The 64,410-nt window shown below is 42.7% G+C and overlaps 7 protein-coding genes across 7 annotated transcripts; 3 read left to right on the top strand and 4 right to left on the bottom strand.

Moving 5' to 3' along the window:
- Window positions 1-6,664: 6,664 nt before the first annotated feature.
- Window positions 6,665-9,664, bottom strand: LOC127775820 (cytochrome P450 734A4). The gene is made up of 5 exons (XM_052302125.1): window positions 9,292-9,664; window positions 8,990-9,213; window positions 8,636-8,883; window positions 8,135-8,537; window positions 6,665-8,032 (listed from the first exon to the last, which is right to left on the bottom strand). Exons 1-5 carry the CDS (start codon window positions 9,563-9,565, stop codon window positions 7,565-7,567), a joined length of 1,617 nt encoding a protein of 538 aa, XP_052158085.1. The 5' UTR covers window positions 9,566-9,664; the 3' UTR covers window positions 6,665-7,564.
- Window positions 9,665-22,028: 12,364 nt separating this feature from the next.
- LOC127777345 (GTP-binding nuclear protein Ran-3) lies at window positions 22,029-24,773 on the bottom strand. Its single transcript, XM_052303919.1, has 8 exons — window positions 24,651-24,773; window positions 24,347-24,416; window positions 24,183-24,239; window positions 23,906-24,023; window positions 22,931-23,020; window positions 22,663-22,842; window positions 22,441-22,518; window positions 22,029-22,318 (listed from the first exon to the last, which is right to left on the bottom strand). The coding sequence occupies exons 1-8, from the start codon at window positions 24,651-24,653 to the stop codon at window positions 22,246-22,248; spliced, it is 669 nt and encodes a 222-aa protein (XP_052159879.1). The 5' UTR covers window positions 24,654-24,773; the 3' UTR covers window positions 22,029-22,245.
- An 805-nt stretch (window positions 24,774-25,578) lies between these two features.
- Window positions 25,579-28,681, bottom strand: LOC127778120 (26S proteasome regulatory subunit 8 homolog A-like). The gene is made up of 7 exons (XM_052304775.1): window positions 28,410-28,681; window positions 28,001-28,098; window positions 27,239-27,526; window positions 26,992-27,155; window positions 26,601-26,856; window positions 26,383-26,493; window positions 25,579-26,124 (listed from the first exon to the last, which is right to left on the bottom strand). The coding sequence occupies exons 1-7, from the start codon at window positions 28,621-28,623 to the stop codon at window positions 25,984-25,986; spliced, it is 1,272 nt and encodes a 423-aa protein (XP_052160735.1). The 5' UTR covers window positions 28,624-28,681; the 3' UTR covers window positions 25,579-25,983.
- Window positions 28,682-36,728: 8,047 nt separating this feature from the next.
- On the bottom strand, window positions 36,729-42,097 carry LOC127777012 (26S proteasome regulatory subunit 8 homolog A-like). Its single transcript, XM_052303532.1, has 4 exons — window positions 42,060-42,097; window positions 41,622-41,917; window positions 41,271-41,344; window positions 36,729-36,984 (listed from the first exon to the last, which is right to left on the bottom strand). The coding sequence occupies exons 1-4, from the start codon at window positions 42,095-42,097 to the stop codon at window positions 36,937-36,939; spliced, it is 456 nt and encodes a 151-aa protein (XP_052159492.1). The 3' UTR covers window positions 36,729-36,936.
- Window positions 42,098-46,204: 4,107 nt separating this feature from the next.
- On the top strand, window positions 46,205-46,719 carry LOC127775363 (uncharacterized). Its single transcript, XM_052301589.1, has one exon. It carries the CDS (start codon window positions 46,231-46,233, stop codon window positions 46,561-46,563), a length of 333 nt encoding a protein of 110 aa, XP_052157549.1. The 5' UTR covers window positions 46,205-46,230; the 3' UTR covers window positions 46,564-46,719.
- Window positions 46,720-52,692: 5,973 nt separating this feature from the next.
- Window positions 52,693-53,300, top strand: LOC127777995 (uncharacterized). The gene has a single exon (XM_052304626.1). The coding sequence runs from the start codon at window positions 52,714-52,716 to the stop codon at window positions 53,059-53,061; it is 348 nt and encodes a 115-aa protein (XP_052160586.1). The 5' UTR covers window positions 52,693-52,713; the 3' UTR covers window positions 53,062-53,300.
- Window positions 53,301-54,998: 1,698 nt separating this feature from the next.
- LOC127776514 (uncharacterized) lies at window positions 54,999-62,986 on the top strand. The gene is made up of 7 exons (XM_052302915.1): window positions 54,999-55,475; window positions 58,832-58,967; window positions 60,345-60,426; window positions 60,821-60,996; window positions 61,103-61,240; window positions 61,337-61,476; window positions 62,293-62,986. The coding sequence occupies exons 1-7, from the start codon at window positions 55,358-55,360 to the stop codon at window positions 62,538-62,540; spliced, it is 1,038 nt and encodes a 345-aa protein (XP_052158875.1). The 5' UTR covers window positions 54,999-55,357; the 3' UTR covers window positions 62,541-62,986.
- Window positions 62,987-64,410: the final 1,424 nt, after the last annotated feature.

Below are 64,410 nucleotides of genomic sequence, written 5' to 3'. Positions count from 1 at the left end.
TTCTTGTTTGGTGTAGACCACGTCCTTTGACAAGTGCAGCTTAAACTAAAGCCAGAGATGTTACCCTCACGCACTCACCATCAAAGAGAACACACTTGCAAGATCTTTGCGCCTAAAAACATGGACACACATACACACATATCATAATCAACCATGCAATATTACGGCGCCTAAACATCAACGGTTTGTCACACCAAAACGCATGAGATATTCCATCGCGCGTGCACTAGATTATTTCTGCGTGGTGCAGCACCATAAAAACTGATCAATTCTTTTTCCCTTTCTCTGATCGTGTCCAGTTTCATCTTTCTGAAACGTACTTTGACCGCACCAGCTGCTGGGACAGTGACTCACGAGTGGCACGACTCGAGAGTAGCTGACAGAGCCAAGCAATATTGATTTCGATACCTTTGACGTCGTTGCATATGCAAATAGTCTTCTTGACATGTCTTTTGACGTCCTGTTTCATTGGTTTTGTTGTCGCGTGTTAGTAAACAGAAACCTCCAAACGTGTGTAAAAATTTCTCGCCCCCGATAACACGGTAAAGCTTCCATCCATGTAAAAAATCAACCAAGGAAAGAGTAAATTTTTGTTCTCTCTGCATGGCAGGAATAATTGTTACTACTAGTAACTGTATATTGTGCAATGGTGGGTCCATAATTTTTTTTTAAAGCCTGGACAACGGTCACTATAACTATTGTCGGGAGTACCTATACATCTTTCAAAAAAATTTTATGATCGTATCACACAGTTTTTTAATCTTTGAATTAAAATCCGATAGATATAATAAAAAGCAAAAAGCAATTAAGAAACACCATAATGGACACTAAATTACCATATCCTCAAGAAAAAGACCAAATCCAATACAAAATTTAAAATTTACATGCGAAGATTCAAAAATTATAGTGTAACTTACAAAAGTTACAATGTAAGTTTCATAAATTACACTGTAACTTACAAGAAAATGCACTGTAAATTTGAGTGAGAAAATCGAGTGAGAGATAAGAAAAAATCTTTCGAGTGAGATATAGCAAAATCGCTATTGTCGATATTGATAGATACTGGTGACACGATATGTCTGGCCTTTTAATCCGCACAGGTAATTAAGCCCAGACGGCTACCGTCTCTATTTTTAAATAAACCAAAACGATTTATTTGAAAATATAAATTAATTTTTAGCTAAAATTTTATATGTGTTCATATCGACTTAAATGCCAATACTAAAAGAAAACTACATTAAAAATATCTTAAAATTAACTTCAAAATTAAGTTTGAAAATTTAAATTTTAACTTTTGCTTTGATTTATTAGTGCAACCAATGGGCTCTTATTGTCCACCTTGTTGAAGAGAGCAGAAGGTACTACTACAAAATTCCATGGCACCATGTAACAGAACATTTTTTAGATCAAACACCATCCAAAAACATTGGGAAGTGCATATGTGAAATTATTAAAGAACATGCTAATGCTTTTCTTTTGATAAAGTTCCTAAAAACTGTGATATGCACCACCTTTCTTCCCCTTTGGTGATCGATAATAATTAATAAGCTGCTAAATAAGGTTAAGATGTGGTTTAGGTAAGCAGCCATGCTGGACTTTTAGGGTTTGGAGGAGAGGACCTTGCGGCTGGCGGTTGAGAACTTGAGATCGATGGTAGTGATCAGCTCGTGGTTAGCAGTTGAGGTGGTAGTGCGAGAAAAAAAATGGTAGGAGAGACAACTACGGGGAAGGAGAAGAAAGGTGAGGAAACATATCATATGCTTCGTTAATGTTGAAGTAGGCAATTGCCGGGTGCAAAGGAAACAACATGTACATTAACATGTAGAAGTGTAGTGTCGATCCAAAAATATATAGGATTGAATGTACGTATCTTTGGACACAACGTTGGTATTTCATTAATATAGAATTAGGTGATTATAGCCATTGGAACTATGATAATACCAAATTATTTTCCCAAAAAAGTATGATCTATCCATTCTCATCTGTCGGTGTACATCTAGCTGAGGTTTTTCATTGCCCACTACGTATATGTACACACGCCGACATGTCACCGTGCTGCTGGTACCCAACTGTTGACGAAAAAATCGAACACACCGGCCTGGGAGATCTGCTTAGCTCCAGTGCAGGTCCAAATATGATGAGATGCGGGCGTGCCAGTCAATTTGATCCTGCAACTGACGAGATATGCAAATATTAGATCAAAATAGCCAATCGGCTGACAAACCGATAGAGTAGTTCCAGCCGATAGCCGATGCCGATACCAGCCGATAGCGATAGGGTTTAAGCAATCGGCTATATGTCAAATGTAGATAATGATATAAAGGCAATCGGCTGATGATGATGTAATATAGCAATATAATCCAGTAGAAACCAATCGGCTAACAATATGATATAGTAGAACAAGTATTGATTCGAAGGTTAAAGCACCCATCAGCTGGAGGTCCGATGTCATGAAATCCACAAGATTAAATTAAACAATGAAACATTTGTTGTCATCGGCTAAATCCAACTTATATGTATATGCAATCCTTATGAGCCGATGCAACGTCCAGATAACTCACCGGCTGAAACCTCGATGAAACCCTTATTGGCAATCAATAAGCAGGTTAGAGATTATGGTTCTAAGCACGACTTAGTAGATCAAACTTAACTGATGCAGTACTAAGTATGAAAAGAAACACAATATCTAGACAATCAAGCCGTTGACTGATTTTCAGGGTGGTAGATGCCTAGGCTAATCTAATCTAGCAACGCGATTTAGCCGATACCGGCAGAAACCCTAAAGCGAGAGACAGCCGATAGAGCTAAAATGATATGCTAAGACTAGATTAACAGAGACATGATAGATAGGTAGGCAAGTATATCATCCAAACCAGAGCAATCCAAGATGTCGAATGTACTGATGCAGCCTTGAACGACGCCGATGTAGATGATACAATTGCCTGGGCCGACGGAACATTGAACTTACCCTTTCGCCGGAGATCGAACACCGATGCAGCCCCGCGTCAGGTGCCAAGTCCCGCCGGACGATAAAATAAAGTAGAAAAGGTAAAAGGTGGCGATGCGCCGAATTGTATTGATCGTGAGGATAGATTACAATGACCCCAGGTGTACATATTTATACCCATAGGTTGATACAAGTCCTTGTCGGACAAGAAAGAAACCTTCCTAAAGATAAAAGGAAAAGATAAAGTTCTTATAGGACACGAAACACACTTTCCTAAAGATAAAAGAAAACTAACAAACTATTCCTATTTAATAGATAACTTGACATGCCGCATTCTCTTTAAACTCGGTCACTTATGGATAAGCTTCTATTAGTAGATTGATTTCCTTAGCCGAATATAACTGGAATCCGACTATTGGCGACTTGATAACTCCCATTGGCTGATCCCGAGATGCTGCAGCCGATAATGACTCTAAGCCGATGACGTCTTTGCCGATTACCAAATTTCATCGTTAGAATGTTTTTTCTTATTTTATTAGTAGTCTTATAGTAGTCTTAGATTTTACATTTTGATGAGCCTCATTTTAAAGAATTCAGATTATAAGACTTTTCTACTATTGCCCACATTCATATAGATGTTAATGAATCTAGGCACACATATATATCTAGACTCATTAGCATATATATGAATGCAGGCAGTGCTAGAAAGCCTTATAATATACTCCCTCCGTCCTAATATATTAAAACCTAGGACAGGATGGGACATTTTCTAGTACTACGAATCTGAACAGACTGTCTGTCCAGATTCGTAGTACTAAAAAATGTCTCATCTGTCCTAGGTTTTAATATATTGGGACGGAGGGAGTAAAACGGAGGAAGTATAAGTATGTCGAACGTTGGGCTGGTGTCTTTGGAAACCGAGGATCTCAAATTCTCAATCCGCGCGCGGTCCCGCGGGTAGAGACAAGCAAAGGAGGAGAACCAGCGCCACGCCAACGACGACCGGTCGATGCATGCCCGGATGCAACCCCAACCCCCTCGCGCTCGCGCGGGCGGGCGCGCCGCATATGCACGAGCAACACATGCGCGCGCGCGGGAGCGAGAGGGGAAGGCAGGCAGGCCGGCATCCCGGGTCCGCCACCCGCGCCCCGCCCCCCGGACACGCGGGGTGCACCAACCCGCGCGCGTGTCCCGCGCCGCCCCGGCCGCGCCCGAGTACGTCGTCATCGCCACACGCACGCAGCAGCAGCAGCCGCATCTCCCTCTCTCTCCACCCCCGCGCGGGCGGCCCGCGCCCGATTTGGCGGTGTCGTCCGTCGCGCTACGCTAGCTTGCGTGCGGCGCGCGCGCGGCCACCCACCACACGTCGCGTCGACCGGTCGATCTACGCCTGCGCGCGCGTCGTCTCGTCTCCCGTCGCGTCGCGTCGCGTCCGCGCTGAGCTGAGCTGGGGGGGCCGCGCGCTGCTGTCTCGTTACGCCATCATTCATATGCGTCGTCGTCTGGCGCGCGCCTGATCTGACCGGAAAGGCTGCCTTTTTGCCTGACGTGCCGGCCGGCCGGTCCGCGCGGTCCGTGACTTCCTCCGATCCCTTGATCACAGCCCGTGGATTTTGCCCGTCACGGCAGGGGGAACGTACGTGTCATCATCGGCCTCCTCATCGATCGATCATCCAAACCACAACTCCACGACGGCCTACGTAACATCGATCCTCTCGTTTCGTTACCTTCGCTCTCCTTTTCCGACCGAGATATAACTTTCCACGAAAAGAAAACGAGCTTTCTCTACATGGAGTTCAACTACCCTACTACTACTACTACTACTACTACTACTACTACTACTACTACTACTACTAGACTAGTATGATTACATGCTGAATTGCTAGTGCTTCTAGTAGCAACATAATTAATCCAAGCTAAGGAACCATTTGAATAGAAGAATATAAAAACACTGGTTTATTACAAAGTATTGTAAAATACAGAAAAACACAGAAATAATCATTTGATTAATTTAACCCTTTTTTTCACGAACGCGTAAAAGATTGCACGTCAATATATATTGAAGAAAAAGAGTTTAAGTTACATGAGGCAATCAGCCAGACCAGCCTATTCTAGAGGAAGGGAGAAAAAGCAAATGAAAAAAAAACTGAAGCTTAGGGAGACTACGGCGGCTAAAAACAGACTCCAAGCAGGGGGAAGGGGCAAGCCACGCTAGACTCCCAACAAATCCCCAAAAGCGGCGACGCCAGCTAAAGACCACAGATGGCCCTCAGAGTGGATGGACTCCAGAACCACTGAGGCCGAAGAGAGAGCGGAGTCGAAAACCCTAGAGTTCCGCTCCTTCCACATATGCCAAGAGACCAGGCGCACTAGGGAGTCGAAGCTGTCGCGGAGGTGCTCAGGTAAGCAGGCCCTGGAGGACGGCCACCAGTCCTAGAACCAGCTGCCACGGTGGGGAGAGAGGGCAGCCCAGCCAGGAGGCGACAACACCCGAAACCAGACCTGCCGAGTGAACACGCAGTCGAGGAGGATGTGGTTTGCCGTCTCAAGATCCTGAGCGCAAAAGGGCCAGGCCGAGTGACTATCGATGCCACGCTTCTGGAGGAGATCAGCCGTCCAGCAAAGCTGCTGGAAAGCAAACCAAAGAAATGACTTGCATTTGGCAGGACCCTTTGCATGCCAGAGAAGATCAGCACAGGCAAAGGAATGCTGGCCATAGAAGAATGCCTGGTATGCCGAATGCGCTGAGTAGCGCTGGTCAGCCGTCCAACGTTAAATGAGACGATCCTTGACACCCGGCGAGAGCTGTACATGAAGCACCTCATCCCAAATAAGGAGAAATTGGGAGATGACCGGGATAGTGAGGGCACCGCGGATATCAGAGACCCAAGAGTTGTTGCTAGGCCAGAAGCAAATGTGCGCGAACCTCGGAGACACTGGGGAACGACGAAGAGGAGATCTAGAGCCAAGGACGCCACCGAGCGGCCGTCGATCCGTTGGTCAGACCAGAAGAGCATAGACTCACCATTTCCTAGCAAAAAGAAGGTGGATGCCATGAACATGTCGGAGACGGTCTGCTCGACTGGGGCCTTCAGGCCATCCCAATAGGGGTTCCCTGAGCGCTGGAGCCAGAGCCAGCGAACACGCAGGTCAAACCCTGCCAACCTGAGGTTAGGGATCCCCAACCCACCACAAGTTTTGGGGCGACAAACGTTCGTCTAGGACACCCGACACTGCCCGCCATGAGCCGAGTCCGTACCTGTCCACAGGAAGGCGCGGCACTTCTTGTAAAAGGCCTTAATAACCCAGACTGGTAGGCCGATCGCCATAGATACATGGACCGGAATGGAGGAGAGAACTGTCTGGACCAGCACAGAATGGCCAGCTAGAGTGGTAAGTTGTCCCTTCCAAGGCAGGAGTCGATGGGAGACTTTATCCACAAGCAGTTGCAAGCTGGCCGCCTTCGGCAACTTGCGAACGAACAACGGAATGCCGAAGTAGGTGCAAGGGAAATCAGAAACCGAGCAGGGAAAGCAGGACTGAACCAGCTCCAGGTCCTCAGCCGAGCAACGGATCGGGGTGATCGAACATTTGGCAAAGTTGGTGCGCAGCCCGGACGTGGCACCAAAAACATAAAGAATACCCTGGATGAACTCGAGATCCTGATGAATCGGGGAGAAGAAGAGGACCAGATCATCAGCATAGAGGGAGGCGCGGTGTTGCAAGGCCCGATCATTGAGCGGAAGGAAACCACCGGAGTCGGAGGCGTTGCGGAGCATCGCATTGAGTACATCCATAACCAGAATGAAGAGCATGGGAGAGAGAGAGGATCCCCTTATCTCGGAAAGTCAAAAATCTAACGAGAGTCCCTAAAGCACAAACATTTCCCTAAATGTTTGGGCTTTCTAGCTATTGATGAAATCAAAACCTCATTGGTCAATAAGATATGCTGCAGCTGCTGCTGCTACTAGTACCAGTACTATGTGAAGAGGAGCTACTCCAGCAGGCTTCGGTTACAGATTCTACTCGATCGATGAATGAATAGATTGTCAACACAACAACCACACCGACCAGACGCTAGAAAGGAGAGGAGCACAAGGCTGGAATACCGTGTACAACCAATTAATCAAATCTCGATCTCTCCCTTCCTCTCTCTCTCTATGTTTTCTTTTTTGTGTGTTTTTTCCAAATGGAATTCTCCTTTGCTGTGAAGTGCCGGGTGTCCCGAATCAAAATAATCACACCCCTGTACACAACACACACATACAGGTACATGCATTGATCGATACATACACCAGAATCCACGCGGAGGAGAAGAGAACAAATGGAAGCAACCGAGCAGTGGATGTGTGGGGCTACTGCTACTACCCTACTACTGTCTCTCTTCTTCTCTTCTGAGAGTTTCTGACCCATCAAATCCCTAAAAGTTGTGCTCTGATCGTACCACTAGTCTGTTAGCGAGGGCATTTTCGGAATCCGGCCCTGCCCCTGCCACGGGGCAGACCCTTTTGTTAGTTGTCTCTTGGCCTTTTCCTGTGTCACTATGCACACAACGGACAGGGGCTTTCCTGTCTTTTCCTAGCTAGCAATACTAGTACTCCTACCTAGTAGTAGTAGCTAATTGGACGGCTGAGATTGGCGCGGCCGGAAGATCAACGGCGCGCCGTACTGCGGGTGGAGCAGCATCAGCACGGTGGGGGCGTGCACGTAGGTGGGCGAGAGCGCGAGGTCGAAGCGCTGGAGGAGGACGGCCATGGTGAGCTTGGCCTCGAGGATGGCGAGGCTCTGGCCGATGCACATGCGGGAGCCCAGCCCGAACGGGATGAAGGCGAGCGGGTGCTTCGCCGCGCGCGCCGCGCCGCCGGCGAACCTCGCCGGGTTGAACTGCGCCGCGTCGGGCCCCCACAACCGGGCGTCGTGGTGGATCGCCATGATCGGGACGAGCAGCTCCGTGTCGCGCGGGATATGGATGCCTCCGGCGTCGCCGTCGCCACCGCCTCCGAGGGTGACGTCGAACTTGGCGCGGCGGATGGTGGCCACCGCCGGCGGGTACAGGCGCAGCGTCTCGTTGAGGATCATCCCGAGCTGGAAGAAGATGACAGCGAGAACCAACAAGGTGAGACTTTTGTCGGCGTGGAATTACGGGAATACCCCCACTGGGCCATGGATATGGTTTGGTGTGCGTACCGTCTTGAGCTTGGGGAGGTGGTCCTTGGTGGGGAGCTCGCCGGCGGCATCGCCGCAGACGGCGAGGACCTCGCGGCGGGCGCGGTCCTGCCAGTCCGGGTGCATGGCGAGCAGCACGGTGGCCCAGGTGAGCAGGTTGGTGGTCGTCTGCTTGCCGGCGAAGAAGAAGGTCTTGCACTCCTCCACCATGTCCTCCACCGGCATCGTCCTGTTCACGCCGGCATTGATCATGAGCCCCAGCAAGTCGTTGAAGCCGCTGTCCTGCTTGTCTTTGAGCTCGGTGGTGGTCTCGTCTTCCTCGCCGCCGTCGCCGCCACTGCGCCGGCCGATGAGCCGGACCAGGCCGCGCCTGATCTCCCTGTCCAGGCCCCACGACATCCTGTTCTTCTTGGTCGGCAGGAACCTGTTCGATCGAATTCCGGCGCCAACCGTGAGCCCAATTTCGGCGAGAATGGCGAATCGTTTGGGAGTTTTTTGGGTTGTTCGTGGCGTGTACCGTACCTGTATCCCGGGACGAGCACCTTGCGGAAGGCCTCGGAGGCGAACGCCATGAGGCGGGCCTGCATGCGGAACACGACGCGGCCGGAGTCGTAGCTGCGGCCGAACGTGGCGCGCGTGATGGCCTCCTCCGCCACCGCCTGGAACCACTCCGCCACGTCCACCTCCACCTCGCCGCCGCCGGCGCACGCCATGGCGCGCCACCTCTCCGCCAGCGCCGCCACCGACCTGCCGACGTGCGGCACCAGCCGCTGCAAGAGAGAGACAGAGACAGAGCACGTGTCAGCCATCGTCGTCGTCGTCATCGCGGGTGCGCCCCGATCGATCGGAGGATGAAGAAACAGAGGAGAGACTCACGTTGAGGTTGTCGGGGTAGAAGCCGGGGGTGAGGACGCGGCGGTGGTGAGCCCACTTGTCGCCGTGGAGGCTGACGAGCCCGTCGCCCTCCAGCTGCCGGACCACGGGGTGCGCCTCGTAGCGATCGAACGCCTCGGCGCGCGTGAGGAAGATCTCCCGCACCATCTCCGGCTCCGCCACCGTGAGCCGCGGCGTCGGCCCGAACCAAATCAAGAACGTCGGCCCTGCAACCGCGACGACCGCCATTAATCCATCTGATCAGACACGAGCAAGCACACAAAATCCATCCGTCCTCAACATACCGTAGATCTTCCTCCAGTAGTGGTAGAACGCGAGCACCCTGGGGAGCGCGTTGTGCGGCGCGGCGGGCGGCATGGGCTTCGCGGTGGCCTCCGCCATGAGCGCCACCATCTCCCTCACGCACCCGACGAGGAACCGGTACGGCGGGCCGCGCACCCCCTGCCCCGCGAAGTGCGCCTCCAGCCGCCTCGGCCGCCACCACACCGCGTCCGCCACCCTCGCCGCCACGTGCAGCAGCAGCAGCACCGCCGCCGCCACGGCCACCGCCTCCATCATCTCCTCCCCTGTTTCTTGAAACAGAGCACACAAACGCAGAGAGATCAGGTCGCCACCGGTGGTTGCGCCGGTGAGTGGTGGCGGCGGTTGGGTTGGGGGTTTGGATTCGAAATGGGAAGGCGAGGATGGCGGGAGGAGGCGGGGGTTATATAGCGAAGCGGGGCGGCGGAGGTGGGGCCCACCGGCCCAGCACGATGATCTGTTGGTGGTGGCTGCTTGGTAAATTCAGATGGGATGGAGAGAGAAAGGGGGGAGGCGTCAACGAGGTAGGTGAAGTGTGAGAAAACCGCCTTCAGTTCAGCTGACCGAGCTTGGGGGTGCTGACGTGGCATTTTCATTCTCTTTTTTGTAGAACAACATTTTCATTCGTTGCAGTTGGGAAAAATGAGAGGAGGGGAGTGAAGGCAAGGCTTTTGCTTGCGTGTGCTGCTTACTCTTGAGTGATTGAAAGTTTGTGATGTACTCTCTCAGTCCCAAATAAACCCAAATAAACGCAGGCATAAATTTTTTTTCAACTTTATTATCCGTTTTATTTAATTTTTTTATAATAATATTTTTTATTGTTATTAGATTATAAAATATAAATAACATTTTATACGTGATTATATTTTTTAGTGTTTTCAAAAGAAAAATTTAAATAAGACGAACGATTAAAGTTGAATAAAAAACTCATGGCTGCGCTTATTTTGGAACGGAGGGAGTACTTATTATATCATGTGTCTACTATGTAATTATGTCAGCTTTATAGTATTTAGTGCAAAAAAAATTATATTCTAAAATTTAAACTGGTTTCTCTGGTTTTTAATGTTTAACATTGTTTATTGACTATTCATTATATTGAAAAAATTACGTGATTATTATTTATTTTTGTTGTGATTTATTTTAATAAGATCTATACTTTTGCATATTACATAATTTTTTAATAAGATAAATAGATATTTTTTAATGCCAACAGTTAACATCGTCAAATATCAAAAACCGGATGAGGTTTTTTTTTATTATGTGAAAGAATACATACATCGCTATTCGCACACACCCGCGTATACATCTTCTATCATCTGCTAAATAAATGAAGGTCAGCACCTCTCGTCTCTCAATTTCTATTGAAAAAGCAGCTGCTTCCTTAGTAAGTAAAAAATAAAACTACTGCACCAGAGCTATACAAAGAGAGACTAATCAGCTACAATTAGGAATGGTGTTAATACGGTTTTCACTGTAACCATGAGAAACACGTTCCACTGTTTAGTGCTTGAATATATATATATATATATATATATATATATATATATATATATATATTATAAATTGGAAATTGTTTTGGATGTTAATGTGGTAGGGTAGTTCAGACCAGACCACAAAACTTAGTATGACCCAGCTTGTCCCTGCCTGTTTACGCAGGTCAGAACACGGTTTGAGCAGGCCGCTTAATTTGGGATGTCTTCCTCCTACCTACATGTCCTGATATGATGTGGTTTCTTCAAGATGCCCAATGATTGATTCTTCACCTGCTAATAATAATTATTAACTCTTTGAAGTTGTGTGTTGATTGAAAACACCCGATCGAATAAATCGTTTGCTTATTTAAATTATGGATAGGGCTGTACCGAGTCCAGTGATTAGGCATCACACTTCCATTATTAGAAAAAAATCTCAGGTGCTAATTAAATTCTAAACATTGTCCCAGTTTGGTCAACATCTATGGTAAATTGATTCATATGAGCTCATATAACTGAGCGTATGCACAGATTTGGTAGAGTCGTATGTGTGATTTCACTCGACAGGTTCTAAAAATATTAAAGACAACAAATTGGTTGTGTTCATTCCTAATTAGCGCAAAGACACAAAGTTTATACTTATATTAAATTATCTGAAAAAAACAAGGTTTCAAAATTCAAATGATAAGTAGGAACTGTCTGATACTACTAGTATGCATTTTCTTTTCGCTTGTGCATTTAATCAACTAATTGTTGTGCTAGTACTTTGCAAAGTGACCTGCATGCAAGGACAAGGAGCTCTCAACAAAGAGTGACCCAATATAAATGTGACGTGCAGCACTCATTTAATTTTTGTGCGAGTACGTCCAGCTTTATTTTTATCGATCAAAATTAAATCTACGTCAAAAAATAGCTTTCAAACTTTTTTGTAGGAAAGAAGCTAGGCATTATTATTTTCTGCAGAAGACAAACAGATCTTCACCATCAAAAAGGTCAGAGATGTCGACAAGCAATCCTTACATACGAGCCCACATTTTTCCACTTCGCCATACCGTCCAAGTCACGCTAAGATCGAGCATTGGAGATTTTGGTTTCTTACGCCCCCAAAAACCGGACGAGCAAACGTAAGCATCAACAAACCTCTTAAAATTAATTACTTCTCGATGAAAACTTATCGCCCACTACTCACTTTTGCTGTGAATTAAATGTGCATCTGTTCATGTGTCCAAAGCAACATGTTTTTGAGGGAGTTCGTTGAATCGATCGATCGATTATATGTGGGCAGGTTTTAAGAAAGGATTAAATGTGAAGGCCAGTACAGAGAATGATTCGATTTTCAGTTTGGACAGGTAATGGCCGTTGCAGGTAGAAGCTGACTAGCCATCGACGAGGCAGGCAGAGCCACATGCAGCTCGAGCTGGCGAGGCAACCGTCGCATGCATGTTCGTTCTAATAGCTTCCATCCGCTTCATATACAAATTTTGACAATTTAACCTTTTGTAAAAACTATTTTTACAAATAAATCGCCGTCAAAACTTATTTTAAAACTGACCCTTTTGTTCAGCGCCAAATCGTGTGGCGTTGAACTTGCGTTGGCACGCTGACTTAACCTCCCATCCGTGGTGGCACGGCATTCAACGCCAAATAGCATGGCGCTGAAATGTACATTGGCACGCTGACTTAGCCTCCCATCCACGGTGGCACGGTATTCAGCGCTAGTTGACGTGGCGCTGAGGTGCCTAAGTTCAGCGCCACACGATTTGACGCTGAAAAAAGGATCATTTTTTAAATAAGTTTTGGTGGCGGTTCATTTGTAAAATTAGTTTTTTCAAAGAGTGAAATCGTCAAAATTTGTGCGCTTCGTAACTCTTGACATTTTAAAAAGGAAAAGTCTATACGTACTAACTTTTTCTTACTAAATTTTTACTAACACTAATGTGTTATGCTATGAGTACGTGCGTCTAGATTTTTTTATAACTTCCATCTAATAAAATCAAACGGCGGCTGAGATGATTGTTAGTAAAAGTTTATAGCAGTGTTCTTTACAAAAAGTTCGAGATCTTTAACTATCGATAACTTAGAAAATATACTAATTAGATCAACATAGATTTGTCTTATAAAATACTATAATAAAAATAAAAATATTTCTATTTAGTTATATATTATAATAAAAAACATAGTTAAAGTATACTCCATCCGTCTCAAAATAAACCAACTCGTACTAGAATGTGCAACAAATCGATATAGAGTATGTTTAAATTTGTTGTACTACTAGATTGATTTATTTTGAAATAATTGGAATATTTTTGTAGATCATGTCCGAAGAAACTAGCTTCTCATACTCATAGAACGACACAGGTCCGAACAAACCTCTCTGAACTGTTGACGACCGACCAAGTACACGCAATGACACCAAAAAAAAAATTATCAATGGCCTGTTTCGTTTGGCCCAGAAGTACACAACCGCGCGCGATGATTGACCGGCCGGCTGCATATCGCTGCCGACGTCAACGTCGCGAGCTAAGCTAATAAGCTAGTAGCCACCACACGCACTATCACAAAATATGTGATGCATTGTGTACATTTGCAGACTAAAATTGCCTACGTCTCTAAAATAACACCAGAAACTCGTGGAATATATAACAACATAGTCCATATATCTGTGATAACTAGCTTTCTTGGTTGAGGCCGAATTAATCCTCTCTTGACCAATCATCACGGACGCGTACATATATAGAAGAATCATACTTGTACACGATATATATTGGACACAGACGCATGCCTGTAACCACCGTTCTGATGGACGCTGCTAGCTAACCTATACCCGTGTCTGTGTGCCCCGTATGTAATCAACGATTCTGGCTGTGTTCTTTGCTCAGTGTTATCAACCCATCTTCCTCATGGTACACGCGTACGCTTTTCAAACTGCTAAACAGTATGTTGTTTTAAAAAATATTTCTATACAAAAGTTTTTTAAAAAATCATATTGATTTTTTTTAAAAAATAGTTAATAGTACTTAATTAATCAAATGCTATTAATGGATCTTTTCGTTTTCTTTGCGCAGGAGAAACGAACCCAGCCACTGTGTGTGGTGGAGCCGTACGTGGATCGGTCGATGGATCGGGCTGGGGCGGTGTGTGTGGGCGTGCGTACGTTGCGTCGCGCGATCCGGCGTACGTTTCTGCGGGGGGCCGTGGAAAGAGGCGCGCACCGCGGGACGGTGCCGGGAGGGCGCGGCGCGCGGGCGGGCACGGAGCACCACGGTTGGGCTCCGCGCCGTCCGCGCGCGGGGAAGTATATTAAGCAGGCATACGGCGGTTGTTGCTTGCGGCTGCCGCGAGCTAACTTGGGCGAAGTTGCATGGGTGGGCTGAACGAGACAGAGATAGATAGGGAGAGAGCTAGCTAGGAACATTCCTGTGCATGCACGTCTCTCTCTCTCTCTCTCTGGTTGAGACCTGGCCGGCCTCGATCCTAGTAGTAGACAAACCAGCAACGAGTTGTACATGCATGCATGTGTGTACTTTGTATATAGACGACATGATCAGTACATGGGGGTATGGAACGATCGAGTAACATGCAGGATACCATGTATTGTCGTACTAGGTCATAGTAATGCCATAAATTAAGTTATGTGTCTTTGCTACTTTGAGATAGATTTCGTTGCAGTGACATTTTTTTTCCAGGGGTGAGGATATGCCACAATTGTCCACATCTTCTTTCTCTTCTCCCCCCTTTAACATCGGACATCTCTCCATTACTAGCTTCCGCTACGATTGTCGGCATCCATATCCTTTCGTGTCCCCTTCCTTTTCCACACCTGCACCCAGTGGCGAAGCCAGAATTTAGGGATAGGGGGTGCTGGCACGAGACGTAAGAACTCACCAACGTCTCGGTAGACAATGGTGTGGATCTTGGTGCTCAGATCCTGCAGAGTGGCAGATTGGCCTCACCCAGTTGCCTTTTGTTCGCTCTAATATGCGTAGTCACCCCTCGTATAATTATATTTAGAATTTTGTGGTTATTTGTCGTTTGCACTAATATATACATAAAATGATTGTTGATATGATTTTGGATATATTTCAGCACATTCTTCTAGATTTATACATATAATTGAACTTATTATAGGATGGAGCATGTATGTTCCAAGTCCGAATTTACTTTAATATAGCATAACAAGAACCATTTTTAAACTATGTCACTAAATAGCACCAACTTTACTCAATACTTGAATGACACGATCGACATCATTTCTATTTATCCTTTTTAGTTTTGGAGACTTGCAACCATATCGCTTAGTTACGTTAATTAACTCAGGTGAACAGCTAGATATTTGCTCAACTTGCAACTAATTAATGAGCTAATTGTATAGATTAGATGGCTAATCACCCGGGGTTTGCATGTAGCGCATGGGGATGGGGGTGGCTTCGCCACTGCTTGCACCACCAAACTCACCGCTAGCCGCTCCTTCACCCTTGCACGGTGAACATGCGTGGTTTTGCATGCACTATCCCTCAAGTTACTGACTCCACGTCTCTCGCCTCCTGATAATCGGTGATGTGCTTCCCAGGTGTGGCCGTTTATGGGCTATACTCCTTCCATATATATATAGCCATTCGTTGTGCGCCTCTCGGGTCTTTCCTACCTCTTGCATGAGGAGGAGCTCCACACTTGCATTGCCTCGAGGGATGATGTTAGGTGTGCGAGTGTGACATAGGCGACAGAAGTCGTCGTGTTTCAGTGGTGAATTCGGGCGCTGTGCTGGTCAAAGTTGGGCGAGATGGTGGCAGGAGTTGGACGTTGAGGCAAGGTGAGAGGAGGAATATTAGTAAGAAAAGAAAACATGAGTGATTTTGGTACATGGCATTCAGAGTAAAAGAGAGTTATCCCCCTAAAGTTTGTGGTATTTCTTCACAAAATGAACAAACTTCATGGCAAATGAGCAATTTTCCATTGTTTAAAATATGCGAAAATTCCAACAAATTAAAATTAAAGTAGATGCAACAAACACTTCAAAAAGGAGAAGACAACACAAATATAACTGTGTGCATGTTTGATTGTTACTACGGTATATCAACTTGATTATAGGAAAAAAATACTTTTATAAATAAACATAACAAAAAATTTAAACAAGTGAATCTAAGATATATAATAGAAATCAATACAATATAAGAAAGCTTTTTTTAAAGAAAATGTATTTTTCGGAGCATGGGAAAACAATCCATTTCAACAATTCGATCAATAGATGATATGATAAGAACGGAGTTATACTTGTTTTGTAAAAAGAATTTGCATATAGCAAAGGATAGATCAAGGCCAAAGTTCCTGGGTCGGCGCACCAAATCAAATACCATATGTCCCGAATAATTTGTCGACCATTGTTGCGCTATCAAAAGTACTCATCAATGACATTCGAATATTCCATATGCTTATACAACATGCAAATGCTAGGTCAACCCATTAAATTCCTCCAATATGCAGCATTATTGGACAAAGAGGACCCTTGGCATAGGGTACTTCACTTGTATATCAAGTCTTGCTATCAAACTATCAAGATTCATGCCATGCACTAACTACGGTTCTCACGTAGAAAGGCACGAATAAAATTAGTGCATTCTCCGTCCATTAATCTCAGACGATGTTGCGATATGTGTAATCAATGCGTTCATAAGGATAGAATATGCTTCTGTATAATGGAGTACCTAGATCAATTTATTTGGAAAGCAAACAAGGATGGGTTTTTTACGGTTAACTCCATGTACAAAGTGCTTATATATAATGAAGTGATGCCTCGAAAAACTTTGATTTGGAAGCTCAGAATTCTACTGAAAATTAACGTATTCTTGTGGTATCTTAAAAAGGGGGTAATTTTAACAAAATGGAGAGGTAGTCTAAGTTGCTGCTTTTATAACTCTAAAGAGTCAATACACCATCTTTTCTTTGACTGTCCAAAGCATGGCTAGGTACATTTGGAGTGCATGTTTCTTTACTTTCGAAATTAGCCAACCCTGTAGCATGGCTCATATGTTTGGAAATTGGTTGAATGGTGTTGAACCTAGACTTAAAAGACAAATTTATATGGGTATTGCGGCAATTTTGTGGGCTTTGTGGCTTAATAGGAATAATGTAATCTTTAATGGCTCCAATCTTATTTCTTTCATGCAGGTAATCTTCAGGGGGACTCATTGGGCAAAAGACTTTGGTCCTTGCTTCTCAAAGAGGACGATGGAGATGCTGTCCAAGTTCATTGTAGAATTTTGGAGACGCGAATTATGGAGTTTTATGCTACTTATGGCTGGAATTTTAGAAGAAAAATTGAAGCTTACCTTGCTATGATTCTTAATATGGGTTATATCTTTATGTGATGTTACCCATGTATCGGGATGAGTCTTATGTAAACTTCGTACCTTGTGTTGTCCCCCATATAACGGGATGAGTCTCATGCACTCTTAGAAACTTGTTTGGCTATGTACACCTCATAGGTGTAGTTAGGGCTGTCAACGAGCCGAGCTCGAGCGAGCTCGTCAGCCTAGGCTCGAGCTCGATACAAGCTCGAGCCGAGCCTATAAAATGTTTGAGCTTTCCGACAGGCTCAGCTCGAGCTCGATCAAGCTCGAGCTCGACTACCGAGCTTGATTTTTAAGTAAAAAAATATATATTTCAAAGATAATCTTTAAAAAATACTTAATTTCTAGTTTATCATATTAATAGAAGAGGAAGAAAATTAAAATAAATATATTATGTCAATATAAGACATAGAAATAACATATTTGATCTCCTAATTTATTAAATAACAAAAAAATGATATATTACTAGGCTCGTTAGAAGCTCGAGCTCGGTTCGACAAAGCTCGCGAGCTTAGGGAGAGGCTCAGGCTCGGCTCTTCTGAAGCTCGAGCCGAGCTCGAATAGAGTCTAGGACGAGCCGAGCTCGAGCAGCTCGCGAGCATCGAGCTTTTTTGACAGCCCTAGGTGTAGTGGCCGGGTTTAATATAAATCCATTATTTTAAAAATAAGGATTGAATATACGTATGTGTATTCATCTACATTTATTTGGTGAATGTGTCTATGTATATTGTGTTTGAAAAAAAAATAAAAATATTAGCTCACTAGGTAGTAAACAGGAACTTTTTAATATATTAATTAATGTTAGACAGTTTTAATATGCTTAACGACATCTTAGTACTCTCCCTCTCACAAATAATTAGTACTCCAACCTCGTTTAGTTTTTTTTCATGTCATTTTTTTTAAAAGTTTAACTAAATTTATAAAAAACGCAACAACATATTTAACACATAACAAACATATTATCGTAATATATTCAATGTTATATCTAATAAAACTAATTCGATGCTGTAGATGTTACTAAATTTTTCTATAGATTTAGTCAACCCTAAAAAAGTTTAACTGAAAAAAAATTAAAATAACTTAAAATATAAAACAGAGGTAGTATCATTTCAAAACCCGTGCAGCTAACATACATATGTTCGCTTTGACCATATTTATTGTTTATATTCGTGTAATGAAAATAACATGGCCAAATTTGTTACTATAACAAAGCTTATAACACATACGTGACTAATTTTTTTATTTATGCAAATGAATTATGTGGTTAAATTAAGTTATGTTTGATTGACTTAAAAAAAAAGTCTAAAACAACACTTATTTATGATCGGAGAGAGTACGAACGAAATACATATCACTTATATCACTTATTTATACAGTATATTAAAATTTCGCACTTTCTTGTGCGGGTCATTAAAAAAAAAAACTTATGCAGTATTATAAATAGTGGAGGGTACGCTGTTCAGGGTGCGATCCTGGGAACAAATACTTAATCATCCAGAAAGGCCATTCACTTTAATGAGTGCATGACAATTCGAGGAACCGTTACGTTGGAGGATCAAGAACTTGTTCTTGTGTAGCAGTAGTATTATTAGTACCTTCTTTGCTGACTTCTGACGGCATTATATTCAGCTTCTGTAGCTTGTCAAGCTGTAACGACGATATGCAAAGCCTTTCTACGCGCTATCTGCTTTAGCTTTGCTTTCTTGGCCGGCCGGCAGAGATCAGTGTGAAAAGCGACCAAAATGGGAGAATCTAATCTAATTAATGGCCATTTTGTTGATTAATTGATTGTTTCCTCTCGTAATGATGCATGTTAGCTAATCAACGACAAAGAAAAACTACGTCTTTTGACTCGACGACGTAAAGTAGGGGTGTAAGTGTAACCACTACTACGATGTAGGAGTACGCATGCACCGGCAGCAGAAAAATGCAAAAGGGGAAAAGTTTGAGAGAGAGCAACACGCTGAAGAAACCCATCTGAATTACAGATACGCACATAAGCATACAGATCAGATCATGCAATAGCCTAGCCACCTTTAGATTAGATGTACGAAATAAAAACAAATTCTTTTTTTTCGTAAATTTCAGAAATATTTTGGTGTTCAGAATTTCAGAGCTTGTTTGGAAAATTCTGCAGTGGTTGAATATCTATGTTAGGTCAGATGAGAATTTGATAATAAACCAAGTTTGACTATGGCTGATGATAAGAGGCCATTAGCAATTTAGCAGTTTTCTTTTGAATCAAGAGGTAGCACCCCATTTCCATTAACGGAAATGAGGTACCTACGAGGGATATATACTTGCACGCATGCACCTAATGAATCAATCGAATTAAATTTAAACCTCCCAAACATTCCAAAAAGGAAGACAATTAATTATGATTAAACAGACCATACACTGATACAGAAAAACACGCGATATATTAAAAGGCATTGGCATCCTACGCGTATACGCGTTATATTTTGGTGTTACAGATCATGAGATATATATACGTGTAGGGCCCCATGCGTGCAAGCAGATGAACGACCGGTCGACAGAAAGCGCAGAGGGTCGGCACGTATGGACACAGCATGCTGGAATATCGACCGAACGACCGACGTTAATTAACCACCCGAGTCCAGCGTTGATCTCTATCTGACGACACAAAAACCATCGGCATAGTGCGTAGCAGCAGTATATGTAGGAATGTTGTGCATTTGGAGTCAATGATCTGCCTGTTCAACGACAGCAAAATGCCAAGGCATCTTCAGGGATGAAGATTTCTGGTAGCTTAGACTACTCGTGATTCTCGATTTTATAGTGTTTGTAGTACGTTCTGCTTGCATAAACCGTGTTAGGTTAGTGTCTACTTTAGGCTGCTTTCGTTTATATGGGTTCCCAACTCTCTCATTTTTCACGCGCACACTTTTCAAACAGTTAAATGATGTGTTTTTTTTAAAAAAATATTCTATAGGAAAGTTGCTTTAAAAAATTATATTAATCAATTTTTCAAGTTAGTTTTAGCTAATACTTAAATATGTTTTTTCGTTTTTCGTGTTAGAAGGGAAGGTTTCAAACCGTAGGGTAGAAAAGTATTGTGTACATGAAAAATACAAGAATGTGAAAAGAATTTAGATGGAGAACAGAGGATTAAAAATTAGGGGAATTTTAAATGGGAGCCTCTTTTGATGGGCATTGGAACCAAGGGAAGGGAAGGATTCTAGTACGTAGGAAGTAAACAGTAATTCATTTTACGTATCTTGATCATTTTGCGCCTTTGCCCCACTGCTTCGCAAGCCAATAGCGTGAGTAGTGAGAGTCTCTGCTTCTTCGCCTCTGTTCTTCACTGATAATTGCTTAATGCTTAGCGCTTGATTTCCTCGATCTTACAAGGAAGAAATCGAAAAAGAACTCGGAGCGAATGGAATTTTTCCTGCGTTTTCTCCATGAAATCGACAGCGAAGGGAAAGATCGGCTGCTTCCCCTGCCCTCATGCATCCTTCTAGGGTCATTTCTCTACCGCAACAGCAATCTAAAATGTTACTAATCTATCTATTATATTATTAAAGGAATAGAAAAAGAAGCCTCCACGTTCGCTCTCATGGCCTAGAAATTCTCACATTAATCGGAGAAAAAGAAAAAACAGAGTCCATATAGAAATACAATTTAGAAATAGTTAAAATTCGGAATTAAAATATAAGGAATATTAGAAGAGGAGACTAGAGTCCATATAGAAATACAATTTCAAAATAGTTGATATTCGGAATTAAAAAATAAGGAATATTTAAAGAGGAGACTAGAGTCCATATAGAAATACAATTAGGAAATAACTGAAATTCGAAATTAAAAATAAGGAATATTAGAAGTAGAGTATAGAGTCGTAGAAATACAATTATAAAATAACTAAAATTCGTAATTAAAAATAAGGAATATTAGAAGTAGAGGATAGAGTCTATATAGAAATACAATTAAGAAAACAAAATAGAAATTTGGAATTAAAAAATAAGGAATATTAGAAGTAGAGTATAGAGTCCATATAGGAATTTAAAACTAACTAAAATTTGGAATAAACATAATAAAATTAAAAGTAGAGTTTAGAGTCCATATAAAAATACAATTTATAAATAACTAAAATTCGAAATTAAGAAAAACATGGGAAGAAGAGTTTAAAGTCAATATAGGAATACAATTTAGAAGTAACTAAAATTCAAAATTTAAAATTAAAGAATATTGAAAGATGAGTTTAGAGTCCACATAGAAATACAATTAGAAATAATAAAAATTCAGAAATAAATATAAATAATATTGTAAGAAGAGCATAGAGTCTATATAAAAATACAGTTTACAAAAAATTCGGAATTAAAAAATAGAAATATTAAAAGACGAGTCTAGGGTCCATATAGGAATATATATAATTTACAAATAACTAAAATTTGATATTAAAAATAATTAATAACTAACACGTATATAAAATACAATTTAAATATTACACATTAGTAGTTTTGTAAAGTTATTGTAAAATTTAAAATTATATTGTCATTTTAATATATTTGAATAATATAATCAGAAAACATATATGCTATTATTTGAGAGAAAATATAATGATGCTAGCCGCGCAATCTGTGTGGGCCACCATGCTAGTTAATACTGATGTTATAAGCTAGTCAAAAAAATACTGATGATATAGCGTATCTAGCAAGCAATGGGGTAAGGTTATCGATCGATGAATGCATATTATAAATTTTCAATGAAAAGATAGAGCGAAAGGATCACGATGTAAACTCGTGAAGAGAATGATTCGTGTACATTGACACGTCTGAATTCTGAGAGGAACAGGCATGCCATCAGGTTTCGGCCAGCCAAGGACAGGTAACCAAGGCCATCTGTAGTTTTTAAATTCTGGACATTTTTAATAAAACTGAATAAATCCAACCTTATTTCATTACTCCAGTAAAGAAATTTACATAGCAGACTAGAAGAGCATTCGCGTTGATTCATTCATCCAGTAACGCCAGGAGCAACCTCAGAAACAAATACTAAACCAGCTTCATCCTACTCTACTGAATTTCTTAACACGGCCATTAACAAGTCTATCATGATCACCTAAAGTTCGAGTCCTAATCCATGGCCTCCGATGAGCTCAGTCCATCAGTCCATCCTCGTCCTCGTCCGGGAGAGGCATCGCCGCAGCAGCAGCTATCTCTGTCTCAATCCTGCGCCCACAAAGAATTTTGCCAGCATAAGACGAGGAAACCAACATCGCAGACAATTCAGAGAAGAATGATGGTGAGATAATCTTCGTGTAGGAGCACGCTTTGCAAAATGTTTAACTCACTTTTGCTGCGCGATGAGGTCGATGGTGACGTCGGCGGGGAGGAGGGCCAACTCCTCGACGAACCGAAGGTTCATGTCCCTGCATTTTGCAATCACACATCACCCATATTCACATTGTCAGACAGATTGTTCAGAATCAGTGTAGTGTTAAAATCAGGGTAAATGTGCAATGGTTGTGGTCTGCAACAATTAATCGGAGTGACAACAATTAACTATCAATTACCCTGTGAGCTTCCTGGCAAGGTAGAGGAAAGGCTTCTCGAAGTTGTAGTTGCTCTTGGCAGAGATCTCGTAATACTGGAGGTTCTTCTTCCTGTGGAAGGTCACCATCTTGGCCTTCACCTGCCTGTTCTTCATGTCCACCTTGTTGCCGCACAGCACGATCGGTATGTTGTCGCAGACCCTGATAGACAGATGCAAGTCTCGATCAGTTCAGGACACTGAAGAGAAGAACAATTTCAGGATGATTTGGGAGAAGAGAGAGCTTTCACCTGCAGATGTCTTTGTGCCAGGTGGGAACGTTCTTGTACGTGAGACGCGAGGTGACATCAAACATGATGATCGCGCAATGACCATGGATACTGATGAAAAAAGCAGGAGGGATAAGTAAATTCTGGTTCTACACTGTACAATGAGCAAAACAAATATAATTCTCCGATCATAATAAAATCATGGCACTAAATTTTTCAGAAGTTTATTTATGCCGACAAATCTAGTTCCAGTAAGGATTTCTACTGCTTCTTACATAACATTGAAGACATTTCTGTCACTTCGAGAGAAGATTTGGGGATTAACAGTCAAGCTATCGAGGCTACTGAAAACATAATTGATCTAGATCCTGAGTACTGCATCATGTTCCTGGATTATCACATACTCCATTTGCTATAAGAGATGAATGTTTTGCAACTAATTAAAAAGATCTAATAGTAAATAGTCACCACATCAGATCAACATTCAGTAATCAAATTTCCGGGGATTCCTATGACCAATGTGATTTTTCATCATGGCTGTAAACTTGCAGATACAAAAGAACGGTTTCTGCTGCTTCTTGCATACTTCCTCCGTTTCACAATGTAAGTCATTATAGCATTTCCCACATTCATATTGATGTTAATGAATCTAGACATATATATTTACCTAGATTCATTAACATTAATATGAATATGAAAAATACTAAAATGACTTACATTGTGAAACGGAGGGAGTAATATTTAAGTCATTTCAATCTGCCTAGGCTGCTCAAAACATTGCCGATATAAGATCCCGAATACTTGCATGCATATTCCTGAATTATCAGACAATTGCTAAGAGATGAATGCTTTGCAACTAAATTGAAAACATTCAATAGTCACCATCCTGATCCTATGGTCAATGTGGTTGTTCACAGGAATTCATCATGGTTTCAAATTCGCAGAGGCACAAAAGATATGATTGAAACGTCTGAATCTGACGCAATAAATTCTTACTAGTATCCATCACGGAGGCCGCCGAACTTCTCCTGGCCGGCGGTGTCCCAGCAGCAGAACCGCACCTTGCCGCGGCTCGTGTGGAAGTCCAGTGGCCGCACCTCCACCCCGATCGTCGCTGCAAACAAACAGATCAACAACAACAACAACGTTAACACCTTGCCGCACGATGCCACGATCGATCTCTCCTCCTCCTCCTTCCTCCCAATCCGACACAACAGAATCAAGCGGGATCGACGACGAGATCGCGCGGTGGTGGTGGGGAAGTGAGCCTTACGTTCGTAGCGCTTCTCGAACTCCCCGGTGATGTGCCTCTTCACAAACGTCGTCTTCCCTGCAGAGCAAAAACGGGTTGATTAATCAGGACGCCGGGATGCAACCGCCGATCGAGGCACCGGAGGAGAAGAAGATCGAAGAAGAGGAGGAGCGTGGGCGGCTCACCGGTGCCGCCATCGCCGACGAGGATGAGCTTGAAGGAGGGGTACCCCACGGCCGCGGGGTCAGGGAGAGCCTGCGCACGCGACATCACATCACAAGGAATCCATTACTAATCACCACAAGAACAACCTCACAACAAATCAATGCGGATCATCCGAAATCCCCCAATCACTCGCGATCGAGACGAATCAACGATCCCATCATCCAAACCCCAGCAGCAAGCAGACGAATCAATCGAAACAAACCCACCAAACAAAAAACATCCATCACAGTAGAGAGAGAGAGAGAGAGAGAGAGAGAACCGCACCATTCCGAACCGAGAAACCTTCGCGAGAAACCTCTTCCGATCGATCGATCGGCGGCGACGGCGGTGGCGGCGACGAGGCGGGTTGGGGCGGCGAGGCGAGACGAGGGGTTTTATACGGGCGTGGGCGCGTGGCTTGCTTGGGTTGGACGCGACCAACCGCCACGGGGGGGTTTAGCTTGAGGTCTAAGTGGCTTCTCGATGGCCGTCGGATGTGCGCGTGGGCACCGTATCCACCGTACACGTGTCCACCTGGTGGAGGCAACGGTAGCTTTTACCTTACGCGGCGGAGCCGTTTGGGGAAGAGAAGGTGGAGGTTAGCTTCGAATTGACGTCGAGAGATGTGGGTAAACGCGAGCGTCGCGCCACGTGGGCTGGCCGCTGACTACGCGGCCCCACATGGCAGAGGCCCACCAGGAGATCCACGTGAATAGATGGCTTTTGGGCCAGGATTAGTGGACGTGGGTTTTGGGCCACATGAATAAGGGCTCATTTTAGATGGGCGGTTCAAGCCCGGCCCATCCATATGGACCACATCTGGACCGGGATTGGTATCATCACATGTTAAGGTGAACTTTCTTTAAAAAAGAAAAGAAAGGTTTGTGTCAAACGACACGAGAGATTAGCTGATTAGGGAGAGCGATATTTTATATGGTGGAATATAAATAAAGCTCGTTTAGTTGCTCGGTTCAATATTGGTCTGTTTGCAAGAGCTTATGGCAGCTCAGCTTTTCATCTAAAATTCTAAGAAGTTATAGTCATAAGATCCAGACCAACTTCTCAAAATTTCAAGCTTCCCAAATAAGACCCTGTTTTTCTTTCAAAATAAAAACTATTTAATTTGTCCCCCGGATCTCAAAAAAGGGTGTGGAAACAGATAAAAACTCTTGAATGGAAATTGAAAAGAAATGTAGCCCCAGTTCCGAAATGGTAAGATCTTTCGCACAAGAAGAAGGGGCGACCCATATTAGCTTGTTAACGAAAACATTCTCCATTGTGATATTGGCAGTTTGATCCAATATGGGCGTAAGTTGGCAACTTATCCTGATCTACAAAATCTGGGCTAAATTGTGCACACACGAGCAGAGGGTGGAACCAATCCAGTGAACAATATGAAGTTACATCACACCAGCGAGAGATTGATCTAAACCTTTTCATTTCACATCTTGATAATCCAATGAAGGAATTCTATAACTTTAAAAGAAGCTACTGTAAGATGTTGAACGTTTCCCTTCTCGACATGTTTTAAGGAATTTACAGCGATCAATGCATCGCTGGCGCTGTTTAGCTTCAGCTGTTTAGGCACATGACAGGGATGTCGAGATGAGAGCTTCCTTCACTTCCAGAGCTTGCGCAGGGACATGTTCTTTTCGGTATCCTTCTTCATCACCTTCGCCACCGCCATCAAGAAATCCTCCTGGTTGACATGAACCCTTCTCTCGCGAAGGGCAAACATTCCTGCTTCCGTGCAGACCGCCTGAAACCCAGAAAGGTGAAAATCAAGGTGAGTAACTTATGTACAGTGATATAGCTGATAGCATCAATATGGAGCAAAACAGATGCAAAATGGAGTGCAATGTCGCCTACATGCAGCGCTAAAACAATGAGCAGACTGAATTTCATGGTATTTAGCAGTTCTCATATAAATGTTGGTTGTTTCAGTTCATGATATTTGTATCAGCTTGAAATGAGAAGTATTTTAGAAAATTGGTTCGTAAGTGTCAACTATACACACCTTAAGCTCTGCTCCAGATGCCCCATTCATCTTCTCTGCAATCTTTTTCAGATCAATGCCACGCATCAAGTTCATTTTTCTTGAATGAATCTTCAAGATATCAAAGCGGGACTGCAGGAGAAAAAGATGCGATTAAGTAACTAAAGAACTGATGACGAGATGAAGTAGCATGAACTCTGCTGCTTGCAGAAAAAAAAAAAGAAGTGATTGCCACTTACATCTTCATTCGGATTTGGAAATTCAATCTTCCTATCAATGCGACCAGGCCTCAGGAGAGCTTGATCCAAAATATCCATCCTATTTGTCGCCATAAGAACCTTAATTTTGTTTGATGCTTCAAAGCCATCAAGTTGATTCAGAAGCTCAAGCATAGTGCGTTGAACCTCACTATCACCACCCCCAGATCCTGACTGCATTCTAGCAGATCCAATGGAGTCTATTTCATCCATAAAGATTATGGATGGTGCATGCTCTCTGTCAAAATTCAAACCAAAGACGTCAGCCTACTGAATAGTGTAAAGCAATGCAAGCATCCTTCCCAATGAAGGATTTTCAGATCCCATTGAATATATGGTAAATTTCAATGTATCATCAACAGAAAATGTTTACCTGGCCATCACAAATAGTTCACGAACCATTCTGGAACCCTCTCCAATATACTTCTGAACCAACTCGGAACCTGACACCCTAATAAAGGTACAGTCGGTGTGATGAGCAACTGCCCGAGCTAGTAGCGTTTTTCCTGTACCCGGAGGTCCGTAAAGAAGGACACCCTGTAAAAATCAAAGGTGAATATTTTCCACTAATAATGACAGTTGATACCAAACAAAATGCAAACTGGTAAACAAGTTCTAACCTTTGGCTGGGCAATTCCAAGACTTTCAAACAGCTCAGGATGCTTAATGGGAAGCTCAATAACCTCTTTGATCTCCTTAATCTGCTGATCAAGGCCGCCAATCATATCATAAGTAGAATCAGGAACCTTCTCAACCTTCATAAGATTAACCAATGGATCGACTTTGCTGGGCAGGATAAGATGAAGCATATAGCTGTCATTTCGAAGAGCAACTCTTGTTGAAGGAGAGAGCTTTGTAATATCAATACTTTTATCGACATCAACAACATATTTTCCTTCTGGGTGCACCTGAAAGATTGCAATTGATCAATTAACACAGAAAGATTTACCAAATGTTTGATAGAATTACTAAAAATTTCTGCTCTCATAATACCCACACGATATCGTTGTGTTAGTGCAATAATTGCGTACATTTTAAAGCTATTATCACTATAGTATGTCATATGAAGTGACCATATAGCACTTCTTCAAGATCTCTATTTAATTGACTGAGTATAAATAATTGCATCTGCACACTATAGAGTAAAAATATTTCTGCTATTTACTATTCGCAATCATACTTTTGTAAAGCTCCCTTTCGGGTGCTACCAAAACAAATCGCAGCTTCTATCCAAATTTAAAATATATGCAGCCATGATCTGACTAAAAGAAAGGTCTCACCAACAAAATATTATCTTCCCCGATTATCTCCAAAGCAACACTCATGTGCACAAATACTAAAACACAGCACTAAGAAAAGGCAAGAAAGCAAAGGATATGTACCTTCACTAGAACCTTGGACTTGCCCATAACCTTGACAACCTCACCAACATATGAGCCCGGTTCATGGAGCACCTTCAACTCTTCCCCCAGCGTTTTAACTGCAACATCAAAATCGCAAGGAGGGAAAATAAAATAAAAATATTAGCACATTATACCCCAAAGCACGAATCCCAATACAAAGAAAGTCTAGAATCCTACTATCACTACTTCATTCAACGGCAGAAACGGGGACGACGAACATAGAAACCACATAAAAAGATAGAAGTCTTGATACAAAATCAAGAACCTCTGAGGGGGGGATTCACACGAGACGGGAAACTAGGGTTGCGAGCAAACGCGGCAAGATTAAAACCAAACCACGAGACGGATTCGACTGCCCCGCGCGCGGGGGGAGGGGGTCGTCGTTTACCTTGGGAATTGAGGACGTTCCGCTGGGCCTCGAGGCGGCTGAGGTTGTCCGTCCCTTGGCGGATCTGGAGCTCCAGGTCGTGGATGCGCGATTGGTAGTACGGCCGCAGCCCGTCGCCGCGGAAGGCGCTCCCCTTCGCCCCGTGGCCGTCTGCCCCCGCAGCCGCCGCCGTCGGCGCGGAGGAGGAGGGCCGCGAGACGTCCGCCGTCGCCATTGCTTCGAGTTCGAGGGTTTCGTTTCGTCTCGTCTCTTTCGTCGGGACGCTGATCCAGCTCGCGTTTTGAGAGGGCCGCTCTCGATCTGTGTTTCGTTCGTGTTGGGCTTCGTGGGCTTTTCTCAGGGTCGGTATTTATTGATGGGCTGTCACGCCGACTTGGATGCGCAGACGGATTGGAACCCGATCTCCGTGCGGTTCGTTTTCGTTTGGGAGAAGTCTATTTAGACTCCGAATCTGATTCGTGTCGCTCAATTGAAAAACCGGATATGACCATTCCTCCGATTATTAGAACGATATGAAATCTATACCTACCTAATAAAAAATCCGATTAGCTAAAAAAAACTATTGCAAGTTTTTTGAGTGAAAAACTTTCAAATCTAACTATAGTATATAATTAGGACAATTGCATCAGTGCCACTACTTTCAATTGCAATTGTGATTTTGCCTTCACTTTTTAGGGTTTGTGATTTTACCCGTTTTTTTTAAAACCAAACAACATGTTACCCTTGGTTTGGATGGTTAGTTTGACGGTGTTAAATCAGTGATGAAATGACATATATAACCTTGTTTTGTTATTGCATATTTACCCTACTTCTCTGTATTGAAATATGTATTTGCCCCTGTTTGGATAAGACGGAGTTTGACATGAAATTTGCCCCCATTGTGTACTGATATTTGACGAACTTCTAGCAACCTTGATAATATGACAAACACAAAATGGCACAAATATTCAAGCAAAAGAAGCATCACAAAATACCACAAAGTAAAAACAACATTCGGAATTAATGTTTTCATCAATAAGCTAAACAAGCATTCCAAATTTGTTGTTGAGCACTAACAGTGCTGGCCTACTTGCCTTTGTTGGCTCGCCATGCAGGCGCTGGTGCCTCCTACAGTCTTGCCTCGCTACTCAGGCTCAAAGGAGTCGCCGCCTCCTGTTTCCCTCGCGGAGCCACGCCGCTGCCGGCGCTACCTGCTCGCCTTTGCAACTGGCTGCTCCGGCGTGCCCGCCTGGTCGCCTCACCTCGCCCGCTTACCCAACCGCCTCTTCGCCCTGTAGGTTGCGGCTAGCTGCTCCCATCGCCACCGGCTCGCCACGAGGACTTGCCCCGCCGCCGCCCGTTTGCCTCGCCGCACTGGCTTGCCAGAGCCTCCACCGCTGCCGCCTGTCATTTCTCCTCCTAGGATTGGGGAATGGGGAATGGATAAGGAACGGTAGAGCTTTAGGTTAGTTTATGCCTCCATGGATAAAGCGGTAATCTAATATATCAAAAATCATTTTTTTTTCTTTTCATTTTCAATTCTTTAACTCACAATTGTGGGACCTATATAACTGCTATCCAAGTATCCATTCTAGAGGCAAACGGCGATTTCGTTTTTTAAAAACAGGGATAAAATCGCAAACCCTAAAAAGTTAGGGCAAAATCATAATTACAATTGAATGTAGGGGCATGAACACATTGCCCCTATATAAATTCACTAGAACTACACTATAACAATAATATAACTTATATATATATATATCTACTATTATAAAAATTTAAGGTGTTTTATCAAGGATTTTAGTACGTCACTGCCTGATTGTGTCGGACACAGTTGCCGTAAACTTCTGGTGTTCCCGTTTCTTTCCGCTTTTTCTTCTGTTGGAATCGCTCGTGTCGGATGCGAGAATCATGGAGCAACTTTATTTTTGAGTTTTTCCATCCTCCGTTTTCCTCTCGTAACACCTTGATCGCTCGGTTGTGCTCTCAACGTGGCTGATGGCATCGCACGCACCACACCCTTCCCCCACAGCGCCGGACCCGGCATTGAGGCTTATAGCCGGCCAGCGAGATTCAACGGAGAGGTAGATCAATTTACACATTTATCCTTCCTCGATCCATTATGTCTCGAGTTGTGTTTGTATGCTCGGTGTAGATATCATACTTCTGCATACCTGGCTACCAGTTCCAGCCCATCTTGAATTCAGGAAGTTCATGCGTGGTGCATATCTATATATCTACCTAATAAAAATATGTAATGATTGCAGTGAAAATTTCCATCCGTCCTCACCTAAATTCTTTCGTTCGCAACATCCGAGTTCAAGAAACAAAATCATCCAGAGTCTATGTCAAATAACACAAAAAAATTAAATCAATTCGTGTTACATCCCAAATACAAGAATTGAAAAATGGCAAACGAAGGAAAAAAAACAATCAAACAAAAATCTAGCCACTGGACCTCGTCGGAAACACGAGCGGTACGAGTTTGCCACCGTCGAGCTTTAGCTACCGCCACCGCCTTCGAGCTGCTGCCACCGCCTCCCAAGGCCAGATCCGGTGAGGAGGAGGCGCGGAGTGGCCACCGGCAGTGGCTTGGTTGAGTTGTCACCGCCGCCCATCACCACCTCCCAAGGTTAGATCCGATGAGCCTCAAGCCTGATCTGGTGAGGAGCGGGGCAGCGTTGGCACCCGGACAAGGAGGAAAGGAGCTAATTGTGGGTAGAGTGAGAGCGCCGGTGAGGGGAGGACAAGGGGGAGTGGTGACGCCGGTGGGGATAGGGAGGGAGGGAGAGAGGCGTCGCCGGTGGGGATAGATGGCCCACGACATAGAGTGGCGACGCTGATGGGGGGACAGGGAAGGAGAGCACCAGATGGGGAGAGGCAGCCCATCGTGACTCGTGAGGGTAGGGGAGGGGGAAAAGTGAATCTAGGTTATGGTTTTTGCACATCGGCGGTTTTGATGGATTTGGAACCGATTCGAGCCGTCCATCAAAATAAATGACTCAGATCGATCCCGCGTTAGGCCAGTCTCCATCCCCGGGCCGCAGCATTGCTGAGCCGCACACCTTTCATGGGCTGTGCGCGTGAATGCTCTAGCAAGCCTGTGGGGGTCCAACGGGGTCTTTTCTAAAAAACTTTCTTTATTTCTTTAGAAATATATATTCTTAAATAAACTAAACCCTAATATCTAATATTTTTATATATTTGTTATAATTTTAGTTTTCCCGTTGCAACGCACGGGCTTTTTTTCTAGTATTAAATAATATATGCAACTTTATATCTAATTTGTATAGAGATAATAATATAGTTACAGTATAATTACACTATAATTACAATATAGTTAAAGTGTAATTACACTGTAAGGGTGTAACTGAAGTATAACTAACATGTAACTTGCTAATTTTTGAAAAAACTTGCAAGAGATTAAGTGGCTAGCACACATAGCTGGTGGGATCGAGGTCCTGGGTTCGAACCCCATGCAGCGGGATTTTTTCCATGAACGCGCCAACACGAATCTTGAGCTGAATTTATGAATTACATTATTGGAAATGTAAAAGTTTTTTGTGTGAGAATTATAGTTATGAGTTTGATTGATGTGTGATACATTATTTATGACAAAATATTTTTAGATAATAAGATAAAAAATATGTATTTATTTTATTTTTTAAAAAGTTATAAAAATGAGGAGCATTCATACAAAAATAGGAATGCGAATGCTCACCATATTTTTTTCTATGAATGTTCCCGATAAAAAAAATCTATTTTCCTATTAAATTTCAAATAAAAATTTTAATTTATTACATTTGTTTTATTTTCAAAATTTATGTCAAAATTTTCTACACTAATTATTTAGTCTCATTTTCTACATAAAATGCACATATTATGTACTCAAGCAAAATTTTCAATCGTTTTTCAAACTAATATTAAAACCTAAATCATGAAGGGCATTAAAGACATTTGCACCAACTTACCGGTGAAATGATCGAAAATGTGACGGCAGAGATATGGAAGGGATCAACTTAAAATTTTAGGGGCATAGAAGGGATCTGATAAATTTTAGGATATAAAAGGGATTGAGTGATTTTTATGGGTATAAATAAAATTTACGCAATTCATTATTGTTGGTGAGCTCGCCTAACCGACCCAGCTCACAACATAGTACTACACGAATATATACACGTTCCGTCTCCTAGGCACCGACACCTGGCACCTTCAGGCTGCAGCAGTGCAGCGCAGCACTAGCTGTGCGTACAGTATGAAGTCTCTGGATAGCAGACTATTAGTTAGCTATAAATATATTTTAATGAGATAAAATACGAGAGAGAAGAGCAGTGGGATACATATCTATAGCCAGCTGCAGCACGGACTTCAAGACGTAATGTGTATATGAAAGATGGAACCATATATGAATAGTATAGTAAGTAACTGTTATATAAATTAGCTATTAGATTGACTATAGATGAATTGGAGCTAATAGTAAGCTACACTGTTAAATTTGCTCTGAAAAGTGCCTATATCTATGCACTGCTCACAGCGCATGAGTGCATGTCTGCATGAGCAGCTAGCTAAGCGTAGAGGTAAGTACTATTAACCAGTAGTACTATAGCTAGGGCTAGCTCCAATGGCTGATGGGGCGATGCGCGCTACCTTGGAGTTGGACGGAACAACCAGCTGCAACAGGGTGGCCGCCACGCGGCCGCCGTCGCGATCATCCGCCGCCGCCGCCGCCGGCTGCTGCTCCTCGACTTCGGCCGTGCCTTGATGCTACTCGGCGCCCTCGTCCTCACTCGCCAGCTGATCACCACGACGAGCAGCGACGCCGAGCTATACCTGTATCATGTGTACGACGTCTTGGTGGCGCTCCTCCTGTGGCTGCTCGGCGTGGCGCTCGCGACGCTGTCGCTCGTCGTCGCGCCGCGCTTCCCGTGGCTCGCGCTCGCCGGCGCCACCGTCGCGGCGGCGGCGCTCCGCAACCACCACCTTCTACTTGGCGACCTCTAGTCACTCCCCAAAGCCATGCTGCATTATTCTCTGATGCCTGCATTCCATCGGTGATCATCATCTCTTCTTCCGTGCTCTGCTCTCCAGAAGAAATCTCGCTTTATGTTGTGTTATTGCTTTAGATAGGCCCCTACTCGTATCTTATCATGCTTCCATCTATATTTTTACAATTCAAATCGTGTGTCACTGTAATGGAAACGTGGAATAACGATGACTTTCAAGTGCCATGTGTGAAAAAACTAGTTCCGAGAATTTGTTATATAAAGGAGACCTACTAAATATATAATACTAACAGTTAATTAAACTTTCTAGAACCTCTTTTAAGCTGTCACGTGGCACTCTACAAATCCTTGTAAGGCACCGTTCAATCTCCAACTATGGAGAGAGAATTTTGTGGCACGCAAAACGATAAACCTCATTAGCATAGAATTAATTAAGTATTAACTATTATAAATTTAAAAAATAGATTTATTTGATTTTCTAAAACAACTTTCATATAGAAATTAAACTTTTTTTAAAAAGCGCACAATTTAACATTTTAAAAAACATGCTAATAGAAAACGAGAAAGTTTAATTTTAAAGTTAAAGAATAGAACATGGCCTAAATTGTCCCATGGCACTGTAATAAATCGATCGATGGATCCACTATTTTAAGCTATTAAATTTTTTTTTTTAAAAAAAAGTTAAAAGTGGGCCCATACACAACACTTCTCCTGCCGGTAGACCCAAGAGAAAGAAAGCGAAGAAAAAAAAACATACACAGTATTCGCCGGAGAAAAAAACGAAAAACATATGTAATGTACGAATTTGCTATAGGTTTGTCGACAGATTTTTAGATTAAAATCACACGGATTTTGAATGGTTCGGATTGACATTTGAGATTGGTGCTTCTATATATATATATATATATATATATATATATGTGTGTGTGTGTGTGTGTGTGTGTGTGTGTGTGTGTGTGTGTGTGTGTGTGTGTGTGTGTGTGTGTGTGTGTGTGTGAGGTCGAAAAACATGTAGGACATGCGTAGGTGGAGCGTTGAATCTGTGACTTCTGCTTGAGGGAGCAAGGTCTCTATCAACTGAGTAAAGTGGTAATGTTAGCAAGTGAACCAAAATAAAAATTACATTCTAGTTACAAGGTAACCACACACTAATTACACTTTAGTTACATTGTAATTACACTAAATAACTAAAATTATATTTGTAAATTCAGTTGATATGACATGTAAATACACTGTAATTTTGATAAAAATATTATGTAAGTAAATATGTTTTTGTTATTTTCTTGAAAATATAAAATTACAATCCTATATAACTAAAATTACATTTTTAAATTCAGTTGAAATGACATGTGAGTGCGCTGTAATTTTAATAAAAAGTTATGTAAGTAAATATGTATATTTTCTTTTATAATCCGTTGGATGTAAATCTAAGGGAAGAAAAAATTTGGGTGATTTTTTTTTTAAGAAATCACCCGACAAATAGATAAAAAGCATAATATTTATTAGCACTGTTAAAACCTATATACAAACATATCACATCAACCCATTAAGCACATATAGCTCAACATGTAAGCATATACAGCATGAAAATCAGTGGAGAAGAAAATCCAGATTACAAACGGATTTTTAAGCAGGTATCAGCCACTAATCTCCAGAGCATCGATTTAAATAATGAACAACAATTAATCAAGCAGACAACCTTTCAAACCGCAAACGGCAGGAAACAAATTCAAATAAAGCTCTAAACAACACCACTGTGATACAACTCGCTGCCCCCATTCTTTTTCTCAACTTCAAACTTCAACTTCTCCGTTTTTTTGTTAGCACGCTTTTTAACTATATAGAAGTTGTTTAAAAAATCAAATAAATATGTTTTAATTTTTTAATAGTTAATGTATACTTAATTAATTATGTGCTGATGAATTTTCTCGTTTCGCGTGCGCTCAAAATTTTCCTCCAACCCATGCATGAATCAAACGGAGAGATTCAGCTAAAGCTCCTCTGCAATGTTAGGTTACGTTCTCAAAGCACATTTACAGAAGCATCAATTAATGGTCAGTTTTTGTGAGAGGGGGCGCTGCCGACCAAGCATACGCCGAGACAACCAAGCCCGGCCAGGAATGAGTACTCTCTCCATACTCCCTCCATACTCATAAAGAAAGTCGTTTAAAATAACGATACGGTCTCCAAAACACAATTTTAACTTCTTATTTTTATAAAAATATTTATTGAAAATGATATATGTATACTTTTATGAAAGTATTTTTCAAGACAAATCTATACATATAAATTTTACATTTTCAAATTCAACAACTTTAGAGTTATTAATGATTTATATTCCCAAGGTTTGACTTAAACATTATCCTAAACGACTTCATTTATGAGTATGGAGTAGTACTCGCAAAGGAAGTCGTTTAGGACAGCGACACGGTCTCCAAAACACAACTTTGACTTCTTGTTTCTATAAAAATATTTATTGAAAAGTGATATATGTATATTTTTATAAAAGTATTTTTCAAGACAAATCTATTCATATAACTTTTACATTTTTAAATTCAACAACTTAAGAGTTATTCATGATTTATATTTCCAAAGTTTGACTTAAACATTGTCCTAAACGACTTTCTTTATGAGTACGGAAATCTGGGAGATAACTAGCTAGAGCCTAGAGCATCCATATGCATACCGTCAAGAACATGAAGAACTTGATCTAAGCACTCCCTGCTGCCTGCAGGGAACATCCCAGGAAGGCACTGAAATGACTTATTAAGATACCTCTGATACGTTAGACTATGTTTGAAGTTTAAAGTACAGTCACGTTAATAGATAACCCTCAAGCACTGCAAGCGAATGAAACTGCAGCATCACATGTAGACATAGATAAACTGTGTAGCGATTAATTTCAACTGCTTCCCGCTGCTTATCCAACGAAGAAAAACAAGGGATCATGTTCAGCTTATCTGGCATATCTAAGTGAATCAGTTTATAATAATGACAAGGATTAAACAAAAACCTTGCTAGAAGATGCACTATATTGCAGCATCCATATAGAATATGCTACAACAGCGATAGAAAAAGGCTACAGAAGGAGAGTGCACACAAATAGCAGAAAAGTATCAGATTGGTATTGACTGGAACTTCCAGTTTGAATATGGAAGTACCTGTCTAAAGCCCAATATTTAGGCCAAGACAAGAAACAAACTAACCAAGAGATCAGTCTACTCTAGGCACAAACACAAAATCTACTTAAAATAAAATGTGACAATCAGTGTATATGAGCAGTAAATAAGGTCACCAACAAGCACAAGACAACACAAGAGTAGAACGGATAATTTAATCGCAAAAATGATAAATGTGAAGGTAACAAGAGGAGGGATATGACTAATTTGTTTATCGAAATTTGGATACATTTACATTGAGAGAATCTGAATAACCGGGTTTCTCTCGATCCTAATCCTCAGGCCCCAACAAGCTAGAACACCAAGGTCAAGCCTAGTATCCACTCAATTTGCTCCTTTCCTTTGCTCAGGCAGAATAGAAAGCCTTCATAAACTTCTTGGACACTCCACAAACGTCATATGCTCATGGGCAGCCTGCTAAGAGGAAAAGCACTTTTCATCTCTCATCAATAGTGTCTACCGAGTAGGTTTATTTATCCCTTTTCTTATTTGTCTTCTTAGATAGTTATAGCAGTCCATATTCACAGCAAGTTTAATAGTATAGCTAACTATTAGTTTAATAGTATAGCTAACTATTAGAGCAGGTACAATAGCAGACTATTAGCCAGCTACAAACATATTTTAATGAGATAAAAGATGAGAGAGAAGAGCAGCGGGCTACAGATCTGCAGCCAGCTGCAGCACGGACTCCAAGACGCAATGTGTGTATGACAGTGAGACCATATACTAATAGTATAGTAAGCAAGTATTGTATAAATTAGCTATTAGATTAGCTATAGATGAATTGGAGCTAGTAGTTGGCTAAGCAAGTTTAATAGTATAGCCTACTACTAGCTCCAATTCATCTATAGCCAATCTAATAGCCAATTTATACAATAGTTGCTTGCTATACTATTAGTATATGGTCCCACCTGTCATACACATATTGCGTCTTGGAGTCCGCGCTGCAGCTGGCTACAAATTTGTAGCCCGCTGCTCTTCTCTCTCATCTTTTATCTCATTAAAATATGTTTACAGCTAACTAATAGCCTGCTATTGTACCTTCTCTTAGCTCCAAATCACCTATAGTCAACTTAATAGCCAATTCATACATTAGTTACTTACTACACTATTAATACCTGGTCCCATCTGTCATGCACACAGTGTCTTGGAGTTCGTGCTACAGCTGGCTACAAATCGATATGTAGCTCGCTGCTTTTCTCTCTCCTCTTTTATCTCCTTAAAATATGTTTATAGCTGGCTTATAGCTTGCTATTGTACCTGCTCTCATTAGGTGTGAGGTGTCTGTCATGATGAGCAGTGGTTCCATAGACATATCATGGTTCAGATTCTTCCCCTCTTATGTAATGATTTAGTAGTAGTTCATAAGAAAGCCTTCTAGGAAATGAAATTTCTTTCTCAAAAAAAATAAAAAGAAAAAAGAAAGAGAAAACATAACTCATGACCAACTAATCACTCTTGGGGGCTTTCTTAATAACAATAAGAAAGATGAATATTATGGAATAAGGTCAAATCCAATTCATGGGAGATCTAGGCATCCAGCTCTACATTGAAATGTGATTCTTCATCATCGGACTTCTCCTTGAGTGGTTGGCAATCCATTGGGATCTTTTGATCAAAAGAATTAATAAAACTTACAAAGCCATTATGCTCTTAGAATTATAATAAGATTACCCTCTATGATGTCGGTTTCTTTTTGTCATTCTTTCAACCTCTTAGTAGCGAAGATCATTTTGTGTCACTTAAGTGGGCAGATAACTGGGATCCACCTACGCGTCGGGCGCCCGATGGTTTTGGGGAAAAATCGGGCGCTGACATCATCACGACGCATGCGTACAAAAACACTTTAAACTATTTTTTCTCTTAAATTATTTATCCAAATCCTGATCCGATTGCACCATTAAATTCGTTGCAATTAAATCTTCAAAACAAGACCACATATGGATATATTCCGACGAAATTTTTTTTAGCTTATTATTGAATTATTTTTAAATGTTGCACAAAGTTCCACCAGGTATATCGGAATTGTTTCACTAAGTAGATCGAAAATATTTCAATCGTTTAAATAGGACGTTGTTTCACCTTATATAAAAACAATGTTTCAGCAAATAGCAAAAGAATGTTTCAGTTATAAGATACTAGGTGAAACATTTGATCTATACATAGTGAAACATTATAAATATACTAGGTGAAACATTTTTGGTGGAACAATAAATGAAACGAATTCCATTAATAGAGAGGGTTTCCAAAATATGTGGGTGATTTGTTGCAAAAGAATGTTTCAGTTCACTGCAATAATAGATCTATACATAGTGAAACGTTGTGAGTATATTAGGTGGAACAAAAAAAGAAAACGAATTCCCTTAATAGATGATTTCCAAAATATGTGGGTGATTTGTTGCAAAAGAATATATTTTAATTCACTGCAACATTAGATCTATACATAGTGAAACATTGTGAGCGTGCGGGCCGGAGGGGGAGGCGACATCGGCGGGTGCGCACGGGCGCGCGGGACGGAGGGGGAGGCGGCACCGGCGGGTGCACGGGTCGGAGGCAGAGACGGCACCGGCGTGCGCGGGCCGGAGGGGGAGGCGGCACCGGCGGGTGCTGGGGCCGGATGCGGAGGTCCCAACGCCGTCCGCCCCTCCGCCGGTGCCTCCCCCCGCCTCTCGGCTGCCAACGCCACCGACGCCTCCCTCACCTCCGCCACCGACCGTGCTAGCCGCCGGATCCAGCCTCCACAAGGCCGGGGACACGCAGATCTGAACGCCAGGTACCGCGTCCTCCATCCCCACCCACCGGCCACCTCGGTGAGGTTTCTTCTTGTTGTTTTTTTTTACTTAAATCTTCTTCTTCTTGTTGTTGTTGTTGATTTGAGGTGTTTGGTTTGAGGATGTGGGCTCTAATGGTGGTTTCTTGCAGCATAGGAGTGCCATCATCCGTTGGCCAGTGTGCCCCTTCTATGAATGAGATGATATTGTTGTATGATAATTTCTTGCCATCCCCTTTTATGAATGATTGCTATATGAGATCTATCAGTTTGAAATTTTTGTGATGGTGATGAATGTGACTGTGATGAGATCTATCAGTTTGAAGTTTTTGTGATGGTGATGACTGTTACTGTGATGAGCAAACCACCATGGCAGCGTGCGCCAATTTTCTTGCTAGGTTTTCACACCTGTGACGGGTTGCAATCTATTTTTCTTTTTCTTTTTGCTGGGTTATAGACATCACTGACGGCTCACAAACTAATGGGCCGTTTGAGATAATAGTTATCTGTGACGGGTTCTATACGTGGCCCGTCACAGGGGCTGGTCACCACTGACAGGCCTTCACCCGTCAAAGGTGAGGAGAGTCATCACTGACTACTAATCTCTGACGAGGGGCCGAATCCGTCAGAGGTGATGGTTTAGGCCCGTCACAGGTAGCCTGATCCGACATAGTGGCCATCCGCCGTTTCCACCGATCATAGTTCTCTCTGCTCTCTGCTGTCTTGAGTATAAAAATGAAAATGAAACAAATATATGCCATATGAATGAAAATGAAACAAATAATATGCCATATGAAGTGAACATATAGAAGTTCTTGAAGGTTCCTGTTTAATTCACTGATTATTAATGATCGCATCTGCAGATTATATAGGGAGAAAAACAACATGGCTATTTACTGTCAACATATCATATTTATGTATAGCTCAGCTCACTTTTGGGTGATGCCGAAAGAAAGCACAGATTCTATCCAAATTTAAAATATATGCAGACATGATCAGACTAAAACAAAGAAAACAAAGGGTTTGCAAACAAAATATGGGGCTGTCTATGTATCATGTGACAGAAAATCCCACCTCCTATCATTCAAATTTTAGACCATTGGATGTGCTTTAAGATTCGTGCAGCCCCTTAACCCTAACTCCTCTTCCTCCTCCCTCGGTTCCAGATCACGCCTCCACCCTCCTCCTCCCGTCCCACACGCGATCCGCCGCCGCCGCCACCGCCACCGCCCCACCGCATCGCCGCCCGCCTCGCCGACTGGCCGGAAAAGATCAACGGCGCCAGCGAGCCCCCCCTCCCTCCCCAGCGAGCCCCCTCCCCCTCCCCCTCCCCCTTCCCGCCTCACTTTCTCCTCATGGCGGGTGACGACGAGGTGCCCCTGCCCCGCCGTCTTCCCCATTTCCGGCGGCTCCCCGCCGCCGGATCCGCCACCACCGGCCACCGCCTCTTAATCCCACACTTGCTTTGCCCCCACCGCCGGCGCCGGCGCCTCCATCCCCGCGGCTTCGGCGACGCCGCCGCCGTCTCACCGCCCGCCGGAGTCCACCGCCCACTGCCGGTCCTCCGCCACCCACGGCCATCCCTCTAAGCCCCGAGGAAACCCCTCTCTTCCCCCTCCCCCAACCCCCCCCCCCCCCTCCTACCCTCACCCCAACCCCAAACCCTAACCCGCCGAAGTTGGGGTGTTGCCGGCGCCGGAGAAGAAGGGGAGCCCGCCGGAGTTGGAGGAGAGAAGCCGATGCACGAATCTTGGCATGGATCCAATGGTCCAAAACCTATAAGATTTTATCCCCAAATTTCATTTGAATGTCATATAGCAATCCCGACAAAAATATATCTGTTTTCCCAAATTATGCCCAAAGCAAAACTGATGAGCACAAACGCAATATATAGTACAAAAAGGTAAGAAAGAAAGAAAGGGATGTGTACCTTCAGTGGAACGTTGAACTTGGGAATAACCTTGAAAAAGCCATCATCATGCAACTCTTCCCGCAGCATCCTAACTGCAACGTCGAAATCGCAAGGGACAAGAGGAGTACATTATGATACAAAAGCACAAATTTAGCGTATATGATCACAGAAATATGTTTGCTTAGTCGCTAATAATCTCAATACAAAAAAAAAAGGTTATTTGCCCATTACTACTTTATCCACCAACGGGAAACACACGGATGCTAAACAAAGAAATCATGAAACTGAAATCTTGATGCAAAACCTAAGTCCGTAGGGATTAAACCAAACCAGGGGGAGGGATCGCCGGGGGGTGCGTTCGTTCGTTACCTCGGGAGTTGAGTTCGTCGCGCTGGGCCTCGAGGCGGCGGAGCTCGTCGTTGCCATGGCGGATCTGGAGCTCCAGCTCGCGGATGCGCCGCTTGTAGTACAGACGCAGCGCCTCTCCTCCGCCGACGAGGAGGGCTGGCCGCTGGGAGATGGCCACCTTCGCGGCTTCGCCATCGCTCTCGGTTCGATCGCTCGCCCCGCTGATCGAGTTCGCGTTCGTGTTGGGCTGGGCTTCTTTCTGGGTTCGTGGCCTCGTGGGGTTATGGCCTCTCTCAATTCTTACGTCTGTTGCCCACCTAAACCAGAGGTTGTTATAGATACCCTAACAAAACTTCGTAAGAAGATATCGCGAGAAATAGTTGAGGTTCAAACTCTATCTCAAAAGAAAAATCGATGTTTTACTAGCCACAAGCTTTATGTTCGGCGCAGTACTAATACTGGAACTTATGAGCAAGAATTGCTCTATCAATCACCATCTACTTTAGACATATCTTCTGAAACTTTTTTCAAATCCAAAGTGACTCGGACAGGGGGGAAGCCAGGATAGATGTCGCCGGGGTCACTATTAATTAACGATCCTAACAATTGGCTATAGCTTCTAATAATTTTAAGTCTATTTTTGTAGTAGTGGTTATCTTTTATATATCAGGGGTGTTTAGATTTATGGGTGTAAAGTTTTGGCGTGTCACATCGGATATTATATAGGGTGTCACATGGGGTGTTCGGGCGCTAATGAAAAAACTAATTACAGAATCCGTCAGTAAACAACGAGACAAATTTATTAACCCTAATTAATCCGTCATTAGTAAATGTTTACTGTAGCACCACATTATCAAATCATGGAGCAATTAGGATTAAAAGATTTGTCTCGCAAATTAGTCACAATATGTACAATTAGTTATTTTTAGCCTATATTGAATACTTCATGCAAGTGTTCAAACATTCGATGTGACAGGGTGTAAAATTTTTATGTGGGATCTAAATAGGGCCTCAATTACAACCACATCATTATTGTACTAGGTTACTATATTTGAGAAAAGAATATAATAACCTCTTATATAGCGAAAATCACCTTTGTTATATTCCCCCATGCTCATGCCGCATGATCATGTAACTGAACTTGAAAAATCAAACGCTCATATTTCAAAACTCTAATTTCCTCAAATTCAGACTTGAGAGACCAAACTCAACCAAATTGTGATGATAATCAAGAAATAATAATAGGATTAGTGGGTTACTAGAGCAATTAATCCTAAATAAGGGCCACTTTGTGAGCTCCAATCTAAAATGTATATGTATATCTATGTAGACTGACGTATAATCACAATTGCTAACTAAATTTCTATTTGCTAGCTGATAATAGTATGATTCCTTGCCACCAGTTGAGCTTTAACGAATCAATCACTAGGTCTAGTGTTTTCTTTGATCGGGATCATAGCTGTAAAATAGGAAGGAGTATAAGGGACTCATAGGAAATCATTGGGGTCTACTGACCCCAATAACCTGCTGTAGCTTCGCCCCTGGACTCGGATGTCAACTCTCAAGTGACTCGGATGGGTAGACAGGTGGTGAGTTGGAGTCGGATATCTCTACTACCGATTGCAGGGTGCTAAGGGCACCCATAATGGTTATATATAGGCTCTCTATAAGGAATCTATGTCAGCATATTTTTCTACTTGGAAGAGATTAAATGAAGAGAGAGAGCAAAGCTATCTACTAACCTGGAGATAGTCTATAGAGAAAAACGAGGCAATGGATTAGAGAGTTATAGATACCCATGTAGACGTACTATTGAGGTGGTTTACTATTAATCTAGTCTATTGCTGAGATATACATGTTTTATAGAGTGCACCTTACTTTACCCTTGCGGGTGCTCTAATTGTGGGATGTCATTTGGCCACGTGGCATCCTGAAAAAATTGGCTAACCATCTCCAAAATTTGACACGTGTCAATATGTTATTATCTCTAGAAAATTCACTGTCTCTTTGTACGCCAGCTGATTGGTTCCTTTGCTGTCCATCCGGGTTGTGACACGTGGAACTTACAGACTGAAACAAGACGCACGTATGAATGAAGAAAAAAAATACTGGTAAATCTCCTGCCATCACGCAGCCTCGCGTGTTATCACGCTCTTCTGGATCTTTCGCGTGGCCGCGTGCACATATTAGGCTGAGCCGAACACCCGTCCACACAATGAGCCCAATGGGCTTACCCCCTTGGGCCATGGCAGTGCGTGCACAAATACACAATGCATGAGGACTGAACGCCTGAACCAGCTGCAGTGCCATCGATCCACGAGTACGGTACAGCCATGCGTTAGTGAGAACCGAAAAGGGGAAAAAAAAAAACCTCAGCCACAAAGCGCAATTTTTTTTTTTTAGAAATACACTACAGCATGTCTCGCTATCTGACTCTCGCTATCTGACTTGTATATTGCTTAACACTTAAACGGACATAGACGTGTATCGTTATCAACGGATATGTCGTCTACCACTAAAATAATAATTAGCCTTAAATACGAGCGTTTATATTTACAATGTGCATTAGGTTATATTTTGAAACATATAATTTAGCTTTGATTTTATCCTATATTTCTAGAAAAAAATAATAATTAGTAGCAAGTATAAACATCATGAACATATTTTTCTTCTAACTCTACAGTTTTAACAACTTATAGGCAAAACTTTTGAATTTATAAAGGTGAGATGGAGTATTCATAAAACACACATTTCTTTCCCTCTAATACCACCTTCATCAATTTGTTAATTTGTTAGCGTATATTATTATGATGCAGTGTTTCTTACTCAGTATCCCAAAAATAAATCTAAAAACACACCAAAAGGATATTTTAAAGGTACGACATTGATACAACTTTAAGTATTGGATTAATTGCTTAAAAAAATCTCACGTTCTAAATAATCTCTAAGTAGTATACAAATATTCCAAAAAAAGGTTTTACGGGCTAAATTGGCACGCTGATTTTCTAGTCTGATGATAATGCGGTTCATTTCCATTTCCGTTTGGTACAGCCGTAACTTTAGCTTCATCTTTTTCGAGGCTGCAGCTGAACCAAATAGTTTTAGCTCTATCGAAGAAAGGAGTTATACTGATTGGAATGCTCTCACAGTAAAAAAAACAAGGAAGTAGAGCTGGATTTTAGACAGTTCTACAACTACTTAAATTTAAAAGTTAGAACTCTACCAAACGGATAGTTAATTGGAATTTTGGATGATGGTCTTTTAAAAACTCGATTGCAGGAATAAAATTTTACGGCTTGAAACTTACAAAATGATTAGAAAAGATAGCATGTCTCAGCGATTTGTAAAAAAGTGAACAAATAAAAATCTACAATACCACTAAACTATTGCTTTATTTTGGGGACATTGCTTACCATTGAAAAAACAACTAACCGTAAATACGAACACCCATGTCAAATATACTATCACTGATAAAATAATCAATTGTAAATTCAAGCACACATATTAGTATAGTACTTTAACTCGATTGGATAGAAGAAACCTAACTAATTTAAGCTATGCCTCACAACAAAAAGGTATAAATTTTTTAAGGCTTCTTTTTTTTTCTTGCGTTTGCTAGTTTATGCTTTTAAGATGTTTATACTTTTTACTCCCCTCATTCACTGTTTAAATACAATGGGAATTAGTGAAATCAATGAGAGTTCAAACTTCGAAACACTGAATACATGTTATTTTGGATTGAAATCAAATCGAATCAGTCAAATTCAAATAGGAGGAGGAACATAGGCATTCTTCCTTTCTTCAGCGGGCACCATTGAATTCAGATACTGCTTCGCCTAGTCTCTGTCCAAGACTCCACATTTTCTGATGGTGATGGGGAACTCTGAAACTATAGGAGGAAGAATAAAATGAAGAATGCAGAAATGAATAGTAATTGGTGTTTTTTAATTCTTCTTCAATTCCACCTTAGGATCCAACTTCAGTCCAAATCCAAAGTAATGCAATTGCCACTAGATCAGGCTAGAGCTTCAAATTCAACTCCAAAAACCTCCGTAAAGTGGCACACACAGAGGCAAAATCCTGGATTCGTCACTGCCCATCAACATCTGCTTTCGCCTCCCAATTCCTGCTTTCTTGAAATCTGCTTTCGCCGAATTCATGCCTTCTTGAATTATGCTTTCTTAGACCCTCTTTAGATGGGACTAAAACTAGTCTCTATCACATCGAATGTTTGGACACTAATTATAAATATTAAACGTAGACTATTAATAAAACCCATCTATAATCTTGTACTAATTCGCGAGACGAATCTATTGAGCCTAATTAATCCATGATTAGCCTATGTGATGCTACAATAAACATTCTCTAATTATGAATTAATTGGGCTTAAAAAATTTGTCTCGCGAATTAGCTTTCATTTATGTAATTACTTTTATAAGTAGTCTATATTTAATAGACTAAATTAGTGTCTAAATACAGGATCTAAAGTTAAGTCTCTAGATCCAAACGCTGAATTGTGGTTTACTACGACTACGAGTGCTATAAATAGAGGAGACCAATAGAGAGCATCAGAGCAAAGTACTCCTAAAAGACAGCCACACACACTGAGACACCCAAGAAGCTGCCTCCAATGGCGGATTGGGCGATGCACCACTACCTCCTACTAGCCAACCAGCAACGCCACCGAGCCCTCGCCGACGTCGCCGTCCGCCGCCGCCAGCTGCTCCTCGACTCCGGCCGCGTCTTCATGCTCCTCGGCGCCGTCATCCTCATGCACATGCTCACCACTACCGGCGGCGGAGCATCGTCCGGCTGCACCCGCGGCGCCGAACCTTGCGTCGCCCTCCTCCTGTGGCTGCTCGGCGCGGCGCTCGCCATGCTGTCGCTCGTCGCCGGCCGATTCCCCGTTCTCGCTGCCGCCATTGCTGAGGAGCTCGGTGATCACCTGCTTGGTGGTCTCTAGTCTCTCTAGTTCTCCTCCGTGTCCGGTGGTCATCTTCTTCTCCGTGCTTTTGCTCTGGAGTTGAGTACGGATCTGTGTGTACTGCATTCTTGCTTAATTAGTGCCCTACACGTTATGCTTTCGAAACATCATCTTTTTTCAGTATAGTTCAATAAATTTCAGCTCAAATTTGTCCTCCAAGACGAGTTCTCCATCCAAACGAAACTTATGGTGTTCCGTTGTTTGGGCCGATTTTATATGTTGGAAATGTACAGACTTCATAGTACTGTGTTTCTTTTTTGGAATAAGTTCACCGGAGGTTCCTCAACTTAACAGCGAGATTTTTTTATGTCCTTTAACCATAAAACCAGAAATATACACCCCTAAACTTTCACAATCCGTGCACAAGAGGTCCTATGGCAGTATACGTGAGTGGTTTCGCTGACGTGACATCCTAGTCAGCAAAAATAAATAAATAAGTGGGGCCCATATGTAAGTGAGAGAAAACGATACGGGCCCCACATCCCTTCTTTTTCCCCCTTTCTTCTCCTCTCGTCTTCTTCGACGGGGCGAGATGGGTGGGGCAACGGCCGGCAAGAGCGGCGGCGGCGGCGGCGGCGGCGGAGGGCGAGCGCGGCCGCGGCAAGCGAAGCAGGCAGGAGCGGGGCGACGGCCGGCGAGAACGGCGGCGGACTGAGGGCGACCGCGGCGGGAGGTGGGGGCGGGATTCGAGACGGGCTCCTGCTCTGGAAGGGGATCCCCGCGGCCGACGGAGATGTCGCCGCCGGTGGCGGAGGAGGGCGCGAAGAGGGCGAGGAGGAGGGAGGACGCAATCCAGACGACGACGGACGTGAGCACACAAAACTGAAGGTGCAGTCGAATGCCGAGCGTGCCAAGGCCGGACCTGAGCTTGCCAGGGATGCTCATGAGGTCGAAGAACGGCAGGTCGCCGGGCTTGGACGGCACCAGCCTTAGCTTCTCCTCCCACAGCACGAACCGCGGCGCGTTGGGGTCCCCGAACACGAAATCATCCTTGAGCCCGCTGTCCACCTACGCGCCCAATCCAAGCACCACCATTCCATTCATGTCCTCGCCGCCGTGAGAGAATCAGAAGGGGTGGGGGAGGAGGAGGAGGATGGAGAAGGGAGCAAGAAGGCGTACGGCCATGGTGAGGACGGGGTCGGAAGGCTGGAAGCTGTTGGGCCCCTCCTCCCAGAGATAGCCCTCGTTGGCGCGCTCGATGGTGGTGATGTTGCCGCCGGGGCGGGCGCGGGCCTCCGTGACGAGCACGTCGCCGACGCCGTGCTTGGTGGCCAGCGCCTGCACGGTGCAGAGCCCGCTGATGCCCGTCGCCACCGCGCTCGCCTACCCCCGCCGCTCCTGCCTGCATCACCTGCCGCCGCCGCGCTCGCCCGCCGCCGGCTGTCGCCCCGCCCGTCTCGGCCCGTCAAAGAAGACGAGAGAAGAGAAGAAAATAAAGGAGAATTGAGAAGAAAGGGGAAGAAAGAAGGGATGTGGGGCCCACACCGTTTTCTCTAACTACATGTGGGCCCCACATACTTTATTTATTTATTTTTGCTAACTAGGATACCACGTCAGCGAAACCGCCCACGTATACTGCCATAGGACCTTTTGTGCATGGTTTGTGAAAGTTTAGGGGTGCATATTTCTAGTTTTGTGGTTAAGAGACCTTAAAAAATCTCGCTGTTAAGTTGAGGGACCTCCGGTGTACTTATTCCTTCTTTTTTTGTTTGTTTGTTTTTTTTTTCTTTTTGAAATGAGTGTACTGTGTTCTTTGGAGTTTAGTGGGCTGCGTTGTCGCTACCGAGCAAATAGAGAACGGCCCAACCAGACAAGCAATCTTCTTACAAGCAGCCCACTTATGACAAATCTGGACCATCCGTTGGCAATTCAACGACAAATATGTTATCCTCCTCGATCTCAAGCAGCCCACTTATGACAAATATGCAGTTTGATTTGTTTTTGGTTTTCGCTTGTGAAGCCCCCGCGAGATTCGAGAAGAGGAGGAGGTGGCATGGTATACGGACGGCGACACGGTCATGAGGAGCGAGCAGAATCCCAGCGCTGCCACGAGTGACGACAACGCCGTCACCAGCAGCAGCAGCAGCAGCAGCAGCAGCACGACCGACGCCGACAAGAAGGCCTCAGCCTCACCGTTCGAGCCGCTCCGCGCCTCCGCCCCGCCTGTCATTGCTCCGGCCGCCCCCCGCCCCGCTCTGTCTCTGTCCTTCTGCTCGGCCGCCGCTCCGCCCCGCCATCGCCCGCTCCGCCGGCTTGAGAGAGAGAAGAGGGAGAGAGAGGATAGAGGGAGGAGGAATAAGAGAAGAGGGTTGTGAGGATGACGTGTGGGTCCACATGGGCTCACCATTTTTTATTATGTATGTTTACAACTGATATGTGGGTCCCACGGTTATTATTATTTTTTTCGGATCTAATTGCCACGTAGGCGCCACGTCAATGACACGCTGGACAAAGACCTAGTCAAAAAGAGCCACCTAGGCGCCACCTCAGCTAAAACCGGTCACAATACTGCCGAGGGACTTTATTTAAACGGTTTGGTAAGTTGGGGGACCCCTCGTACCTGGTTTTGCGATGAAGGGACGAAAATTGGACTGGGCGGGACCCAAAGTGAACTTATTCCAATTTAAACTGGGCTAATGATTCAGCTCAGTACTCCTTCCATTTCACAATGCCCATTTTATAGCCCACTTGCGTTACGTCTCTAGAGTAGGAATAAGTCTATTTCACCTCCCTCAACTATTGGGCTCGGTCGAATTGTATCCTAAATTGTAAAAGCGGATATGTTGCATTCTCCAACTTCAAAAACCAGTACAAATCGATTCGGTGATTTAGAAAATGGTTTATGCTGACGTGACAAATTGACCGTGGTTAGACTTGTGGAGTTAGCATAGGGCTACTGTAGGACCCACATGTAAGTACCTACTCTTCTTTTCCCCTCTCTTTCTTTCAACTCTTTCTTTTCCCAACCAAGTGGAGCAATGTGGGGGTTGCCGGCAAGCTACTTTGAGCTCGTCTACCTATCCACCGTCCTCCTAACTCCAAGCGGCTGCCTCGCCACAGGAGGTTGATAAACAAGGGACGGAACCCGCGATGACATAGGAGCTTGAGGAGGTGCTCACCACACCATCCCCAGGCCGGCCCACTTTCCCTCGCCACACCAAACTAACTTGAAGATGTTGACGTGTTCTTTAAAAATACTTAATCAACCGGGAACAGATCGCACCATGGCTTTTCAAGTTAAGAAGAAACCTTAGCCAAAATCAGTCGAGAAAGGCCATGAACCCTCACACGGATCCGCCTATTGTTCGGGGTCTTAACCCATACTTTGAAACCCTTGTCCCATGTACCAAGACTCTTCCACCATTGGTCATTTTATAATACGCGGTTTGACAAAGGGACCAACGAGTGACCTCTTTTAAATCAACTCTAGAAATTTGCCCCTAAGGGATAGGGGGAGTCGAACCCAAATCTAGTACAGTGATCTACTAGAGTTATGATACATTGACGTGCTACTAAGTTCTAGTACAGTGATAAAGTGCTACTAGAGTGCTGCAACTGCTATGCTATAGATCCGTTCTAGTTCTAAAGAATGGAGTATTTCATTTGTTGTTAAAATAAACACCACCAAATTTCACTATTATTTTTTTAGAAACATGGTACAAACGTAGATGCCCACAACATGTACACCTTATCTTATGAGCACCTCCTAAAAATTGAGCCGATATATCTTGAAATTGACAAAGTCACCATGGGTGTCTTGCTGACGACGAGTACATCACTTACCACTGAAAGAATAATTCTAAATTCAAGCATACGTGTCAAGTCAGGAATTTGAACTCGGGTAGGCTGTTTCCACCGCAAGAAATCTAACTAGTTGAGCTACTACTTGAAATTGACAAAGTCACCATGGGTGTCTTGCTGACGACGAGTACATCACTTACCACTGAAAGAATAATTCTAAATGCAAGCATACGTGTCAAGTCAGGAATTTGAACTCTGGTAGGCTGTTTCCACCGTAAGAAATCTAACTACTATGCCCGTGCGTTGCAACAGGTGAATGCTATTTTAATTTTATTATTGTTTTATGGTTTAGCTAGGATGAAAGAAATGTCCATGTGTTGCAACGGGTGAATGCTATTTTAATCTTATTATTGTTATAGGTTTAGCTATGATATGAAAATCACTGTGGGAATTCGCTTAAATATTTTTTAGAAAATCATGAGCTGTAATTAGGAGTTTGGCTTTCATATCAAGTTAGCATGCGAGTTATTCTAAAGACATTTCTTATATGACTCCTTTTGTATTTCAAAAGCAAACGAACTTAAAACTAACTTAAATACGGATGACGTACCAAAATATCGGTAAAAATATCTTCAATTTTTATAGTAGTAGAGAAGAGATTATTATTATTATTGGAGGTAGAGAGAAGTTGATCTATGTTTGGTTCGACCTACGTTACCCAGATACGGGGATACGCGATACGTGATACATCAATACGGGGATACGGCATTTCCAAAAAAAAAAAGGATAGGGGGTACGCATATATATATATATATATATATATATATATATATATATATATATATATATATATATATATATATATATATATATATATATATATATATATATATTAAAAACATAAAAAATTAAGGAAATTGCATTTATATATATTAAAATACAAAATAAATCAAGGAACTTTTATAAAGAAATAGCGATATAATACTAGTATTAGTGTAGCCGATTCCATATCAATATTCTGCAATTTTCTCTTCTATAAGCAATTCAAATTAAGAAGCGACTAAGATCCCCAAAACCACAGATTAATAGTTCAATCATATATTTCCTGATGACTTTGCATCAACATTAGCAGCCGCACTAACCAGTAACCACTAGGATTGCTAGATGCACTACCACTTGTATCTAACAAAAACGATACTAATACTTTGTCCTAAGGAAAACAAGAAAGGCACAGCAGATTCAAGCATGAAACTTTTGAAGAAGAATGGATTACCCGGCCAGGCGGTCAAGCTAAGAAAGAAAAAGTTCTGCCGTCGAGGTTGGGGGCGAAAGAGGTGCGCCGCCGCCCAGCGGCGGCTCTGCCGTCTCGCAGAGGGGACGTTGTGGCCCCTCGCACGGCAGCGACGCGCGCGGTTGCAGCCGGCTTCCGGCGGCAACGCCGGGCACGCACGAGAGACATCAGCCATCAGGTTGGGAGCTCGTGAGGTGGCGCATCCTAGATGCGAGCGAAGACGGAGGAAGGTCGTGGGCGTATCGCTGGCGTATCTCGATTTATTTATCTTTTTTTAAATCGCAAATATGTGGGATACATACAGGATACGTATTGGAGCGTATCCGATACGTATCCGTATCCGATACGGATACGTGACTATGCAGTCGTATCAGGGTAGCCCAGGGTTTGACCACTTACGTAGTTTCTTAGATTTTGAGATAGTACGAGAGTTGGTTTCAAATTTACCGAATTTTTGTATGTTTGCGATGATTATAGTACGTTTGGCTTTTAAAGGCATTATTGTTAAGAGACGCCGTGATTTAGGAATTCATGATAATGGAGAGACGTGAAATAATGGTGATGTACCCGTAGAAAGTCCTCTGACGAACGAGTCTCGGATTCGATTCGGTTCGTTCGGATAGGGCCGGGCCCGTCCACACAGCTTTGACGCGCCTTCCCTAAAATTTCCCCTTTTGGAGATTAGCGTCAGTGAGATTAGTTTACGATACTTTCCCAGGCGCACGTCACGATATCGGCATGTCACGTACCGAACAGCTTACAGCTCACCCGTGACTAAAATGTGTACGTGCGACTAAGAGCAAGTTTAATAATATATCACCAATTCATTTATAACCAATATAATAGCTTATTTATACAATAGTTACATATTACACTATTAATATCTGGTCCTACATGTCATACACATTGTATCTGTGTCTTAGAGTCCATGCTACAGCTGGCTATAAATCTGTAGCCCGCTACCCTTCTCCATCCTTATTTATCCCCTTAAAATATGTTTGCAGCTGGCTTCCTGTACGCGATCTATAAATACAAAGCGGAAGAAGAGAGGTGCATGCCACCCACACAAAGCAAACCAAAGTCATCATAAGCTGATAATGGCGGATCGGGCAGTTCGTTACCTCCTGCGCGCCGACCAGCGGCGGGGCGGCCGTCGGCGTCGAGCCCAGCTGCTCGCCGCCGCCGGTCGCTACCACCGCCGCCGCCGTCTGCTCCTCCTCTACTCCGGCCGCGTGCTCATGTTGCTCGCCGCCGTTGCCCTCGTGCACCTGCTGACGGCCGCCTGCACCGGCCAGGTTGAGTTCTTCGCCGTCCTCGTCGCGTTCCTCCTGTGGCTGCTCGGCGCGGCGTTCGCCGTGATGTCGCTCGTCGCCGGCCAGTTCCCCGTTCTCGCCGCCGCCGCCGTTGCGAGGACGCTCCGTGGCTGGCTGCTTGGCGGTCTATGAAATCACCATTGCTATGGAGCTACGAAGTTACATGCTTCAAAAAGAAAAAGAGGAAATGGTTGGTGATCTCTCTGCTCTTGTCCTCCACAATGTCCAGTGATCATCTTCTTCCCTAGATCGCTATATATATATATGCGTCGTACTTTTGAATCACTAATTATTGTAATTCAATAAATTTTACGATGTACAATGTTCCATTTAGACAAGTTATGCAATGTTCCATTTAGACAAGTTATATGCAAGGAAACAAACTTACGATGTTCCACTGTTTGAACAAATGTACAAACACCCCGAAAGTGTTCTGTTATCCGCAGTTTACTGGGCCGTTCTGTCATTACAAGACCGAATTCCTGATGAGCAAAGAGAATACGGCCCAACTGGCCGAGAAAATTCTTACCGAGCGGCCCACTTATTAAAACTTTGATGTTTAAATTAGCAGTTAAAAATTCGGCTTAGGGATGGTAATTTCCCAGCGGGACCGGCTGAGACCCGCTCCTTCGGCCGTGTTTAGTTCCCTTTTTTTTAAAGTATACGGACACATAAACATAAACATAGACTAATAACAAAACAAATTACAGATTCGGTATATAAACTGCGAGACGAATTTATTAAGCCTAATTAATCTGTTATTAGCAAATGTTTAATGTAGCACCACATTGTCAAATCATTGCGCAATTAGGCTCAGAAGATTCGTCTCGCAATTTACATGCAAACTGTGCAATTGGTTTTTTCGTCCACATTTAATGCTCCATGCATGTGTCCAAACATTTAATGTGACGTTTTTGGCTAAAAAATTTTGGATCTAAACACACCCTTACTTATATGGCATTATAGATAAAAATAAATAAAAGAACCTATTGAGATCTACACCCTTCGTCTCAAAAAAATCAAGCACGTATCTAGAACTAGTCCATATTCATCCCCATATTTTTTTCAGATGTTATAGTGGCATACAACTCCTTCCTCCTTCCTGCCCCTTTCTCTCACCCATCTCTCTCGCTCACCTCTCTCTCCAACAAGGCGGGGAGCACGCTGACCGAGCTAGCCATCCCTAGCCTGCGACCCCCGGATGACCCCATTGGTCTCAGGCGATGCTTCATGGCTGAGTTGTCATCCTTGCCTTGTGCCCCCCTGGCTGAGCTCGATGTCTTCACCCCGTAGCACCCGATAGCCCTATCGGTCTCACCGGCCTCCATCGCTACCTAGCCCTTTCATGGGACATATGCAGTGGAGGTTGTTGGGCGGTTTGCGGGAGCGGCCCCTTCCAATCTAGTGGCGTGATGACGAGCAACAACAACAACGCGGTGCTTCAGCCGACTAGAGACAAGGTAGTAAAGATCCAACTCCACCCCACGCACCCCTGGCTCGTTGCCAATGGCCGCGTTTTCGTTTAGGACAGGTAGTCTGGTGCCATCTCTCTCTCACACCAAGTCACTGTCTCACACAGACCCACTGATATGTTGGTCCCACTATTATCTTTTTGTTTGACTGACATATGAGCCCACATATTTTGTTTTATTTTTTTTAGTTTTTAAGTTTGCTCTTTTTTCCGGATCAAATTGTTATGTAAACGCCACGTCAATGCCACGTGGAACGAAGACTTAGTCAAATGAGCCATGTATCAGCCAAAATACTGCTGAGGGATCTTGTTTGCACTGGTTTTGGAAGTTGGGGGATGAATTGTATCTGATTTTTCAGTTTAAAGACCGCAAATTAAGGGACCTCAAATGAACTTATTTCACAGAGAAAATACGGCCCAACCCAACAAGAACTTCTCTTACCAAGCGGCCACACACTCCCAACCAATCTACACCATCTGTCCCCAATCCAACGGCGACGCAACCGACACCACCCCCGCGGACGCGGCCGCCGGTCGCCTGGTCCGTTCGAGCCGCCTCTAGCCTATAAAAACCCCGCCTCCCTCTCCCCTCCCCCCTCCCCTCTCCCCCCAATGCTACTCGTCTAGCGCCCGCCACCTAGGCCGCGGCCTCATCCCCTCCACCTCTTCTGCTCCTCTCCCCAATAAAATTCCCCGCACGAATCGATCCCCCCCTCGGATCCGGATCGCCTCGCCCACCCCCTCTCCGCCGCTCGTTGATCGCGATTTTTTTTTTCTTCGCCGGATTTTTTTTTCTCCCGATCGGTGGGGAGGGCTCTCTCTCTCTCTCTCTCTCTCTCTCTCTCTTCACCCTAGGGTTAGGGGGAGCGCCGCCGCATTTCGGTCCGCCGCCGCCGCCGGAGTCGAGGAGCTAGGGTTTTCGTCGGTCGGGGGGGAAGAGGTGGGGGGTTGAGGTTGATGGAGAAGAAGAAGGTGGCGGTGCCGCTGGTGTGCCACGGCCACTCGCGCCCGGTCGTCGACCTGTTCTACAGCCCCGTCACGCCCGACGGGTACTTCCTCATCAGCGCCAGTAAGGGTAAGTGAGCGGCGATCCGACCGCCCGACCGCGATTTGATGCCGTTTTTTTTATGGTTTTCCTGCTGCGATTCGTCTGGATCAGGGGCGGTGTGATCTGATGCCGCCGCTTTTTTAGCGCGTGGTTCTAATGTTTGTGTGTATTTTTTATATTTTTCATGCGGAGGCTATGTTAATCGTGTGATTTTTTACCGTGAAATTGTGGCTACTTTTGTGGAGTTCATGTCTCATGTATTAATCTAGTTTGTGCCGCTGATCACTGATGCAGTTTGGGCATGATTGCTGTATGTTGCGTTGCTAGTCTTCTAATGCACTATCTTAGTCATGATGAAATGTGTTGGTTCTATATTATTATTTGTTAATACGTGATCGTATGAGTTTATTGTTTGATATGTAATGGTAGGATATTTGAGCGTGGTTGTCAATGGAGTGTACCACAATGTTACTCTTTAATATACCTAGTGCTGCATGTTGCAATCTAGCCGGGTATGCTATATTTGGACAGCCATTTTTTCTGGTTTTAACTCATATACGATGTGTGCCAATAAGTTGAGGTGCGAGAATGTTTAACAGTATTGGTAGTCACTCGGTATGTGACCAGAGTTTTACAAGGTTGTAAATTGGGATAGACGGCTGCCTAGGCAAGTTTACTTTGAGCATGTGCTATTTGGAAGGTGGTGTCTGGCCACAATATACTTCCTCTGTCCCAAAATGTAGCTACCTAGTGCAGTACCTAGTCCAGATTCGTAGTACAAGATAACGTCATATCCTGTACTAGGTAGCTACATTTTGGGACGGAGGAAGTAAGTACATGTTTTAAACACTGGTCGTAACAGTATAGCAACATCTTGCCTTCTGTTGTGCAATGTTTTATTTAAGACATCTATTCTTAGACTGGAAGTGAGCTGTCAATTCTGAAGAATTAGGCAGGACCACCTACTTCATTGATATTTGTATGTTGAACTGAATCAAATATGCCACAGATCGTTGATGCAGTTTGGGCATGATTGATGTAGGTTGCCTTGCTAGTTTTCTAATGCACTGTCGTGGTCATGCAATGTGTTGATTCTGTGTTGTTTGTTAGTTTGGTCGGAAGTAGGATGACAGCTGCACTACATGATCACATGACTTTATCGTTTTATGTGTAATGGGCAGGATATTTGTTCCAAAAGGAGCTAGTCGATCGGTTGAGTGGCGCCTAGCAGGTGCCTAGGTCAGACCAAATAGTCAAATCCAAGAAATTAGCAAGCATATTAAATAAAAACTAGACTTCATTACACTAAAATAGCAACAAAATACCACCCAAGGTAGTTCAGCTGCCTAATGCACCATCTAATGCCTCATTGCCGTGGCTATCAGAACACTGCATGGTTGTGGATAGTGGGTCTGGTGTACCTCAATGACACTCTTTAACATAGCTAGTGCTGCATGTTGCAATATAGCTGGGATATACTATAATGAGTGGGTTGTATTTAGAGGACAGAGCCATTTTTCTGAAGTTTCAATCCATATATGGTGGGTGCCAATATGTTGAGGTGATAGAATGTGTAACAATATCGGCAGTCACTCAGTACGTAGCCAGAGTTCTAGAAGGTTGTGACTAGAGCTAAGTCACTGAGTAAGTTGTGGTAGATGGCTGCCTGGGCAAGTTTACTTTGAGCATGTGCTATTTTGAAGGGTGATGTCTAGCCACAATCTAAGCAATCATCTTTAAACATTGATAACAGTATAACAACATCTTGCCTTCTATTGTGCAATGTTTAATTTCAGGCCTCTATTCTTAGACTGGAAGTGAGCTGCCAATTCTGAAGAATTAGGCAGGATCACCTACTTTATTGATATTCTTTCAGGAAGTAGTTCTTTTTGGGGGTTAAGATAAGGTTATTTATTTGTTTTTCAGACAATGGAAGAATGACATTCGGTCTCTACACCTGAAGGTGTACACAGCTGTGTCATGATGAAGTTTTGCGACAATCGACCTTATTGATATATAAAAAACACGACAAGTTAAAGCATCCAATTGATTACAAAGCCAATTAAGCTACCATCCATAACTCCATGATTTGCTCCAAACATTTGCTCACTGCAATGGACACTAATTAGTGCTCTTTGCGTTGAAGTAGAGACCAGAATCACAACCAGTTGGAGCACATGAAATTACTGTATAGGATTAACATTTTTCTTTTTTTTAATGCAATGTCATTAGGACAAAGACAAATAGACCAAAAAAGGGAGGCTATATAGACAAATTGATTGTAACGTGCGAGGTCATTTAATGAATCTACAAATAAGTAAACCTTATCGGTTATATACTTTGGGCACCATGTGCCCAGGGTTTTGAGCAAATCTAACATGGTTGGGTATTATCAAAACAAGTGGTAGTATGAGGACCCATCATTTTTGTCATAATAGCATTTTTGGCTCATTATTGATATCGCTTATTATTAGCAGGGAGTTGCATATGCCTAGTGCATATGGCTGATTAGTTGGACTAGGCGACAACCTAGACATGCTAAGCATTGACTAGGCAGCTAGATTCTATGTAGAATGGTGATGCATAGGCACAACCACTTTTCGAATGATGCTTGTAACTATAAAGCAATGTACGAGCTATATTGTGCAACCCTATGTGTTGGAAGCTAGATGCCCTTTTTGGCCACAAACACCTACTTCATTTATATTTCCTATGTTGGTAACACTGTTTCCGGGTTGCTTGGACATATGTAGAAGGTAGTTAATGCTTTGGAGTGGTAGTTAATATAGTTTGATTAAGGAGGAGATCCTTGTAAAAGCTGCATATTGTATCCATGATTCGAAACAAGACAGGAAACTAGCGTGTGTTCTGTCATAGCTGTTGCCTTGTTGCCATTTCATTTTTGGAGGGTTAGGTTTAATTCATGTTTATTAGTATATGGAATTACATAATTGCATTATATGCTCTAGGTTTTCCTCCATGGGATAATATGTATAGCAAGCGCCAACCATTCAATGCTTTAAATACGGCATAACAATCAGCTGCTAATACCTTCTTTTTGATACAAGTCTTAGTGTTGAGCTTTGGCATGATGATTAATGTAGTAACTAAATGACTTTAGTTTTACTTGAGAACTTAGTGCAAAATGCTAACATTTGAGAAGAGCACCATACCCTGTCATAGGGTTTGTGCGAACTTTGATTAGTATTACTTTTGGTCTGAACTACACTGACTTCACTTTGCAATGCATTGTAGAAATCTAATTGTTTTTTAGATTGATGTTTATTATACAAAGACTAATTTGGGTATAAATCTAATTGTTTTTTAGATTGATGTTTATTATACAAACACTAATTTGGTAATATTGTATGTTTTGATCTTAGATGGGAATCCAATGCTTCGTAATGGTGAGACTGGAGATTGGATTGGGACTTTCCAAGGTCATAAAGGGGCTGTCTGGAGCTGCTGCCTAGACACAAATGCTCTGCGTGCTGCATCTGGTTCTGCTGACTTTTCAGCGTATGACATTCACCCTATGAAATTTCAGTGGTGTCTATTTTAATTATTTATCTTTGACAAAAATGGAATGTGCATGCATTCAGTGTATTTATATTTTTATTACAATTTTGTTTTCATCCAGACGTGCTACTTGCAGGTGTAATTATAATATATTATAGTTCAGTTCTGAATGTTCATGGTATCTAGTGTATTTCTTTTTTACCTTTGGAAAAGAATCCATCAAAAACTTCAGATGATGTAATATTTGTTCAAAGCTTGATTTTTACTTAATTTTCTCTAGATGAGAAGAAAAATGATTGTTATGGATCTAGTCATTAATAACACATATTCTTAAACTCGTAATAAACATATAAGCATACTTTAGCTTTAGCATAGCACTGTTCGCCTTGCAGAAATTACTGAGGATAAAAACTGAATTTGTTATTTCTGCTTTCTTCCAAATCTTGTGTTTCTGCGTACCATTTTGATTCTTTTTTGCAGCATGGAGAATTGGATCTTAAGTATGTTTCAAAATGAATATAAATATCAGCACTGAGAGTTCTCTAAAGTGCTTTATACTTGCTTATTTTGTGTTCTCTGCTCTTGATTACATTCATGAAATACCAAAACATAATGGATTGATTACTCAACATAAAGGTTATGTGGAACCAAAGGAAATCTGCATCCCATATACTCCCTCCCTCCAAAAGTCTAAGACATTATTTTATTTTCTGGTTTTTCCAAATGAGTTGGGCATATTTGTAGTCTCTATGTACTAAATTAAATTGTTGACCTGAACCCAAGCAGCCATCTTAATACTCATTGGTTGCATGCATTCATCTAGTTCCTTGGTTTTGTCACATGGGGTGGATGAGTTAATTCCTCCTTGGTCTTGGTGACAAAAGAAATATGCCTTAGACTTTTGGATAGAGGGAGTAATATAAAACAATATGCCATTAATTTGTGCCTAAAAGAGTAGAGGATGCTTGAAGCTCAATTTTGGCATGAAGATTTGCATAGTAAAACAATTTTGTAATTTTAGCACATGGCTTACAGATTAGTATGTTGAGGAGTTTGGAATTATGGAGAATTTATGGTGTATCCAGAAGTTGGTTGTTGTGCATAAATTAGTTATGAATGATTGAACGTAAGGTACACCCATAAGTCATCTCGTGAATGTGATCTACAGTAGGATGCTGTTTTGCAATTCTAAGTTGCAACATTTAGAATTCTAAGTTGTGATCTACAGATATGCTGGTTTTGAGGCCTTGCAACACAAAGATATAACAGATTGTTGCTGCTCAACTAATATTCTAGTCCTTGAGTTAGTACTTACGAGTTATGTCCATTACAAGTTTATTTTGCTCTTATAATAGATGTATGTTGATTTTTTTCCAGCAAAGTTTGGGATGCACTAACAGGTGATGAGCTACATTCATTTGAACACAAGCACATTGTCCGTGCATGCGCGTTTTCTGAGGTAATGCTTCCAGAATGTTTTAATCATCAGTGCTAGCTTTGTGGATTTTCTCTTTCTACCCTATAGAAAGTGTATGCTGTCCTTCTTTTCTTTGAATATTTTTCCAGACACTCTGGACTGTTAAACTAAGGTCTGGTGGCCTTATGCCTGTGCACAGATCATGGACTGTCTTAATGAAAATGTATATACCAACCTTCTGATATCAGTATTTAATCACTTGCTATGAACCAAGTATTTAATCACTTACAATTAACTAAGTGTATATCAGTATATCCATGTAACTGTTATAGCTTCTTGCTACCTTATCTGCACTATGTTGCAGCATTTAATTTAAAAATAATGCTGTCCTTTGTGAGCAGTTTGAAATCTAATTAAATGGCCATTGGCGCTGTAGGATACCCACCTGTTGCTCACTGGAGGCATAGAAAAGATTTTGCGTGTCTATGATATGAATCGTCCAGATGCAGCACCAAGAGAACTTGACAAAGCACCTGGTAACGTGCGAACTGTTGCTTGGCTTCATAGTGATCAAACAATACTAAGCTCGTGCTCTGATATGGGAGGAGTAAGGTGTGTCTGGAAAAAATATCTTCATTCTATAGGAAGAGCTGCTACCATTTGTTCCTAGTTTATTGTAATTTTGTTCCTCCTATTTAATTGTTATGGCACTGCACAGATTGTGGGATGTGAGGACTGGAAAAATTGTCCAAACTCTTGAAACCAAGGCACCTGTGACTAGCGCAGAAGTAAGTCAAGACAGCAGGTTCATCACTACAGCTGATGGCTCGAGTGTTAAATTTTGGGATGCTAATCAGTACGTATTATTTCTATCATCATTATACCGTTGTTGTGTGTCATACAAAATTATTAAATCCTTTTCAACAAACATTTTTTGCTGGTTATTTTGCAGCTTTGGGCTTGTTAAAAGCTATGATATGCCTTGCACTGTGGAGTCAGCTTCCCTGGAACCAAAATCTGGGAGCAAATTTATTGTTGGGGGAGAAGATATGTGGGTTCATGTATTTGATTTCTTCACTGGTGAAGAAATAAGTAAGCATTATATATTTTTCATTCACTTGTCCTTCAAACTTTAATGCAGTTTTTCTTTTCAAAATGAGAACATTACGTTCCACCGTTGTGGCTTGAAGAGCATTTAAACATGTTGAACAACTGTAACATACTATTATTTGCTTAGATACTGACCTCAAGGCTTGATTGCAACTGATAATGTGTAGCTAAAATCCTGTGTTCAGAAGTTGGGTCGTACTTGTACTTAGGAATTTCTAACAGTCCTTGCACATTTATGATAACAGTTATGCAGGGGACACTTGTTTCCACTGTTGCAGTAACTAGCTTATCGTGGGAACCATGAGTCACTAGTGTGATCAAACAAATATTTTTCTAACTTTTTTGCCCTCCATTAATTAATGCATAATGGATATGAAATAAATAATTCAAATTTCAAAAAGTTTGACCCAAAGCTTGTCCTAAATATGAAATTTTATGACTGGAAGGAGTACATGGCATTGCCATGCTTTTTTTGTCATATAGTTGCACTAGTTTTATTTCAGTCCTAACCTTTAGGAACAATTACCTACTTTAGTTGCTCGGCTCTTTGTACTTGTATTATACTCCCTCCATTTCCTTTTGTTTGACGTTGAACTAACCACGTCATACATTTGGAAATAGAGGTAGTATATTGAGTGACCTTTTTAATAGTTTTTTCGGTGGGATATTGCTTTGGGAAATTGTAGAATTGTTCAAATCAGAAATTCCAATTCTCTTTAATCATACTGACAAATGGCTTTTATTTCATTGTAATCTCTGTTCCAATTAAGCTGATTGTTTTTTTTTAACAATGTGCAGCCTGTAACAAGGGGCATCATGGTCCTGTCCACTGTGTCCGCTTTGCACCTGGCGGTGAATCTTATGCATCAGGATCAGAAGATGGCACCATCCGGATCTGGCAGCTGAGCCCACCTAACGCTGATGACAATGAGGCGGTCAATTCAAATGGCAAACCAACAGTTGGAGTAAATGAGGTTGCACGCAAGATCGAAGGCTTCCACATTCCCAAGGAGGAGGAGCAGCAGCAGCAGCAGGCTGAGGGGTAGGACTACAAGGTTGGCAAACATGGCAGCGCTTGGTGCTTACTGGGAGATGATTGCTTGTCGATGCTCCTCTCCTTCCCGTTTCTCCCTTGCTTTGTTGATGCCCTTGGTTCCCGACGCAAGGGGGGAGAGATCTTGTCCTCCGTGACCAAAACGGTGGATTTCTGTATGGGGCCCTCACCAAATAGACAGTGTCAGGATAGTATCTATCTACAGTGCCAAAATAAACCAAGAGGAAAGCAAGTTGGTAGTTTAGTATCGTTGATTGCATTCACAGAAGTGAAAGTCTTGTATTCCGCTGGTGGCCGTGATACAGCAGATGCCATTGTGTTCACCGGTTTTTGCCTCCCCTACCCTTCGATGGACTCTTCTTATCAGGAATTGCTTCTTTTTATTATTGCCGCTGTTTTGACTTCTGATGCATCTGGTGCTGTCGTCTATTCTTTGTCGTTTCATTTGTCGACCTTGTCCGTACTATCTCAATCTATAGACGATCTCTTCTTCCCTACATCTACTACATCTAGCCCTGTTTTTATCCCAAAATTTTTTTTCCCAAAAAATCACATCGAATCTTTGGATATATGCATAGAGCATTAAATATAGATAAAAATAAAAACTAATTGCACAGTTACGGGAGAAATCGTGAGACGAATCTTTTGAGTCTAATTAATCCATGATTAGCCATAAGTGCTATAGTAACTCATATGTGTTAATGACGGTTTAATTAGGCTCAAAAAATTCGTCTCGCGGTTTCCTGGCAAGTTATGAAATTAGTTTTTTTATTCGTGTCTGAAAACCTATTCCGACATCCGGTCAAACGTTCGATGTGACATCCAAAATTTTTATTTCGCGAAATAAACAGGGCCCAAACTGATCACGGCAAGTTTCCTACCTCAAGCGAGGCTACACATCTACTCCCTCTATCTTAAAATATAACAAAATATAATAGTTTCTAGCTTTTAGATTTATCTCAACTTTTTTACCTACATTCTCTTCTTAACCAATTATAATTTTCTTCACCAACTTTTTTAATACGTGTCCAATCCAAAACTACTTATATTTTGGAATGAATTTATGAATGCAGTGGTAGTAGCTCAATCATGCTGCTGCAGTGTCGCTATGATCAGTAAGATCGTGCAGTATCATTGACCAAATTACCTGATCTTTCGTTCGTGCAACACTGTATTCAGTACATGATCTTCTCGTCATGTGAATAATTCGATTCTATGAGCGTTGTGAAGGGGACAATTTGGAGTTTTCGACAATGGCATCGTTGCGCTGTGCGTGCGTACGTCTTCCTCGTCACTGCACCTGCAGGAGGAATCGCTTCACATGCTCATGCCATGTGATCCTCCCCTTTGCAAATACGCGGCCTTTCTGCTGCGCATCACACTGACCCCCGGCATCAGCATCAACCGGTGCCAACCATGTGAAGTTGCTCTTTGGATTATTAGTGGCAGCCAGACTCATGATTGGTACTAGACCGTGCTATCAATACCAGGAGGATCTGATGGTAAAATCCCATGGACATATGTCTAAATTTCATCCGGCTTCTGTGATGGTGAATATACGATCAAGAAAAGATCACTTTTTAAAATTTTCGCCAAGTTGGTTTCTTGCTAAACCTCATGTGTTCATTTTTTTATCCGCAAAATGATTTGCTGTCAACGAACTCGTGGTGAGGAAGAAAGGTTGGTCATAGCAGCCTGGATTTGTTTCCTGCGTGCTAGCGGCACCTCAATCAGGCTCACGTGGGTGCTAGTACAGGATTATTCATTATTGTAAAGGCTTCTGTTTTGCCACTTGCTAATATGATAAGTATACTTTCAGAATGGTCCATTTGGTTCAGTCTGCAGAAGCGGTACCCAAAGAA

Source organism: Oryza glaberrima, chromosome 6 (assembly GCF_000147395.1).
Source record: "Oryza glaberrima chromosome 6, OglaRS2, whole genome shotgun sequence".
Taxonomy (NCBI): domain Eukaryota; kingdom Viridiplantae; phylum Streptophyta; class Magnoliopsida; order Poales; family Poaceae; genus Oryza; species Oryza glaberrima.
The sequence above is the reverse complement of the archived record's forward strand: the minus strand, read 5'-3'. Positions and strand labels throughout refer to the sequence as shown.

Coding starts and splice junctions, on each gene's coding strand:
- LOC127775820 (XM_052302125.1), bottom strand. CDS start 9,565: ATGATGGAGGCGGTGGCCGTGGCGGCGGCGGTGCTGCTGCTGCTGCAC. Junction 9,214..9,291: donor CTACTGGAGGAAGATCTACG/GTATGTTGAGGA, acceptor TCGCGGTTGCAG/GGCCGACGTTCTTGATTTGG. Junction 8,033..8,134: donor ACCTCCCCAAGCTCAAGACG/GTACGCACACCA, acceptor ATCTTCTTCCAG/CTCGGGATGATCCTCAACGA.
- LOC127777345 (XM_052303919.1), bottom strand. Junction 24,240..24,346: donor CGTCGGCGATGGCGGCACCG/GTGAGCCGCCCA, acceptor TTTGCTCTGCAG/GGAAGACGACGTTTGTGAAG. Junction 23,021..23,905: donor GGCCTCCGTGATGGATACTA/GTAAGAATTTAT, acceptor TTTTTTCATCAG/TATCCATGGTCATTGCGCGA.
- LOC127778120 (XM_052304775.1), bottom strand. CDS start 28,623: ATGGCGACGGCGGACGTCTCGCGGCCCTCCTCCTCCGCGCCGACGGCG. Junction 26,857..26,991: donor GAACTATTTGTGATGGCCAG/GTAAACATTTTC, acceptor GAATTTTGACAG/AGAGCATGCACCATCCATAA. Junction 26,125..26,382: donor CATCTGGAGCAGAGCTTAAG/GTGTGTATAGTT, acceptor TCTGGGTTTCAG/GCGGTCTGCACGGAAGCAGG.
- LOC127777012 (XM_052303532.1), bottom strand. CDS start 42,097: ATGGTGATTGATAGAGCAATTCTTGCTCATAAGTTCCA. Junction 41,918..42,059: donor ATTCTTGCTCATAAGTTCCA/GTATTAGTACTG, acceptor CCTCTGGTTTAG/GTGGGCAACAGACGTAAGAA. Junction 36,985..41,270: donor AGTTCAACGTTCCACTGAAG/GTACACATCCCT, acceptor TCCTCTTAGCAG/GCTGCCCATGAGCATATGAC.
- LOC127775363 (XM_052301589.1), top strand. CDS start 46,231: ATGGCGGATTGGGCGATGCACCACTACCTCCTACTAGCCAACCAGCAA.
- LOC127777995 (XM_052304626.1), top strand. CDS start 52,714: ATGGCGGATCGGGCAGTTCGTTACCTCCTGCGCGCCGACCAGCGGCGG.
- LOC127776514 (XM_052302915.1), top strand. CDS start 55,358: ATGGAGAAGAAGAAGGTGGCGGTGCCGCTGGTGTGCCACGGCCACTCG. Junction 58,968..60,344: donor GGTTCTGCTGACTTTTCAGC/GTATGACATTCA, acceptor ATTTTTTTCCAG/CAAAGTTTGGGATGCACTAA. Junction 61,477..62,292: donor CTTCACTGGTGAAGAAATAA/GTAAGCATTATA, acceptor AACAATGTGCAG/CCTGTAACAAGGGGCATCAT.